Below are 72,089 nucleotides of genomic sequence, written 5' to 3' on the forward strand. Positions count from 1 at the left end.
CTTTTGGTGTAAAACAAGACCGCCTTACCACCAAATTTACCCCCACATCTCCAATTACAACTTCCTCCTCGCATTGATGCTCTTCGTCATAGACAGCCTTTTGAGATTGTTTTATATGCTTAAATATGACTTAGATACCAATATTGGTGTAACGGGATTACTCATAGTCATAAATAAACTAATCATTTAAGTATCGTCATATGTGGTTCCCCGAGCAACAATATATTCTAACTCTATAGTATAATTGTAATTAAAAATGGCATGGAATCACTATCCATGTAACTTTCTCTTCATTCATAATGAGGACATGCCCAATTGTAATAGAAGACCATCTCAATCTATTTGGATGTTTACATATGTGTACTAGTTTAAATATATCTTTCTTTCAAATAATCCATGGATTTTGGAATATTTATTCAGTTCTCTATAAGTACTTTAGACTGTTCCTATCAACCATACCATAACTTATTCTCAGATTATACTAGTATTTATTCATCGTGCTCCAAGCATAGGATATATCTGGCCTTCATGCATAATCATGATATATATGATGAATCTAATTGCAGCAACATATGAAATATAATCATACTATCTAGTTCAAATGTAGTATTAGGGTTTTGAGGCATGCTCAAAATCATGTCACGTGGTATTGACAATATAAGCACTCTCAGATTCTTATATCATAAGCTCTGTAAGATCCCTTCCAATTAATGAAATTCTATTAATCTTTTAATTTGCCATGATCTATCTATATAGATCTTTTTTCCAAGAATTAGTATGTCGACTACATACAAGACTAATAATGTTACCACACTCCCACTAGCTTTGTAGAAAACAAAAGATTTATATTGACTTATAATTAAATCACCTTATGTAATTTTCTTATAAGAAAGAAGAGTCATACTTTGAGATGTTAGCTTTAAATCTAGAAATATTTTCATCCATGTATGTATTCTCCTTTGAAAACTTACTCTTTATATTCATAACACACTGAGGAAGATTAATCAAGCTTGTACTTGATTATCATACATTAATGCATCTCTATGTATTCTATTGGTTTTTGATCAACTTTTGAATATGTTCAACAACGGTTGAAAAATTTGTTAGTTCCAAACTTTGATGCATTTAGTTATGGTTATTTAGCTCTTAATGTTCCATATTGCTCCCACTTAGAAAAAAGAACTTTCAAACTATATGTCTTCTGGAATGGCAATCAACAGGATTGTAGAAACTTCATCCTAAATTATCATTTAGGATATTCTGCATAAATAAAATTAGTAAATGCCAAAGTGAGTTAATCTTATTGTCTAACATAAGATTTACAACTCTATACCATATAGATAAGGACATAACATATCAATCATAGTCTAACAAAAGCATTTAATCTACTTGTTTGTTTGGAAATATATATTAAAAATATATTTGTTCCAGTGAGCGTAACTCCAAAAAAATATATAAACGAAATATTTCTTTACTCATCATATATAAGTATATAAGTTTCGATTTATCCTCTTCAAAACTTGTACTATCAATATTCATCCAGTGGCCAGGTGACCCTATCTACTAGTGAATATGAAAGCTACCTCGAAAATCATAAGACAAAATCCAAGCGACCAATTTGTAACACTAAGTTCCATATATAATTACTTCTGTGGTTTGGGATTTTAATACTTAAAAATATGAGGTTTTGGTGGTCACAACGTGGTGGTGATATCACCACGACATGGCGGAACCCATTGTAAACGCGCCTTCATTTAGGGTGCAACGACGTGACAGGGTATTAGCCACGACGTGGAAGCCACCTACATTCAACACCCTAATTTTTCGGGTATTAAGCCCTATATATGGGATGTGATGACTATGTTTTTGACACCCTCAGCCTCCATCACCTCCTTTTCAACCCCCAACAAACCCTAGTCTCCATTCTTGACATTTTGAGCTCTTGTGTAACACCCCATTTTTCCTTTTAATTGTTTAATAAGGGGATATATGTATATATGTAAGTAAATAAACAAATAATAAATAATAAAAATAAAAATAAAAAGGTGGAAAATGTGTTTTGGAAGCTTTGTCACTATTTTCTTAAGGAAGGACTGAAATTGGCAGCTCAGAAACTAGTTGGTGCAAAAGAATTTGTTTCTATGGATTAAAACTGCCATTATGGAAAAGTTTGGGGGCCAAATGTGTAAATTCGATTTTAAACCCATATAATCAGATTTTGAGAGTCCTTTTACGTTCTTTTGAGCATGGGGTGGGCCTCATATAATCTCACTTTGATTAAAAACCTAAAATCTCAAAAATAAAGGGAGCAAGGGGGCTAGAGTATGTGGCTTTTGAGCATGGGGTGGGCCTCATACATAGTGTGTGTGTTTGTTTTAAGACCGAGAGAAGAGAGAACCTAGAAGAAATAAGATAGAAATAAAGGGAGCAAGGGAGGAAATAGAAGGATCGATTAATAGAGTAAAGGGGGCCGGAGTATGTGGCTTTTGCATTCAAGTAAGCTTTACATACCTTCCCTTCTCTTTCTTTGTTTTTCTTGTTAAAATTTCATGTTATCAATCTATCTCGAATTTTCTGACATGTTCACGAAAAATAGATGCCGAATTAGAGGAACTCAATAATGATAAAAGTCTTGGGAAATTGTGTCTACTTTCCAGGGACACCGAATTCTCCTGATTTAGAGTTATGGTTCAGGAGTTATGGCAAAAAATATGAACACATGTCAAAATGTCTTAAACCCTAGTTGTTTGAATTTTCTCTTTTAATCAATGTAATTTGAGTATTTTTTGAAGGTTATGTGGCATTTTTGACTCAATAAATTCTTTATTCTGTTAAGAACTGATTTCCATAAAATAAGCCACTTTGGATTATGTCTTAATGGGTTATGAAGCTAATTAGCCATAAAATGGATAAAGCTAGAAATGTTGGAAATTTACTATTTTGTCTTTGTCTTGCAATAATCGTAGAAAAATCATGGAACATCATTTTTGGCCATGAATAAGGCCCAAAGATTCTTATTTGAGTTCACTACATTTCAATAGTTTTGACCAAAATCCATAAATGCTTCTAACTAGGGTAAAAAGGATGATTTATCGGTCCGGAATGAACTGCTTTGCGGGGAGAAAATTCACCATAAATCATACAAAAATCGTATGGAGGTGTGCAAATACTAATTTGAAATTAAAGAACTTAATCTACCTGCATATGATACAGTTTTGAAAAGTATTGATTTTAAGGTGGGAAAAACAGGTCCCGAACAGACCCTAATTTTTATGTAGAAATCTAGAAATTTACCCGTTAGTTTAATTACATAAGTAAGACAATTTAATAACTAAAATCAACTCGGTTCATTATTATTATGAAGTGTGAAGGGCAAAAAGGTGTGAGTGAGTTTCGGGTTGCATTAGAGGTTGCTTTGCTTTTGGAGGTGAGTTCCTCACTACACTGTGTTGTGTTACACCATCCTTACAATATCTCGTGTGTGTTATGTGTGCAGTGTTTATGAGGGGAGTACTAGGCCAGATAGAGCCTAGTGGCTTTCCTCATGTATTTAAGATATGTATGGTAGGACTCGGCACATCTGAATGGGGATCGGGCGTAGCCAATGTGTCCCAAAGGCTTAACGAACTGAGCAAGGAGGATTGGGCATGGCCAATGTGTCCCAGTGGGTTTGGGTACAGGGTATTGGGCTTAGCTAATGTGTTCTAAAGGCTCGACATATGGAGCAATAGGGATTGGGCCTAGCCAATGTGTCCCAATAGGAGTATGGTTGTCATGGATGTGTTCTTTGACATGCATTCGTGGTTATCTTTTGATATCATTTGTATATGTGTTAGGGGTAAGGTTGTTATGATATAATGCTATGTATGTTTGGAATTCACTAAGCTTTGTGCTTACCTATTTTCTCTTCAAAATATTATTTCAAATACACAGGATGGTCGGGCATGATCGTACATGCTAGCTCGGGGTGAGATATTGAACTTTTGATATTAGACAGAATGTGTTTTTTCATAAATTTTAGAATTATAACTGATAATTGTTTCGGTAGTTAAATTGATCTTGATTTTTGGTTTTAAATTTATTTCGAATAAAAGATATTAAATGGATGACTTATGTTATTTAAAAAGTTCAAATTTATTGGAAAATTTGGGATGTTACATCTTGTGGTGGATTTTTTGTGCTTTGAAGAAGAGGAAAGTGTCTTTGGAGCAAGTTTCAGGTTCTTCCCCCCATCTCATTGCTCTCATTCTAGACTTTTGTAAGTCCTCAGGTTCCAATATTTATGTACTATGTTCCTAGATCTACGTTTTTAGGCATTTTCCTCCATGTTTGGGAGAGTGTGAATAGATGGATTCCATAAATTTAGCAATTTTATAGATCCTTGAGGTCCTTTTTAGGTTTAGTGATCCAAATCTGAGGTCTAGCTGGGTTTTTTTCGCTTCATGCATGAGATTTTGACCCCATTTCCATAAATTTTGTGACCTAGCTTGGGAAAGACATGCATTGGTCATGCATGTCTATAAAGTAACAATTTTTATGACTCATTGGGTGCAAGAAATCCTTCTTGAAATTATAGATGTGTCGCTTGAATTATTAAGAGCTTAATGCATTAAGCTAGCCAGAACATGTTCCACAACGTAGAGGGTTGGTGACCATGACGTGGCGATAAGCAGTCTTCGTGATTGTTTTGTCGTGAGTTCACCACGACATGGAAAATGCTTGGCCACGATGTGGTGGCTGGATGATAGACTTTTGACCATTGACTTTGAACGTGGACCATTGACTTTTGGCCAACTTGAGGGTTTTCGGACTATAGATTGAGGATTGGTCCCTGTTTGTTGTATAGGTGACTCGTAATACTAGTTCTTCGATTCGTGTAAGGTGTATTGTTTATCTGCTAGGCTACAAGGTAAGTTTTCTCACTGTACTTTGTACTACAATATGTATTCTTGTGTGTAGGATGTTGATATATTATAGTGATCTATTGATTGGTAGATTTGTTATGATTATTTGTGCTTTGTTGGTTATTGTTCATCTGTTTGCATATGTCGAAATATTATGGTTGGGTTGAGGTGATCCTACTTCGTGTTGTAGGACAAGATACGTGGCTGGTACAGGTCTACTGTAGGCCTTGAGAGGCGGTCTTGTCAGATTGTATGCCCAAAGAGAACGGTCCAGACGTATTATAGGCCTTGCGAGGCAGTCCAATCAGAATGTAGGCTCATGTGTGCATACATTGTATATATATTTTTGTGTGGGGTATTTTGGGGAACTCACTAAGCTTTAGCTTACAGTTGTGGATTTAAATGTTTTTGTTACTTCAGGTGATCGGGGGAAGGCGAATGTGTGATTGTACACATCATGTAGTAGATTCATGTTTTGAGAGATACTCTGATCTTATACTCTGACTTTGATATGGTTGTATCATATGTGAATATTTAACTATGTAATTAATACATATTTTTGGAAGCAGGAAAACGAGAGTTAGAACAAAAGAAAACTTGAAGACTGAAGACCACGTTGTGTTGATCCTCCAACACAACATGGTGAGGGGAATATTCTAGACCAATCATCTGACTTGGAGAATATAGGATATACATGATGAACATGACGTGGTGACTTTCACCCACGAAGTGGTGAACCGATATATATATATATATATATATATATATATATATATATATATATATATATATATATTATAAATACCTAAACACTAGGTCGAATGTTGAGGCTTCTAAGCAGTTTCTGAGGAGAATTATGACTGAAAACCCTTGGAAAATTAGAAGAAGATAGAGAATCAAGTGAAGCTCAAGAATTGAAGAAGATTTAGAAGATTTCTACGTTGATTCTTTCGGTTTGCTAATCATTACTATGTCTAGCTTAATTTACATGGATTTGATGTGTTTTTCAGCTACCATGAGAGGCTAAACACCTTTCACTTATGTTTGGTGAAGATAAACCTGAACCTATTGTGTTGATTTTGACTACTTGATGCTTTATTATTGATTTTACTTGTGTTTCATATTTTGAAACCTAGCATGTTTTAGTTCTAGTTTATATTGCTTATTAATTAGATTATCTATGATAGTTGATCATTCTAATTGCATTAATTTGTCACCTAATTGTTCATGATCATTAAATAATTACAGCTAGGATTAATCACATCTTACGTAAAATAACTAAATCTAGTAACTTTAACTGTGTTAGAGAGCATAATTAATCCTAATTGTGCTTGGTTGGTTAACTTGATCATAGGAAAGTAATTACTATCATTCATAGTCCAATTTGTGCTTATTATAAATTTGGTGTTTAACTTGTGCATGATCATTGCATGGTGATTCATAAACTGGTAAGTCTAGATATTTCATCATAGTAGCTAGTTAACGAATTGGTAGTCAATATAATCCATCCATTAGAAATCAACCATAAGAGAAGGTGGAACCATATCTAAGAAGAAGTACTCTTTAGTTCTTGAAGTTAATTACTTTTCTTTAAATGCTTAATTTTTTTAGTTGATAGTAAGTTCTTTTGATCTTGTAATATCAGTAAAAACCCCCAATCATAGTTTTTTTCTTAGTTTAATTAGAGGTAGTTATTTTATTTAATTAAATTCCATTCCCTGTGTTTGACACCCAACTTACCTGAGTGATTCACTGCCTATAAGTTCATAGTTTGAAAAAAATTGTTAGGTTAGAAATTTAAGATTGATAGGTATATTTGTGCACATCAAGTTTTTGGCATCGTTGCCAGGGATCAACTTATTTGATTTATAGTTTAATTGCTTTTAGTTACTCGATCCTTTTTGTGGAGTAAAAACTACAAAAAGTTACTTTTCTACATTAATTTTCTTTTATTTTTCTTTCTAAACAACAACTACATCGTGGTCATATTAACCACGTCGCGGTTATATCTCAGTGAAATTTTAATTTAGTAACTTTTATTCCTTTTATGTATTTTTTTTGTTTTGTTTTTATTTCAGTGATTTATGACCCGAGGGTCTAAAACTCCAATAGTTCCACTAATTCAAGATCTGAAATCAACTTTTCACAAGAAGAAGAACAAGAAAGCCAAAGAGTCAACTAGCAGTTTTCATTCGGACAAAGGTTTTGCAAGTTTCGATAGGACACCTGATAAAAAGGGCATTGGTTACGAGGAAGGAACAGAAAGTGATACAGAAGAAGAAGATATCAATATCAAGGTTGAAGAGATGGCAGATATCATGGGAATGATTGTGAGAGACTACAAGAAGAGGATACATTAAGATAATGGACCACGTCTTGTACCATCCAAGATACCAGCTGTAAGAAATTTTGGGCTCAAGGGGTATATTATATCAATGCTCAAGGACATACCTTTTGTCGGGAAAGAGTATGAAGACGCATTCAATATATTGATGAAGTAAAGGACATTGCAAAATACTTCAATGTTCTTAACGTGCCAAGGGAATCTGTGTTACGTATGTTACAACTAGCATTTTAGGGCTAGAAAATTTTGTCCATGTGTAATTAACTTCTAATGTATCTTGTAACCCTAAGTATAATGTTATACAAGTTATTCATTCAAAAATGACAATTCGAATCAAAACTCACTTGTGCAATCTCTAAACCAAAATTAATACACTACATTCACTCAACTTTGGGCTTGTAACCCTAAATCCCCGGTTCAAATCTCTTAATGGACTAGGATTCTCATATTGGGCCTAATGGGCCAATAAACCTTCAAATTGGCTCTATTGGGTCAAGAATCCTCATTTGGGCCCTAGTTGGACCCACATTCATTAAGCATTAGTATATTGGACTATAAGACCCTTCATGGGACTTACTGGGCCGAAAATCACTCACTTTGTCTCTATGGGCCAAAAACCCACTTATTTAACCACATTAGGTCGAAAACCTATATCTTGTACCATTTTGGACCGTAGGCTCGGGTGCAGGACCAATGGGCCGAAAAGCCTCTATTGGACCAATGTTTCTCGGTTGCATCTTAAATCCAAGCCCAATAGCCTTTTTCTTTTCCTTCCTCCCTCACCTATTCTTGCTTACAAAAAAAGAAGCAAATGAGGGGTTGACTTAAGGGTGACACTGTTGGATTAATGTCTAAGTCCATAACTATATTTGGTATGTACTTGACCCGACCCAGCATGGTCCATTTGGGTTGCACTTCACTGACACAATTTATATGGATAATCTTTTGAGAATAGTATGTTTATGATTAATATTAATATATTATAAGTTCTAATATATTAATATGGAATCATATTATTTAATTAGTATTGATCAAGAATTAATTTATAATTAATTAAGTGATCAAAAGGAACTAATTAAATATGGACTCTTATATATATGGAATGGGCCAAGTTCATTTAGGTTGGGCTAAGCTTTCATGGATATTCCATGGAGTGTTTAACCCATGGATCCTAGGAAATGAAAGGTCATGGGTATTAGGGTTTAACCCTAATCCTCCATACTATATAAAGATGTCCTTGGTTGGTGAAATTGGCACTAGTGTGTGGTACACTAAGAAGGGCTAGCCAATTTCACTAGAGAGAACCAAGTATCCATATTCTCTAAAGTCTTCCAAGGTGTTTTGGTGATTTGTGATTCCATTTGAGGCTTCCACACTATTGGGGCTAAGCTCTTAAAGCTTGAAGACATCAAGCTACATCAAAAGGTATGTCATCTAACTAGTACTTTGTAGTTTAAGAACTTCATAATATGCTAGTTAGGATTAAAGCCTTGGAAAGTTCTTATTTGCATGTATTATAGAGAAAACATAGATCCAAGGTTTATAGGGTTGCATATACACCATAGGAGTGTTAGAATGCTCAAAACTCAACAGTGGTATCAGAGACACGGGTTGTTTTCTGTTATATTGATGCAAATATTTTATTTTCAAAGTTGAAAAAAAAAACATGAAGTTTGTCAAATTTTAAGATAATTACTTGTTCTTGTGAAAAACTAATTATTTGTAAAATTTGAATAATTTGCTTTATGAGTTGAATTAGGTCAAATTTAATAAAAGATAAAATGATATGATTATTTTATTAGTTTTAAAAGTTTGATCTAAAGAGTTTTATTTTTTGAAACCTCCATAAGTTATGGATATGAAAAGGTTTTAAAAAAAATTGATTCAAAGTTTCTATGGAGTTACAAAATTTGGTGTTAATATTTTAAAGGATTCCATAACTTAAGAATAAGTTATGGATCACCAAAAGTTTTTTGTTTTACCTTGTTTTATGAGTGAATTTAGATTAATGAATAAAATTATGTGATAGTTGGTTTTAATCCAAATTAATCTAAAAGAAGTTCATAAAATGTGTTTATGTAACTTATAAGTCACATTTATGAATCTTAAAACTCATAAAAGTTGTCATAGGTTACAAAATGAAGAGTCTTTTTCCTCATTAAATTGTTTTATGACTCCATAACTTGTCCTCAACTTATGGATGACCAAGAGTCTCTTCATTAAATAATAAATTAAAAAAAAAGTGTAACCTTAATTAATTCCATAAGTTATAAAATAAAGAAAAGTTAATTCTTTTATTAGTTTAAAGTCTTCCATAACTTGTCCTCAAGTTATAGAACTTGAAGAGTTTTTTGATTAAAACTACTTTAAACACATAAATTATGGAATTAATTAGTTTTGAATAGTTTCAAAACTTGCCCTCAAGTTTTGGAATTTGAAAAGTTTTCACTTATGAATACTTTAATTCCAAGTTAGCCCTTAGAATTTTAAAGAATTAAAATTCAAACCTTATACTTTATAATATTATAAGTTAATAATATATATATATATATATATATATGTATATATATATATATATATATATATATATATATATATATATATATATATATATATGTATAAGAGTAAAGTCAGTCTTACCGCTAGTAGGCCTCATTCACGAAACCGGTCTATAAGGTGGGTATAAGGTTGTTGCCTATAAAATGGCAACTTAATGGGTGTCCACTCTCACCCACCGCTTGCTTGACTGGTGGAGGGTCGTTAGCCGAACGGGTTTGACAGGACTATAATTATCCCTTCATTAAAAGTATTAATGATAAATACTAAGTAACTAAACTCTTATAAATACTCAATCTTAGTTACTTAGGAAAATATGAATAAGGTGCTAATCCATGAAATTACACTTTGCACTTTGTTTAAGTCGGTTAGTGGAGCGTGTGTGGTTAACCGGCACACTAACTCGTATTTAACAAGGTAGGCAAAGGGTAACTTAATGTTTATCATAGTATCGGTGGAGCGTGTGTGGTTAACCGACACATCGATTGAGGGGTAAACACTTAAGGGTACCAAGTAATTTGCATGGTTACTTCACACCTTGTTTTGTGATCCTCGGCATCCCAGTCACAAAACCTGAAGGGCACACTCGAGATTGAAACATGCCATTGAATAGTTCAATGAATCTCAATAGATCTAGGAGTTTCAAAACCAATTAAAACCTAATAATACATTTTGTTTATCTTGGTGGAAATTGGTGAATCGTCATTCACCTACCTTCAAATATTTTATAGCTTGGATTACTGCATCCCTCTTCTAAGTTATAAAATAGTTTGTTGGGTCCTAGCCTTAATATTTCATATTGGGTGTTATATTAAGGACTTAAGATCAACTATCTTGAATATCTCCCAAAAGATGTCTGGTTTAGACATTTATGATCTTCCTAAATCTCTTGAAACAAGCTTTCCTAAATGAAGATGATGTCCCATGGAAATCATACTTCTTTCACCTCCTCCAATTATTCTCCTTAACCCACAAGTTCAAGGTCACTCAAGCCCTATTGGCAAGGTCAGGTCTAGGTGTGATCACATCTTGGAGATGTAGTCACATATTGACAAGCCGGGAGAGTTGGGTGTCAAAGTCTTGAGAAAGTTGGTGGTTCAATCACTTTCTAAGTCACATAGTGAGTTCCTTTGGGACACCTATGAAACAGACTATGACAAGACCCTTAATGATCTTATCTATTTGTTAAGATCAAATTCCTTAAAACTTGATGGACATTGACAATAGTGACACAGGAAATCCAGAAAAGCATTCTCTTCCCAATGGTAAAGGGATCGGCCAGAGTCAACTCGGTTAACCAAATGGTAAAGAGAAAAGCTAAGTCTGTGATAGTCCCTTGTACCATTATCAAAGCGTCCATATGTTTATATTGCCAAAGGAAGGGGCATTGGTTGCGAAGGTGCCAAATTTACCTAAGGATGTTAAAGTCAATAAGTTTGACTCTACTTCAGGTAAATTCCACTATCTAACTCTGCTAAGTTTCTATTTTGAGATTCCTGATACATGATGTGACTGGGTCACATGGTGATGTTTTAAGAATCAAAGAAAAGTGAAGAAACTTAAAGAAAGAATATGTTGAATCTGATGGCGTAGATGGATTTCTATCGCATAGTTTGAAGATCGGATTCTTGAGCTACTTCTTAGGAGTTATGAGATATTGCTTAGGAATAGATAACAACAAGTTTTCATATGGATTGTAAGGACAAGTTCTTCCGCAAAGTTTTTAAAATAAAAGGAAAATTTTTTATTTTTTTTATTTTAAAATATCCTTACAATGGCATCTGTGGAAATTTTTGTTGCTTATAAGATTCCATTAATAGCAAGAGTGGAAGTATGAAATTGATTCTTTCATTTGTGGTAATGTCTAAATTTACCAAATAAGGAAAGATTTTCATCACCCAAGTTACAATCGGACCGGAACTTGGAATCATGGAAGTTGTATAGCATGATGAATGAGAACTTTCAAGTATTGGAAAATTAAGACTAATTACTTGTTCACATGGATGTGTGAGTCAAGTGAAGGACTAAGGGATCGAGTACACAGTCTTGTGCACTGATTAAGTGCACCACAAAAGATCGATAAGATTATTCGTCATAATTTACTATAGCTCAGTAAATATGGTTATACTTACAAGCTTAAGTGTAATTCTGAGACATTGGAAAAGGTTCCAATGTATGGCAGAGCGAATAAGAAGAATCAAATTAGGTAGAAGGATAAAAGTTTCTCAAATCTGAAAAGATGGGAGAGAGTACTTTTGTATCAGTTTTGTGATCATCTTAATGATTTAGACACCTTATCACAATTCATCCTCTAGGAGCCTTCTTATAGCTAAGAAGAGGAACTTGAATTATTGAAGTGGTTAAATCAAGAAGATGATTCATACTTCGTTCCAAAAACAATTCTTAGAGTTATACTCTAAGATTGTAACTTGAGTGACATGTCTTAAAGAAGGTTTAAAACTCTTGTACATTTGAAATTGGTAAGTTGTGATGTTTTGGATAAAACAAAGACCAACTAAGGCCAATTGTGTGAAGTGTTTGTCTTGATTAGAATCCGCACTATCTCTTGGATGTTTGACAAGGGCGTCTTATATGTAAAGAGGACAGTGGGAGTCTTAAAGGTCTTGAAAGTCTCAAGAACTAATCAAGAATAAACCTGAAGTTCTTCACTAGCACACGACTTGAGGTTTATAACCTATCGTGTTGACATATTCTGTGCCCATTCCAGTTAAAGTTGGCTTTGTATATGAGTTCTTAGAGTTCTCAATTTGTTGCACAACTACTTGGAAGCAATGGCAGGCCCTTGAGCTGCCAGGTGGCAAGAAATTAAGATTGAGTTCAGTCCATATGAGTTTGTATTTGTCATTATCCTTGTATTGTGTCTATGGTTTTGACAATTCACATGGATAAGAACACATACACCATTAAATCTAAGTGTCATAAGGTTTCTCTCCGATTCATGAAAATGATGGTGAGGAAACACTTTCACTAAGTAGATTTTAGCTAGATAGCAATTGTGATATTTGCATTCTCAAAGTCGTTAGTGGAGCGTGTGTGGTTTACCGGCACACTAACCTGGACTTGTGAGAAGTGGCAAAAAGGTCTAACCATTATGATTACGGCATCCCTCTTCATAATTGTTTAGACACACAAGTGTGCTATCTAAAGGAAGGTGTATGATTTTGATAAAGTTTTATCAATCTAGTATCAGAAATCTGAACTTTGGTAAGAAAGTCAGCTGATTTCTGAGTACATGTCAAAGCTAGTGGGAGCATAAGTGTTATGCTAATAATCATCATGTTAGTGGGAGCATGATAATTATGATAAAGTATTTCAAGTTAGCAATGTTAATTATAGAAAACAAAAGGTTTCAATTGGGAAAGAGTTGTTTTGCTATAATTAAGGGAGAGGAAATTATACTTCATCTCAAATCTATAAGATCAGATTGTGAGGTTTTAATCATTTAGTCAAGGATATATATATATATATATATATATATATATATATATATATATATATATATATATATATATATATATATATGAATTTCATGTTGGAATGGCTCAACATAAGGAAATTCTGTATATGGGTCCATTATTTGCGTTCTAAAATTCGATTATGATTACGACATCCCTTTTCATAATCTGAATTATGAGAACTTGGCAAATTGAAATGGAAATGTTATAGCAAAAGACTGGTTTAGTCTTTATGTGAGACATCATGAATCGATTCCCAAATACTTCGGATATAGGATCGATTACATGTGCTATATTCATCCTTTCTAAAATTTTCCAAATGCCTGGGGCATTAAGAAGGGAAAAGGTTTAGAACTGGATATGACTAAAAGGATTAAACAATTGTCGAGGACAATCTAAGGTTTACCAAAGATTGGGTGCTCAAGGGCAGTTGGAAGTATAGAGATAATTTTGAAAGGACCATATTGACATAATCTGTAAGGAGGCAACTCCTGTTCAGAAGTGATAGTCAAAATGGAATATGGAAATGTTTCAAAGTTAGAAATTATTCAATCTGTGTAAGATTAGGAAACTTAATGCAAGAAGGATGTTTCCAAGGAGCTGATCTCCTTTGGAATACTCTGTAATGATTGTTGTCAAGTCTTTCTTACTTTGTGCATAATCATTACAAGAGGATCAATGCATATAAGTTTAGAATCTAACAGATTTTAGTAAATGGCATGAATTTGGAATTCTTGCATTTGCAGTAAGGATTTGGGGGTGTGAAAAGAGAATCATTGGACTTATGTTCAATTGATTTATATCACAAAGTAAAGATCATAGACAAACATAGTATCCATACTTGGTGTGTGGCATGACTAGTGTTTAGAAAACATAGTGTACATGCTTGGAGCATGGGACTACTATTGTTTTAAATTCAAGAATAAAGTTGATAGCTGAAATAGTATACATGAATAATGTGTAATCATATGGTGATAAATAAAAGGTGTTTTATTTATGTTCATAGGTTTTGATACCATATTGGATTCAATTATTCTTGTGTTTCATTTTGCATGTTTTGACTTCCCAAATAAACTAGGTTATTCTTCCAGAATGACTAAGTTATTCAAACCATCCACAGTCGGTCATATGTTGGAAGTAGATATGAATTAAGACTGTCATGGGTTGGCTTGTAGAGGTCTAAGGTGTTGGACAAAGGGCTACAACACTCATGAGTGCTCATAAGTTTTGAGTATTGGATTCAACCCGTGCTCATTGGAATCACTTCATGGATTTTATCACGAGTGATCATGAGACGATAATATCTTATATTCTTCAAACCTAGAGATATGAGTTGTTACTATGAGTTGGTTGTACATTGATTGCACGAAAACGCATTTGGTAACTCGGTGCTATAAAACGTGCCTTTGTGTATGATTCAACAAGTAGTAGAACAAGCCATATGAGTCGAAGTTTATCCATTCCTTTTACCTTCGGGGTAAAAGCGATATCTGTGGGCCCCTCGATGATTTGATGATGACAAATGGAAGTGCTCGGCCGGGCCAGGACTGATTTGATTTGTTCAATTAGTCAATCGTCATAAATCGAAAATCGGGAAACAACAAATGGACAGAGAGAATGATTTTAATCCATGTCTCAGTCCATATGATATCTAGAATGGAGGCATATATGATCCCTTATCTAATGGACAAGTTGGTTGACAAGATCAGAGTTCGAAAACGGCTTTAAGAGCTACGATTTCCAGTTAGGTTTGAAGTCATACGCAATAATAGTTTTAGACTTATCCAAGTGGGAGACTGTTGGATTAATGTCTAAGTCCATAACTATATTTGGTATGTACTTGACCCGACCCAGCATGGTCCATTTGGGTTGCACTTCACTGACACAATTTATATGGATAATCTTTTGAGAATAGTATGTTTATGATTAATATTAATATATTATAAGTTCTAATATATTAATATGGAATCATATTATTTAATTAGTATTGATCAAGAATTAATTTATAATTAATTAAGTGATCAAAAGGAACTAATTAAATATGGACTCTTATATATATGGAATGGGCCAAGTTCATTTAGGTTGGGCTAAGCTTTCATGGATATTCCATGGAGTGTTTAACCCATGGATCCTAGGAAATGAAAGGTCATGGGTATTAGGGTTTAACCCTAATCCTCCATACTATATAAAGATGTCCTTGGTTGGTGAAATTGGCACTAGTGTGTGGTACACTAAGAAGGGCTAGCCAATTTCACTAGAGAGAACCAAGTATCCATATTCTCTAAAGTCTTCCAAGGTGTTTTGGTGATTTGTGATTCCATTTGAGGCTTCCACACTATTGGGGCTAAGCTCTTAAAGCTTGAAGACATCAAGCTACATCAAAAGGTATGTCATCTAACTAGTACTTTGTAGTATAAGAACTTCATAATATGCTAGTTAGGATTAAAGCCTTGGAAAGTTCTTATTTGCATGTATTATAGAGAAAACATAGATCCAAGGTTTATAGGGTTGCAGGTTGCATGTACACCATAGGAGTGTTAGAATGCTCAAAACCCAACAGACACCTCATTCTTGCATGTAGTATATCCATGCATTACCTATCATGCATCAAGGAGGGCATTGTTATCCAACATATATCAAGGCAAGACTCTCTCTCTCCTCTTCTCTCCTTAACTTGACCGAACCCCCCTCTTCCACCCTTATTTTTCACTTCAAACAAACCAACACACCTCTCATCTCTCCTAGAACATAAGGAAATTCTTCCCTTTTACCATCCAAAAATCGTGTGTGTTCAAGAACTCTCCATCAAAGATTATAAGTTGGTAAGTTACTTCACTCACTCAAGTTGTTTTGATACAATTTTGTGCTAAGAAATCTCTCCTTAAACATCATTTCATGTTTTTCTCCCTATAACTCTCGCAGTTTCTAAAACTCTCCTCAAGAAGCTAGTTAAGGCCGAAAATCTCCTTCATTTCTTCATCAAAACCAATCAAGCTCAAGGTGAGCTTCATACCCCTCCTTTTTCGTGAGTTACTATCTTTTGGGGGAGAATACAAGTTGGTTTTGTGTTAAATATAAGTATTTATGCATGCTTGTGTGTATTTTCATGATATGTGTGTGACTATGTTATGAAACAATGTTAAACTTTCATGAAACTCGAACCAACTTCCACGTTGTGAAATTATAAGAAAATAAATTTACCTTATGCACCTCATTGTGATGTTTGAAAAGAGAAAACATGTTAAAAGCTACTATAAAATTTAAGAAAACCTATAGAGGAGCCATATTTGTCAAATGAACAAAAGTGAGGTTTCTATGACACTCATGGTTTTAGAGGAGCCAAAAGAGTCATTTTTGATAAAATGGGTTTTATGACTTCCACGGTTTTATGGGGATCAAAAGTGTTATTTTTAACAAAATGGGCTTCTTTTTGGGCCTTCTTGGCTTTTTTGGGTTAAAAATGTCATTTTTCATAAAAATGGGCCCTATTTGGAAATTCACGGTTTCATGGGTTAAAATTTTCATTTTTCAAAAAAAGGGCCTTATTTGGAAATTTACGGTTTCATGGGCTAAAAATGTCATTTTTCATAAAAATGGGCCTTATTTGGATATTCACAGTTTCATGGGCTAAAAATGTTATTTTTCATAAAAAAAATGGGCTTTATTGACAAAACATGGTTGTATTTGTTGGATTTTGAGCATTCTAACACTCCTAAGTGTACATGCAACCCTAAATACCTTGGATCTATGTTTTCTCTATTATACATGCAAATATGAACTTTCCAAGGTATTATCCTAACCTAGCATACAAAACAATTAATATAACAAGATAGAATACATACCTCTTTGATGTAGAAAGTCTTCATGAAGCTTGAGTGCCTAGTGCCCCAAGTGTGACACCTCAAATGGTTCACACAACACCAAATACACCTGGAATAACTTGAGAGAAACTTGAACACTCCATGAAATCGTTTAGCCCTCACACACACATAGTACCTGATTTCTTGAGCCATGGGATTCTTTTATATGGTGGCTATTAGGGTTACACCATGTAACTCGTGACTTTACCCATTCCTTATGCTCCATGGATTTTAACCTCCATGGAGTATCCATGGGTCACCACATGGACTTAGTCCAACATAAGGAATCTTGGATCACAAGCCCACATATATAAGAATGAATGATTTACACAATCAACCCATATATTTAATTAGTCTCCTTTTGATCACTTAATTAATTCCAAATTAATTCTTGATCAATACTAATTAAATAACCTTATTAATATATTAGAACTTATAATATATTATCAAACCTTAAGTGTCATTTCTCTCATTATAGTTTATCCAAATGCATGATGCCATGCAACCCAAATGGACCATGCCGGGTCGGGTCAAGTCTTACCAATTATAGTTATGGACTTAGACATTAATCCAACAGTCTCCCACTTGGATAAGTCTAAAACTATTATTGCGTATGACTTCAAGAACCGACTGGCAATCGTAGCTCTCAAAAGCTTCTGTCGAACTCTGACCTTGTAGATGAACTCTGACCATTGTCAATGACTTGTCCATTAGATAAGGGATCATATATTCCTCCATTATGGATATCATATGGACTGAGACATGGATTATAATCATTTTCTCTATCCATTTGTTGTTTCCCGATTTCCGATTTATGACGACTGACTAATTGAACAAATCAAATCAGTCCTGGCCCGGCCGAGCACTTTCATTTGTCATCTTCAAATCATCGAGGAGCCCACAGATATCACTTTTATCCCGAAGGTAAAAGGAATCGATAAACGTTTACTCATATGGCTTGTTCTACTACTTGTTGAATCATACACAAAGGAACATTTTATAACACCGAGTTACCGTATGCGTTTTCGTGCAATCAATGTACAACCAACTCATAGTAACAACTCATATCTCTAGGTTTGAAGAATATAAGATATTATCGTCTCATGATCACTCGTGATAAAATCCATGAAGTGATTCCAATGAGCGCGGGTTGAATCCAATACTCAGAACTTATGAGCACTCATGAGTGTTGTAGCCCTTTGTCCAACATCTTAGACCTCTACAAGCCAACCCATGACAGTCTTGATTCATATCTACTTCCAACATATGACTGACTGTGGATGGTTTGAATAACTTAGTCATTCTGGAAGAATAACCTAGTTTATTCTGGAAGTCAAAACATGCAAAATGAAACCCAAGAGTAATTGAATCTAATATGGTCTTAGAGCTTATGAATATAAATAAAACACCTTTTATTTATCACCATATGATTACACATTATTCATTGTATACTGTTTCAACTATCAACTTTATTCTTGAATTAAAATAATATTTGTCCCATGCTCCAAGCATGTACACTATGTTTTTCTAAACACTAGTCATGCCACACACCAAGTATGCATACTATGTTTGTCTATGATCTTTACTATGTGAAATAGATCAATTGAACATAACTCCAATGGTTCTCATTTCACAGTCCCAAATCTTTACTGCAAATGCAAGAATTCCAAATTCATGCCATTTACTGAAATCTGTTAGATTCTAAACTTATATGCATTGATCCTCTTGTAATGATTATGCACAAAGTCAGAAAGACTTGACAACAAACATTACAGAGCATTCCAAAGGAGATCGGCTCCTTGGAAACATCCTTCTTGCATTAAGTTTCCTAATCTTACACAGATTAAATAATTTCTAACTTTGAAACATTTCCAGATTCCATTTTGACTATCACTTCTGAACAAGAGTTGCCTCCTTACAGATTATGTCAATATGGTCCTTCCAAAATTATCACTATACTTCCAACTGTCCTTGAGCAACCAATCTTTGGTAAACCTTAGATTGTCCTCGACAATTGTTTAATCCTTTTAGTCATATCCAGTTCTAAACCGTTTCCCTTCTTAATGCCCCATGCATTTGGAAAATTTTAGAAAGGATGAATATATAGCACATGTAATCGATCCTATATCCGAAGCATATGGGACACAATTCATGATGTCTCACATAAAGACCAAACCAGTCTTTTGCTATAACATTTCCATTTCTATTTGCCAAGTTCTCATAATTCAGATTATGAAAAGGGATGTCGTAATCATAATCGAATTTTAGAACGCAAATAATGGACCCATATACAAAATTTCCTTATGTTGAGCCATTCCAACATGAAATTCATATATATATATCCTTGACTAAATACAATTAAAACCTCAATCTAAGCTTTTAGATTTGAGATGAAGTATAATTTCCTCTCCCTTAATTATAGCAAAACAACTTTTTCCCAATTGAAACCTTTTGTTTTCTATAATTAACATTGCTAACTTGCAATACTTATCATAATTATCATGCTCCCACTAACATGATGATTATTAGCATAACACTTATGCTCCCACTAGCTTTGACATGTACTCAGAAATCAGCTGGACTTCTAGAAATCAATACTTCATTGACTTTCTTACCAAAGTTCATATTTCTGATACTAGATTGTTTTGATAAAACTTTATCAAAATCATACACCTTCCCTTAGATAGCACACTTGTATATCTAAACAATTATGAAGAGGGATGTTGTAATCATAATGGTTAGACCTTTTTGCCACTTCTAACAAGTCCGGGTTAGTGTGTCGGTAAACCACACACACTCCACTAACGACTTTGAGAATGCAAATATCACAATTGCTATCTAGCTAAAATCTACTTAGTGAAAGTGTTTCCTTACCATCATTTTCATGAATCGGAGAGAAACCTTATGACACTTAGATTTACTGGTGTATGTGTTCTTATCCATGTGAATTGTCAAAACCATAGTCACAAGACAAGGATAATGACAAATCCAAACTCATATGGACTAAACTCAATCTTAATTTCTTGCCACCTGGCAGCTCAAGGGCCTGCCATTGCTTCCAAGTTGTTGTGCAACCAATTGAGAACTCTAAGAACTCATATGCAAAGACAACTTTAATTGGAATGAGCACAGAATATGTCAACACGATAGGTTATAAACCTCAATTTGTGTGCTAGTGAAGAACTTTAGGTTTTATTCTTGATTAGTTCTTGAGACTTTCAAGACTTTTAAGACTCCCACTGTCCTCTTGACATATAAGACTTTCTTGTCAGATATTCAAGAGATAGTGTGGGTTCTAATCAAGACAAACACTTCACACAATTGGCCTAAGTTGGTCTTTTTTTATCCAAAACATCATAACTTACCAATTTCAAATGTACAAGAGTAGAAAACATTTACTCTTACATTTGACAAGTGTTTTAAACCTTCTTTAAGACATGTCACTCAAGTTACAATCTTAGAGTATGACTCTAAGATTTGTATTGGAACGAAGTATGACTCATCTTCTTGATTTAACCATTTCAACAATTCAAGTTCCTCTTCCTAGTCATAAGAATGCACTAAGATTTCCTTAGAGAACTAATTGTGCTATGGTTTCATAGTCATTAAGATGATCACAAAACTGATACTAAAGTACTCTCCCATCTTTTCAGATTTGAGAAACTTTTATATTTCTGCCTAAGTTGATTCTTCTTATTCGCTCTGCGTTACATTGGAACCTTTTCCAAAGTCTCAGAATTACACTTAAGCTTGTAAGTATAACCATATTTACTGAGCTTTAGTAAATTATGACAAATAATCTTATCGATCTTTTGTGGTGGACTTGACCAGTGCACAAGAATGTGTACTCGATCCCTTACTCCTTCACTTGACTCACACATCCATGTAAACAAGTAATTAGTCTTAATTTTCCAATACTTGAAAGTTCTCATTCATCATGCTATACAACTTGCATGATTCCAAGTACCACAAATGAAAGAATCAAATTCATATTTCCACTCTTGCTCTTAATGGAATCTTATAAGCAACAAAAATTTCCACAGATGCCATTGTAAGGATATTTTAAAATAAATAAAATCAAAATTTTCCTTTTCTTTTAAAAAACTTTGCAGAAGAACTTATCCTTACAATCCATATGAAAACTTGTTGTTATCTATTCCTAAGCAATATCTCATAACTCCTAAGAAGTAGCTCAAGAATCTGATCTTCAAACTATGCTATAGAAATCAATCTACGCGATCAGATTCATCATATTCTTTCTTTAAGTTTCTTTACTTCTCTTTGATTCTTAAAACATCTCTATGTGACCCAGTCATATCATGTATCAAGAATCTTAGAATAGAAACTTAACAGAGTTAGATAATGGAATTTTTACCTGAAGTAGAGTCAAACTTATTGACTTTAACACCTTTAGGTAAATTGGCAGCTTCGCAACCAATGCCCCTTCCTTTGGCAATATAAACATATGGACCCTTTGGTAATGGTACACAGGACTATCACAGACTTAGCTTTTCTCTTTACCATTTAGTCAACCAAGTTGACTATGGCTGATCCCTTTCCATTGGGAAGAGAGAGCTTTATTGGATATCCAATGTCACCATTGTCAATGTCCATAAAGTTTTAGGAAGATGATCTTAGCAAATAGATAAGATCATTAAGGGTCTTGTCATAGTCTATTTCATAGGAGTTCCAAAGAAACTCACTATGTGACTTAGAAAGTGATCGAGCCACCAACTTTCTCAAGACTTTCACACCCAACTCCCCCGGCTTGTCGATATGTGACTACATCTCGAAGATGTGATCACACCTAGACCTTGCCTTGCCAATAGGGCTTGAGTGACCTTGAACTTTTGGGTTAGGGAGAATAATTGGAGGAGGTGAAAGAAGTATGATTTCCATAGGACATCGTCTTCATTTAGGAAAGCTTGTTTCAAGAGATTTGGGAAGATCATAAATGTCCAAACCAGACATCTTTTGGGAGATATTCAAGATAGTTGATTTAAAGTCCTTAATATGACACCCAATATGAAATATTAAGGCTAGGACCCAACAAACTATTTTATAACTTAGAAGAGGGATGTCGTATCCAAGCTAGAAAATATTTGAAGGTAGGTGAATGACGATTCACCAATTTCCACCAAGATAAACGAAGCGCGTTATTAGGTTTTAGTTGGATTTGAAACTCCTAGATATTTTGAGATTCATTGAACTGTTCAATGACTTGCTTCAATCTCGAGTGTGCCCTTCAGGTTTTGTGACTGAGATGTCGAGGATCACAAAACAAGGTGTGAAGTAACCATGCAAATTACTTGGTACCCTTAAGTGTTTACCCCTCAATCGATGTGCCGGTTAACCACACACGCTCCATCTATACTATGATAAACATTAAGTTACCCTTTGCCTACCTTGTTAAATACGAGTTAGTGTGTCGGTTAACCACACACGCTCCACTAACCGACTTAAACAAAGTGCAAAGTGTAATTTCTTGGATTAGCACCTTATTCACATTTTCCTAAGTAACTAAGATTGGGTATTTATAAGAGTTTATTTACTTAGTATTTATCATTAATACTTTTAATGAAGGGAGAATTCTAGTCCTTGTCCTACCCGTTCGGCTAACGACCATCCACCAGTCAAGGAAGCGGTAGGTGAGAGTGGACACCCATTAAAACTTGAGGACAAGTTTTGAAACTATTCAAAACTCTTGGATTTTCATAACTTATGAGTTTAATTAAAGTTTTAAAAACTTTAATGAAGTGACTCTTGAACATCCATAACTTGAGGACAAGTTATGGAGTCATAAAACAATTTAATGAGGAAAAAGACTCTTCATTTTGTAACCTGTGGCAACTTTTATGAGTTTTAAGATTCATAAATGTGACTTATAAGTTACATAAACACATTTTATGAACTTCTTTTAGATTAATTTGGATTAAAACCAACTATCACATAATTTTATTCGTTAATCTAAATTCACTCATAAAACAAGGTAACACAAAAAACTTTTGGTGATCCATAACTTATTCTTAAGTTATGGAATCCTTTAAAACATTAACACCAAATTTTGTAACTCCATAAAAACTTTGAATCAATTTTTTTTTAAAACCTTTTCATATCCATAACTTATGGAGGTTTCAAAAAATAAAACTCTTTAGATCAAACTTTTAAAACTAATAACATAATCATATCATTTTATCTTTTATTAAATTTGACCTAATTCAACTCATAAAACAAATTATTTAAATTTTACAAATAATTAGTTTTTCACAAGAACAAGTAATTATCTTAAAATTTGACAAACTTCATGTTTTTTTTTCCTTTTTTTTCAACTTTGAAAATAAAATATTTGCATCAATATAACAGAAAACAACTCGTGGCTCTGATACCACTGTTGAGTTTTGAGCATTCTAACACTCCTAAGTGTACATGCAACCCTAAATACCTTGGATCTATGTTTTCTCTATTATACATGCAAATATGAACTTTCCAAGGTATTATCCTAATCTAGCATACAAAACAATTAATATAACAAGATAGAATACATACCTCTTTGATGTAGAAAGTCTTCATGAAGCATGAGTGCCTAGTGCCCCAAGTGTGACACCTCAAATGGTTCACACAACACCAAATACACTTGGAATAAGTTGAGAGAAACTTGAGCACTCCATGAAATCGTTTAGCCCTCACACATACATAGTACCCGATTTCTTGAGCCATGGGATTCTTTTATATGGTGGCTATTAGGGTTACACCATGTAACTCATGACTTTACCCATTCCTTATGGTCCATGGATTTTAACCTCCATGGAGTATCCATGGGTCACCCCATGGACTTAGTCCAACATAAGGAATCTTGGATCACAAGCCCACATATATAAGAATGAATGATTTACACAATCAACCCATATATTTAATTAGTCTCCTTTTGATTACTTAATTAATTCCAAATTAATTCTTGATCAATACTAATTAAATAACCTGATTAATATATTAGCACTTATAATATATTATCAAACCTTAAGTGTTATTTCTCTCATTATAGTCTATCCAAATGCATGATGCCATGCAACCCAAATGGACCATGCCGGGTCGGGTCAAGTCTTACCAATTATAGTTATGGACTTAGACATTAATCCAACAGTATTGGGCCAAAAATGATATTTTAAACAACAATGGGCCTTGATGGTAAATTCTTGGTTTTAATGGGTAAAAACTGTCATTCTTGATAAAAGTGGGCTCTATATAGCCATTTACATGTTTATTAGGCATTACATGCTTATTGAGCCATGTATGAAAATTCTATCCTAATTGGGCCTTAAATGCCCATTTGTTTACTTATTGGGCCTATACGACATGCTCCATGATAATCGAGTCGATATAAACAAATATTTGACATTTTGATATGAACAAATATATTTTTATCACCGATGGTTTGTACTCAAAATACATACTTGAAACATTACTTAAAGCGTTAAACAACGAAACACACTATTTGCGTAGATTTAGTTAAGGCTCTTTTGAGACATGCCTTCATTCGTACCTACCTAGTGTACATCATAAGTCTTGTAGTTATAACCAGAGTCTCCTTGAAGGAGAGCAAGAATTTGTGTATAGATCTATACCAGGTTGACACCCCGCACCTGAGCTGTTAGTTACAGCTAGACAGGCCGGTCTAGGGTGACAAATGCCTTACCTAACGCGACGAATGAAGAACGTCATGACAAGCATATCAGTCATATCTAGCATGGTTATAGACTCACATAGAGAATAATGAACAAATAAATTTACGGAATACGTATACTCCTCTCATGATATAAAGTATGTACTATACATTTTCATTAATCGGGTCTTGGGGTTAAGACCACACTTTTTTTTATTATACAGAAAATATAGGATTTTCTAGTAAACTCTCTTGATACATTATCAAACAAGAACACGCATGCTCTAATACAAGATTTGAAACAAAACTTACAAACCGTTTTTACAGAAAATATCGGATTTTCTTGTGTTTACAAAATGATACAAAGTTTTCATACAAACATGCTGATGAACTCACCAACATTATATATGTTGACATTTTCAAAATAGCTTGTATTCTTAGGGACTCGGTAAACAGGTCGGTCATCGAGAAAATGTGGACTTTTTCTGTATTTTTGCTTTCATCATACATTAAATATTTTGGCATATAATTTGTGAACAAATATAATGACGTAAACCCTAGATGTTGTATTATTGAATGTATGGTGATGATGTTGTCTATAATTCATTTATATACATTGTGATGATATTACGAGATGAAGTCACCCCCCCCCCCCCGGACATTTCCGTCGTCTGGTTCGGGAGTGTGATAGATTGGTATCAGAGAAATGTTTATAGTGAATTGGCATATCTAATCATACAAGATATGCAACTATAAATGTATTAGGACTAAAATACTCTGAACAAAACAAAATATAAATACAAACCTATGTGTGCGTATTTGAGTATTTTTACAATAAGAAAACAATAAGAGTCTTTAGAGGAGTTGAACATAGTGGTTAAACCCGAGCAATTATGTAATCGTATTAGGGGTAAATATAGCCTGATCAACTATATTTATTCAAAATGCGACCAACATGTGCTTGGGAGTGATCATGGTGGGCAATGAATCTAGAAACTTACCAATCTCATATCCAAAAAGTTTTAAGGAATCAAACATAAACAATTAAAATACTATAGGAGTATTCTTGCATGCTATCCATTTTTCCTACATTCAAATAGTTCAGAGCAGACTCTATGGCCGGATTTCATCTTCTTGGAGATCCTTACTTCCCCTACCAGGGGAACGGAGGATGGATGGAGCCGGAACCAGAAGAGGAACCAGAGGATGAACCCGAAGAGGGACCCGCAGAACCAGTGGTGGACTCAGAGGAGGAGCAGTCCGATGGGGATGATGCAGATGACTCGAACGCGGAGTCCGAAGTCATAAATCCTTCATACATAGCTAGGGTGCCCCCATATAGGATAGGTACCAACGGCCCTATGCCCTCATGGGCACATGAGATCTGGAGATGGAGAAGACAGCAAGGGGTGGTCACGATAGGATCAGAATTTTTCCCTTTTAAATTCGTATCAGCCTCCTTTTCCATTCCCTTCTTAAGCCCTTAAGAATTCTCTGGAGCCTAAACAAAAGAAGTTTATGGAACAAGTGCTCTCACTCTCAATAACTGCTCCATTTGTGAAGTCAATGGCTAAACTTCCAAAGTTTTCAAAAGATATTATGAAGAATAGGAAGGAGTTGGAAAAAGCATCAACCGTTGTGTTAAATGAGTTATGTTCAACTACGGTCGTCAATGGATTGCAAATCAAAATGGGAGATCCGGGCCAACTAAATTCGCCTTGTGAATTTGGCAATTCTACTTCTATAAGTGCTTTAGCTGATTCAGGGCTAAGCATTAACATTATGCCATATTCTTTCTACAAGAAGCTTGGTCTACCAAGGCTCCAAGACACCAAGATGACGCTTAGAATGATGGATCACACAATCACTAACCCACATAGAATCATTGAAGACTTGTTGGTGAAGGTGGGGAATTTTGTTTTTCCAGTTTATTTTCTGGTATTGGATATGAAAGAAGATGAAGAACTTCCTATTATTTTGGGAAGGCCATTCTTTAGTATTGCTAGAGCTCTTGTTGACATCCACGACTCAAAGCTTACACTTCGTGTAGAAGATGAAGAAATTACTTTCGAAATGAGTCCAAAAATGATTAATGACAAACCAAGAAATGAAGTGTCAAAGATGGATGATATGGAAGAAGATCTTGACAAGCTAGTTGAAATAGAAAAGATGATGGAAGAAGAATTAAAATTTTGGGAGAAACCTCATGTTGCGATTGTTAAATGTTCAAAGCCGAGAGCTTCAATTCCTATAACATTTGATATGATTGTGTTCACTACACCTAAGGGTCAATTGGAAGAGGCAAGTGATGAAGTGGAAGATGATTTATACGAAGAAGTTGAGATAATTGATGAAGATATGGGTGAAGAATGTCACACCCCCAAACCAAGGATGGCGGAAACGTCTGGGGGTGGAGGACTTCATCTATAGTATCACAACAACGTGTATAATAGTGCTCAAAGTAAATACAACCAACATAAATATAATTGAAAAAGTTACACCAAAGTATATGTTTACATGTTTCAAAATCAATTACATTATGATGACAAAAATAAATTGTTGACGGTTTAACGTCCCATCCTCAAAGCGCTGAAGTTTTCCTGTTTCACTGATTTCCTGAGAATACAAGTAGTTTTGAAAAAGTGTCAACAATTAAGTTGGTGGGTTCATAAGAGTTTTGTTTGAAGTAGAAACAATTTTCCTTGTAAAATCGATAGAGTTTGATTTCCAGAAAATCCAATATTTTCTTAGTTAAGTATGAACAGAATATTTCTATATGATGCGTTAATGAACCCTAGAATGACTCGTAGATTTCCCCTATGATCGTCCAGCGTATATAAGTTATATACGATTTAAGTTAGATAAAACGTTGAATGTAGTGGGTCTGCCCTAGGTCCACAACCCAACGAGGAACAGGAGATGAGGCAGGCCCCACCAATTCTAAGCCAATCAAGACTAAATTCTTATATGACTCAAGCATATACGTTCAGCGATTATGGTTGAAGTCTAACAATTCTAGATGAAATATAGTTTTAATATCAAAATAACAATTCTATGTGAACCCGGTACTTTGGAATGTACCCCATTTAAATGAAAACCCGGTACTTTTCCTCAAAATGTGAAATGTAAGTTTCTATGTTATGAAATAGTGCATCCTAGAATTCCCTATAGATTCCTTCTATAATTTCCTTGTGTATATAAGTTATATAAAATTAAATTTAGATAAAACGTCGAATGTAATGGGTCTGCCCTAGGCTCACAACCAAACGAGGAACAGGAAATAAGGCAGAACCACCAATTCTAAGCCAATCACGACTAGGTTCTATATAACTCTAGCATATACACTTAGAAATTATAGCTGAAAACTAACAATTCGAAATTGAATGTGGACTTAAATCCAAAAACCGGAACCAAACCCTAGTGTAGTGTACGAAATAGTAATAGTGGCTGTGAACATAAACTATACATCTAATAGTTCATCGGATAGTGGTAGTGACTAGTGCACATGAACTATGCATATTATAGTTTACCAAAAGTGGTGGTGATGGTGAATATAACCTATACATATCATAGTTCATCAAATAGAGATAGTGGTAGTGAACATGAACTATGCATATTATAGCTTATCAAAAGTGGTGGTGATGGTGAATTCCTTTCTTGTAATTAAGTTCGTAGTGTAGATGAAACATAACTATACCCATTATAGTTTATCACTTCGTTTGTAATGTATATATGCCATAACTATACCGATTATAACTAGCGTGTTCGTTTGTGGGGGTATAATGGCTTAACTATACTTATGATAGTTTATCATAATTATTCATAGTGGTAATAACTCTTTTGTATGTGTAATACCTTTAATAATGTGTTTGTTATGTAAAATAACCCTAAACTATACCTATTATAGTTTATTAAATATTTGTTTGGGTAGTGAGCATAAGTCTTACTTGTCATAGTTTACCAATGTTTGTATTTTAATGGATATAGCCTTGTAATATCTTTTATATATTTACCATACTTATGGAGGTAAGAATCTATTTGTTTTCTGATGTATGTCTATATAATAAGACAAGATGACACATATGGTAATAACATATCATCACATGAAGGTACTGATGCGGGCCCTAGTGTGGAGGATCGGGCCCTTGCGTTCCTAGAGGCCCACGATCGTGTGACTAAAGGGGCTTCACGAAAATGGCCATAACTTTGGCTACGAATCTCCGTTTTGGGCCTACGACCAGTCAAATCGAAGCTTGGAGCAAGGAGCACGTCTAGATAAGTACCCGAAGGGGACTTACCCATTTTTGAGTCCATAAATCGCTTTCTAAATGGAGTTATGAGCAATTTTTGTTATTTTTCCTTAATTTTTGGGTTTTGTTTTTGGGTTTGTATTTGGCCCATGGACTTTTAGGGTTTCATTTTAATTTCTACTTCTTATTTAACTGTTTTTGATGTAATTTGGATGGTCAATCATCAATTTTATGAACTTTCGATTTTCTCCCAAATTCTGTGTGTTAACCCAGATTTTGAAGCCAATCCCACGGTATTCGTAGAATCAACGTGGTTTTGAAGAGATTGTCCTGGCTATTCTTTTAGAATCAACAGGTTCATTCTTGGTTATCTTTGTGTTGTTTTTTTGCGCTGCATCAGTTGGTATCAGAGCCGAATTCCTGGTTCAAAATGCCTCCGAGGAGAAACAGGACGCCCGCTAATGTTCATGAGCAAGAACTAGAAGAACGTATTATGGCACGAATGGAGGAGAGGATGGATCAAATGGTTGACCAACTGACTGATAGGATGGTCGAACTGATGAATCGAGGAGGGCAAAGGTCTCGAACACATTCTCAAGTGGAAGATGGTGAATTTGGGAACCCGTTCGGCGGCAGTGACGGTTCATATTCTGAAGATGATCTAGAAAGGCGGCCAAGGCGTGATCATACAGGTGACAATAGGCGTTGGGAGGCCGGAATGAGAATTGATATCCCAGAATTCGACGGGGTCAGTTTGAATCCAGAGGGGTTCATCGACTGGTTGGCTACTGTTGAGGAAGTTTTTGAGTTCAAAGAAGTCCCTGAAAACAAAAGAGTGTCATTGATTGCTACCAGGCTACGTGGTAGGGCATCTGCATGGTGGAAACAACTGAAACTGACACGAGACAGGCTCGGAAAGTCAAAGGTCGTGACTTGGAGGAAGATGAAGAAGTGTTTACGATCCAACTTCCTACCCCATAATTTTCAAAGGTTGATGTACCAACGGTTGCAAAATCTGAAACAGGGTGCCAAATCAGTTGACGATTACACAACTGAGTTCTACCAATTGATTGCCCGAAACGATATCCAGGAGACAGAGGAACAACTCGTTGCTCGATATATTGGGGATCTACGGGTCCAAATCATGGACTCTGTAAATATGTTTGACCCGGTATCTATTTCTGAAGCGCACCAACGGGCGTTGGCTTTTGAGAAACAAAGTCGTCGGGTGGGCGGTTCGTCTTCAACTGCCAATATTGGAGGGAGTCCTGGGACGGGTGGTATGGTACCCCGTGTTGTTCCTAATCAACAAAGACCGACATCTAATAGTGTTGGACCAAACCCTAGGACAACTGTTAGTAGCAGCTTGAAGTGTTTTAGTTGTGGGGAGACAGGTCACCGACAATCAGAGTGCAAGAAGGTTGGAAAACGTCATTTGTTTGCTGAGCAAGATGACTGGCAAAATGATGATGCCGGTGAAAGTTACGAAGATCCCCCTTTTCTCTATATATGAGATACACACACACACACACACACACATATATATATATATATATATATATATATATATAACTAAAAATGTTAATATTCATAAAGCTTATGTTAGTGCTATAAGACCTTGTTGTTCTAAGTAAGTGGATTTGATTGAAATTTAGTATTTGGATATTGGAGCAGTATAAAAAACATATATTTTAATGGCTTGATATATTGGATATAGTCTTTTCATTAAATAATTGGTGTGTTTTATATTAGCATGTTTAATCCTTGAATAACCTAATTATTTTAAATGTCCATGGTTGTTCCTAGTTGTGGGAGCATCTATGTGGTAATACTAGTATGAATTGATTGGTTGATTTTCTTGGAGATGAAAATAGAAAGAGTTGCTATCAACTTCATAAGTACTAGAGAATAAGTATTAAACATAACCCACATCAAAAATCGCTTTATTGATCGTAGTCACGAGTTATGTTTTGATAAAAGGTAGTATCTTTTTATTCTTTAAGTTGAGATATATATTTGGGACTTGAGTGTAGTAATTGTTGTGCTTTGACATGGTTTAACGATGTTCTGTAAAAGGCGGTTATAAGGGTCATCGGTTGGGCATAACATGAACTATATGATAGACGTATGTAGTCAAGAATGGATTTTTTCCTCTTATTCGTTGAGATTTAGACATCTAAGGCCTTACTAAAAGTTGAACACCACATGAGATTGATTGTGATCCATATCTCATGTTCAACATGATTTTAGTGACAAAGGAATAACTGATACCACACCTTTAGAAACAATTGTAACTTTGAGCTCCTGGAATTAGTTGTTGATACGATGGCACCCCTTCATGTGTTGCTAAGGGAAATAAATGGTACCCCTTCTGTCCAAGTGGGAGATTGTTCCATCTATATACTTAAAAATCATTATTGAATGATATTGCTACTAACATATGATCTTATAGGGTCACACCTTTATCAAGTTGGCACATTTTGAATATTTATTATTAGTATGATTATAAATAAGTACAATCAACTCTTGTATTTAATTAGGGAATATTATTGTTTTTTTTTTTGAAAATAACAATTAAAGATAGTGTAACTAGTTATTATATCATATAGTATTATTTAATAAGTCATGTACAAAGTTTTGAGCACTTTGGATTCCTTTTGGCTTAACTAACTAGTTACCTTTATCTAGTTGCAGAAAATAGCAAATGATTTTGTCTCTTTTCACCAAGCTTGGCCGAAAATTGGAGAAGCATGGTAGGTTGCTTCTCAACCTCCCTCCTTTGCTCCACATGCTTCTAAAAGGCTACTTATTACTTTATATTCTTATAAGGTATAGGATTTGACTTGCATGAGACTATATAAAGAAGTGTGATGCTTGCAAAATACTAGTTTTTTATCTCCAAAAATTGTAAAATTCTTCTTGCTCTCCCTCTTGCTTTATTTTGCAAAGTGTTTCATGTCTTGGGTGTTCATAAGTTTTTATCCTTTAGTGTTTATTTGAGATAAGAACTCAAAGTCTTAACAAATCATTGTATACAAGATAGGAACTAGTATTCCAAGTGTCTTACTCTTGCTGACTGATACTTGTAGACAAGTTCAAGCTTCTTGTTCTTTTGCTATCTTCATCTACACCTCAATTCCAAGTGGGATCAAAGGCTTCAAACGTTATCTTCTTAACATCCTATGGTTGTTATTATCTTGTATTTGGATCATCTCGGTAGTTTTGCTAAAATGATCTAACAATAAACTAGTTATTTTTAAAAGTCTTCTGTTTGCCATTAAAATTGTTTTTTTTATAAAAAAGATCGTTTTAAGATTATCAAAACCCATCATTCCCTACTCTATTAAAAATTTATCAACCATTTTTTCAATATTGTAACATCCCCTATTTTCCATAACCAATTTTTTTTTCTTTAGGCTAAATTGAAATACTTTCCATCGTACATGTTTTTATATTTAACACAATATTTAACCTGTAAGTATAAACTATACCTTCAATATTTTTAAGTAATAATACTTGTAATAAGATTGTCGTGTGGTATAAGAAAAAAAAAATGACTTTTAGCACTTATACATCTGGCTTGCATAGAAGTGTTATGTAGTATTATCAAATATACAGTTAATGCATATTCTAGATAATAGGCATTTACTTCACATATAAAGTATACTATCAGCATAAGTAACAAACTTTCATCTTATATTTAATCCTTTAAGTATTTCAACACTTATATTTAGTCGTTCTCATGAAAGTAAATATGCACTCACTTGACTATAGGTGGAAGTTCGATGTATAGGTTAGCTCCCCGCCTAACATTTTATCTTTTCTCTTTAAAATGACAAAAATACGAATATTACTATGTCTCAGTATTTGTTCGTATGTATAAGGATATAATTAATCATTTATGGATTCTTCAATAATCCCAAGAAATATCAAGTTCTTTCAAATAAGGAATAACCACGTAAGATCATATCGGGGGTAGGATCCATTTGGTATACTAAGTATACTATTTGGAAAATCCACATTAAACACCTCAATGGATCTAGAATATACATCACTCCCATAGATAGATCGATCAGTATTTTAACTGAAATTACTGATAAACATTTTTTATAGGTTTATAATAACGATAATGAACTTAAAAATAAGTTAGACTTAAAGCATAGTAAGTGCAACTTAACTTATTGATTTTCTAGTGAAAACTTGGAAATTCGCGAGTGAAATTTCAACTCCAAAAACTTCTTCTCATTTGGCCCTCTGATGCTTCAGTGCATAGTTAAAGTAATTACAAACTTAGAAATATCGGGCTCAAGGTTCATGAAAATTTCTAAAGGAAAATAGAGAGAATTGTTTGCAAAAAAAGAGCAAAAATCGATTTCCCGTTATAGGCTCATAGTAGGTAGGGAGCGGCGTGCCCTTGATAGAAGCACGATGCACATATGTGTAGGCGGCAGGCATGCTCTCTAATCATGACACACATCACAAGATGGCTAGGGTTGTGTCACTCAAATCGGGTAAAATCTCGAATCTTCCAAAGATCTTAACTTTTGCATACGAGTTCTATTTTCTATGTTCTATATATCCTGGGTTTTGTATCGATGAATACTACAAATTTCCTTTAGACCTAGTCGGCTAATTCACATTCTTTTTTTCTTTTATTTTTATAGTCTATAAGATTTACACTATAAAAGACTTTGCAAAATTCATAATTTCTTCATACGAACTCCGTTCTCGACGTTCTTTATATCGACAAATTCGTATTTACGAGGACATCAACTTTCGTATGGATTGTTTTGTATAATGAGAAACTGATCTGCATTTCACGTTTTACAACACACATTGTTGTGTCGGGTTGAACGTGAAACTTTAAAAAATTATAATTTCTTCATACAAACTTGGATTTAAGTGTGCTTTATACTCATGGATTCCTCATCACAACTACTACAACTTTTTTGGTAAGATTATTTATCCTAAATAATCTTCTAATAAATAATCTTCTACAAGTATTATGTACTGATAATATTTTTCCACATAATGTGTATTTAATAAATAATTATTTTTATAGCCTGCAACGCATATAACGAATAATTATCCTATCCGATGATTTTTATTATTAATAAAATGAATAATTATAACTAAAATCACTTAATCATTTAGCCTCAACTTACAGGCGTTACAAATATCAACCTGTGACATCCCCTATTTTCCAGAACCAGTTTTTTCTTTATGGTTTAAAAATCATAATATCTTGGTCTGGGAAAATCATAGTATATTGAAACATTTTAAGTACAAATGATTGTCTAAAACTAAGGTTGTCATACTCAATATAGTACATAAATTATAGCGTAAAGACCTAACGGTCTTGAATACTATTACATGTCTTCTCTTCAATCATTCAACATCATATTCAAATCTTCAGCAGTCTTAACACCACTACTTGTGATGTATATAAGTTGAGTGGGTAGGTTGGGAAGTTTGGTGAGATACATAGGGTTTTCAATCCCACAATGTTATTATGATAATAACCTTTAATTAATAAACCTACAAAACCAAGTGTCATTCAATCAACACAACAAAAACGTATATAAGATATTTTTCCCTAAGTTACCCATCCCGTCGATCCTCACATATTATTACTAATATAGTTAACTTATGAGATATATTCAAGTTTTTAAAAAGAAAACACGAGGTAATACTAATAGAATACTCTAGCACGCACCCGTACCCCACCAAACATCAAAATCATCAAACATAGTTCTACTCTCTGTTTCCATCTTACACATACCCTTAATATGATGCTACCCAACATCCACACTTAATTGAACTAAGCATCTATTTTGGGTCTTAGTCTATAACTAGACATGATTTCCATACATATAATCAACCTCCAACACAAATTTCATGTCTATGTAAAATCTTTACAATACATGGTATAACAAATGTTGTTTCAACTTAACTCGAACTAAATGTCCTTGACAAAACTTAGTTTGTGAGTAGATCTATTGATTATTCATCGTCAATGCAGTACAGTCTTCACGATGCTATCGCGATATAGAGTATGATTATACCATTATCCAACTTAATTGGATCTAAACATCATTTATGTGTCTTAATTTAGAAACTAGACTAGACTACAATATCATTTATACGTCTTAATTTAGAACCTAGATTAGACTACAATATCGGTAATCTACTTTTGATACCAACTCTGTTTAGACATCACTATCCTAATTTAGCGTATATATCTACCACATAGTAATAGGTATTTAATATATATTAATATTCTCAGTAATGATACTTCTATTAAGATTATCATATAGTCATCTTAACACATATAAAACCATATTTGATTCACACGGTGTATATCATCAAGTATATATTTAACACATATTCCAGATAATAAGTATTTAATTCACATATAAACTTTCAAAAGATATTTAATAATTTTAATAAATACTTGCGTTAAAATCATGTTCTTGAAAGTAACTATGCACTCAATTGATTGGGGTAGGAGATCCCAAATGTTGTTTCAACTTAACTCGAACTAAATGTCATTGACAAAACTTAGTTTGTGACTAGATCTGTTCATTATTCATCGTCAATACAGTCTTCACGATGCTATCGTGATATAGAGTATGATTATACCATTATCCAACTTAATTGGATGTAAACATCATTTATACGTCTTAATTTAGAAACTAGACTAGACTACAATATCATTTATACGTCTTAATTTAGAAACTAGACTAGACTACAATATCGGTAATCTACTTTTGATACCAACTCTGTTTAGACATCACTATCCTAATTTAGTGTATATATCTAGCACAATGTAATAGGTATTTAATATATATTAATATTCTCAGTAATGATACTTCCATTAAGATTATCATATAGTCATCTTAACACATATAAAACAATATTTGATTCACACAATGCATATCATCAAGTATATATTTAACACATATTCTAGATAATAAGTATTTAATTCACACATAAAATTTCAAAAGATATTTAATAATTTTAATAAATACTTGCATTAAAATCATGTTCATGAAAGTAACTATGCACTCACATGACTGAGTTAGGAGATCCATGGGAAAGCTAGCTCCTCAACTAATACTTTAGCTTATCCCTTTTAAACAACCTAAATACGAATAGTACTATGATTCAGTATTCCTTTGTATTTATAAGCTTATAAATTATTTATAGATTCTTCAATAAACATAAGAAATACTTTAAGTTCAATAAAATAAGGAACAAATAGGTAAGATCATATTGTAGATATGATTTGTTTGGTATATAGAGTATACTGTTTTGAAAATCCACTTTATACACCACATTAGGTCTAGCCTAGATATCACTTTTGAAAGTAGATCGATCAATATTTTGAATGAACTCATTGAAAAATCTTATTTATAAACCCAAAATAACAACTATGAATATAACTATAAGTTACACTTAAAGCATAGTATGTGCAACTTAACATATAAAGTTTCTAGAGAAAATCGGAAAGTTGTGGACAAAACTTTGACACCATATACTTCCTTTCGTTGGGTTTTCTATCACCATAGAGTCTCACTCAAATGAATGTGACTCAGGAAGTCAGATCCTAGAGTTTGGGAGAGAGTTTGACAGAGAGGTTTGAGTGAAAATGGGTATAGAATTGAAGAAAGTTCGACTGCTATTTATAAAGTGCTCGAGTTGGCACATCGATCCTTGGGGCGTTGGCTCCTCCTATTTGCTTCTATGTGTCATTGATTTGTGGGGCCATGTCACCTGGTTGGTGGAAGGCTGCATCCTTCGCGTGGACACATGGGGTCACGTCGCTGTAACATCCCAAAATTTGAGGCCAAAAATTTCGTTTTGAAATGAAGTGATTTATAAATTTGTTTATCAAGACATTGTCAAGATCATGTCAATACATAAACCATAATATCGTGTTTCAAACCATATCATTTCGAGTAAAAAAAATATCAAAGTACAATCCCAGAAAACTCTAAGCGGAAATCATGTGTGTGTGTGATGCGTTGCTACACCGCCGGCTCCTTCCCCTTAGACGAAGAGGTACCTGAAACCAAAAAGTAAAACTATAAGCACGAAGCTTAGTGAGTTCCCCCATCATGCCGTATACCATAAAATCACATAGCATACATACTGCCGGTCAATTCTCGGGCGCCCCTCCTACCCATGTCAAGCCATTCTGGGGTGCTGACCCACCCATGTCAAGCCATTCTGGGGTGCTGACCTACCCATGTCAAGCCATTCTGGGGTGCTGGCCTTCCCATGTCAAGCCATTTTGGGGTGCTGACCTACCCTCCAGTCTATCCCAACGGTACGCGGGGACTATTTCACCCCTACTACTAACACATAATATCATATCATAATCATGCTGTCAGACATATCTTGGGTGTCCGACCTACCCTTTGGTCCTAGCGACCGAATCGGGGACTAGTCCCCCTGCTACTGATACTATCTCACATAACATAGCAACTAGCAAACTAGTATACTCGCATATCTAGCAATTTAGCATACTCACATATCCAATAATAACAGACCAGACAATTATCACAAATATAATTGTCCCAACTACAATTACTAGTGGGCCAGACTTGGTGCCTTAGATCCACTTCTATTGGAAGGTAACTCACCTCGATGTCGTGTGGTGTCTGAACTGTCCTAGACGTGAAGGTTGGCTCTTCTCGACTCCTCAATCCCTATACGACAACCCTCAAGTCATCAAACAGAATACACAACCCTAACCCGGGTTAATGCCAAAACCAGACAAGGTTAACATTGGTCAAAGTCAACACCCAATTGACCTGACTCGCCGAGTTGGTCTACCAACTCGTCGAGTCCATACTCCATTACCCGATCTGACCCCGACTTCACTCATCGAGTCTAGCAAGAACTCGACGGGTTCTCCTTCATTCAAACCATCAGGACCATCTTCATCCGACTCGCCGAGTTGTATGAACAACTCGTCGAGTCCATCTTCAAAGATTGGGAGATTTCCTTGGACTCGCCGAGTCTGTTCTAGCACTCGTCGAGTCCCATGATTTCCAGGTCCCTTTTCATGCCCAAAAAACGACGAGACTTTACTTCCTAACAACTGGTCCATCCACATAAAGGATTTCGTGGTCAATACGCCACGACTCACTGAGTCCCAAAAACAACTCGGCAAGTTCATCCTTGACCAACACTATGTAGTCGATTTAAATGGGTTTTAACACCCCAAAACCAGAGATCTGGCCTCCTAATGTCCATTTTGTACGTAAAGTTCCGAACTTGGTGCACATGCATGGGGTCTTTGGCCCAAAAAGCCATTAAAAGTGATCTACAAGGTGCATGGGGCTCTCATGACCATAAAGTTGGCACCTTTATGCCATGAGACCCTTCCAATAACTAAGATCTGAAGGCAAAACCCCAAATGACCCTTCACAATTCCAAAAATGGCTTAGAAATCCCTAAAGATACCCAAAATCCAAGTCCTAAGGATAAATAAACACATGGAAGACCAAGATAGTGGCATTTTACCTTGAATAAGCTGGAAATGGAACAAAATCTCTGGATCTCGAAGCTCCAACTCGAACTTCCAAGCTTCCTCCCTCTTTTCAAGTTTCACAATCCACCAGAATGCACCAAAATGGCCTTAGAACACATAAAGACGGCTAGGGTTTCGATATGATGTTTTCTGGGAGCATAAGGGACGATGGAGGTTGAGATAAGGCATTTAAATAGGGTGCAAACCCTCAATTTAGGGTTTTACCCAAACAGAGCCTATTCGCCGCGTCCGTCTTCTGACTCGTTGAGTAGGTCACTTAAACTGTCCGCGGATCTCGACTCTACTCGACGAGTTGGGCCTCCAACTCGTCGAGTCCCATAGAAAAACACAATAATGCTCGAATTAACTATGTACTAGGAATCGGGTCTTACAAATTTCCCCCACTTATCTTAGACTTCGTCCTCGAAGTCTGTTGCTCATTCACTAAAAAGCTCAGGGTAATGCTCCCTCATCTTGTCCTCCGGCTCCCAGGTCCATTCCGATCCCTTTTGGTGTTGCCACTGCACCTTTACCAGCTCCACTCTCTTGTTCCTCAGATCCTTTAACTTCTAGTCTAGGATTTCCACTGGCCGCTTGATGTAGTTCAGGCTGTCATCAACCTGAATATCCTCCAAAGGCACCATTGTTGTGTCGTCCAGCAGACACTTCCGCAACTGGGAGACGTGAAAGGTGCTATGAATCTGATTGTGGCCCAGCTTGCCCCGCTATCTGAATTGAATAACGCCCTTCCAAGGCGACACTTTCAGGAGTACCATATCCCCGACCTGGAACTCCAGGTCCGACCGATGCTTGTCGACATAACTTTTCTGCCGACTCTGAGCAGGCTGAAGCCTGGTCCAAACCTACTGGATCCTTTTCGTAGTCTTGAGTACCACTTCGGTACTCCCCATAAGTCTTTTTCCAGCCTCTCTCTAGCATATCGGGGTCCTGCATTTCCTCCCATACAACCTCTCGAAAGGAGGACGGTCGATACTCGGATGATAACTATTGTTATAGGAGAACTCGGTCAATGGAAGGTAAGTATCTCAACTACCCCCGAAGGCTAAAACACACGCCCACAACATATCCTCCAGAGTCTGGATGGTTCGCTCGCTCTGACCATCCATCTGCGGGTGGAAGGCGGTGCTAAAATGCAGTCGAGTACCCAGCTCGCCATGAAGCTCCTTCCAAAACCTGGAAGTGAATCGCACATCCCTGTCTGAAATCACTGAAACTGGCACCCTGTGCCGTGCCACTACCTCCCGGATATAGATGTCGGCCAACCTTTCGGCCGAAATACTCTCCTGAATCGGGATAAAATGGGCGCTGTTGGTCAATCGATCAACGATGACCTAAATCGAATTCACTCCTCGCGTGGTCTTGGGAAGCTTCATAATGAAGTCCATAGTAATATCCTCCCACTTCCATAGTGGGATATCCAAAGGTTGGACCTTGCCGTGAGGTCTCTGGTGCTCATCCTTGACCTTCCTACAGTTTAGGCACCTCTCCACGAACCAAGCTACATCCCTCTTCATACATGGCCACCAATAATCAAGACAAAGATCCCTGTACATCTTTGTCGCCACGGGATGGATAGAGAACCTGGATTTGTGCACCTCTTCCATCAATACCAGGTGCACACCCCCATGATAAGGGACCCTGACCCTACGGTGAAGCGTCAACAATCCTCGACTATCATATTCGAAGGAGGAAACCTGACTTACAATTCGCTCGCTCTTCCGATGTTCCTCCTTCATGGCCTCCTGCTGGGACTCTCGAATCTGCTCCAAAAATAGAGTCACAATAGTCATCCTTAGAAAGATGTCTCTGATCGGTGCTGCCTTACGGCTAAGCGCATCGACCACGACATTGGCCTTCCCCGGGTGGTACAGTTCGTAATCATAATCCTTCACCACACCAAGCCACCGACGCTGCCTCATATTCAGATTTGGCTGGTCTATGAGATACCTTAGGCTCTTGTGGTCCGTGTAAATGGTACAACGGACCCCATAGAGGTAATGGCACTAAATCTTGAGGGCGAAAACAACAGCCCCCAGCTCCAAATCGTGCGTCAGATAATTCGCCTCGTGAGGCTTCAGCAGCCTCGAAGCGTAAGCTATAACATCCCCCTTTTGCATCAATACCACGCCCAAACCCGAGATGGACGCATCGCAGTATACAACAAAATCCTCCATGCCCTCCGATAGGGCTAAGATTGGCGCCTCACACAATATTAGTCTCAATGTCTCAAACGTAGCCGGCTGCTCAGGCCCCCAACGAAAGACCACGACTTTCTTCGTCAACCGGGTCAGGGTCACGACTATCTTGGAGAAGTCCTGAATGAATCCCCAATAGTATCCTGTCAGTCCTAGGAAGCTTCGAATCTCAGATGGAGACCTCAGAACCTCCCACCTCATCACGGCCTCCACCTTGGCCGGATCAACCGAAATCCTGTCCTGGTTGACAAGGTGCCCAAGAAACTGCACCTCGCGCAACCAGAACTCACACTTGGAGAACTTAGCATACAAGCTCTCCCTCCTCAAAGTATCCAGAACCTCCCGCAAGTCCTCCTCTCTGACCCTCATCTGATGATATCTTGAATGCAGATCAATCTTGGAGAACCAAGACGCTCCCTGTAGCTGGTCAAAGAGGTCATCAATCCTCGGGAGTGGGTAATGATTCTTCACCGTTACCTAATTCAGCTCCTGATAGTCTATACACATCCGATGCGACCGGTCCTTCTTTTTCACAAACAGAATCGGGGCTCCCCAGGGTGAATTGCTCGGTCTAGTGAATCCCTTGTCTAACAGCTCCTGCAGCTGTGTAGACAACTCCTGCATCTCAGGAGGAGCCAACCGATACGGTGCCTTGGCTATCGGAGCTGCACCAGGGACTAGGTCGATCCTAAACTCTACCTGCCTCTCCGGAGGTATCCTAGGAAACTCCTTGGGGAATACATCCGCAAACTCTCGTACCACAGGTACATCGCCCATCGTTGCCTTACCCGCCTCCCGGGTATCCATAACATAGGCGAAAAATCCTGCGCAACCCTGCTGAAGGTAGCGCCTAGCTCTCACTGCTGAACGTAAAGCTAGTCCTTGTTGTGGCCTCTCACCCTGAATCACCAGCTCTCCCCCACTTGGGGCCCTGATTCGTACCAACGGCTGCGAGCAGTCAATCACTTCCCCATTAGGGCTTAGCCAATCCACACCAATAATAACCTTGTTCCCCCGCAAAGGTATGGGAACCAGATCTACCAGATAACGTTCCTCAAACAGCCTCAAAACACAATCTTGGTAGACCTCTGATGCTCGCATTGATCGGTCGTCTGCAATCTCGACCTCTAGAGGGCAATCTAACATGCCCGAAGACTCAGGAAACTTCTTTCTAAGCGCAAGAGAGACAAACGATTGGGTAGCACCTGAATCAAACAATACCTGAACTGGGATACCGTTCACATGGAATGATCCTAAACAAAGCACATACATAACATATCAAAATCACAACGACATAGCATAAAAGCATAAGAAAGAAATCGTGCCCGTCACTACATCGGGTGCAGCGCGTGCCTCCTCGGCTATTAACTGAAATGCTCGGCTCCGCACCACTAGAGCCTCTACCTTGGCCTTCCGGCCATCTGTGACCCGTGCTGACACTGGGGTCAGCGCCGCCGTTGGCGCTGCTGCTGTCGCTACTGCTAATCTAGGGTATTTGGCCTTCTTATGGCCCCTCTGATTGCAATGGAAGCAAATATGGTCTGACATTTTCACTGTGGTGGCGGGGGCAGTACAATCCCTACCAAAGTGCCCCGTCTTGCCGCACTTGTAGCAGCCTGACGATCCCGCTCTACAAGCTCCCTCATGCGGCCTGCCACATTTCCTGCAGCGGCTCTGGCCCGGATGGCCTTTCGACCTAACATCAAATCCCTTGGGTTTCTTCCCCGAAACCCCTGTCACTTGCTCAGTCTCAGCTTTCCTCTTCCGGATGTGCTCCAAATCGAGCTCCCTCTCCCGTGCCCTGGCAATCATGGACTCCAAGGTCAGGTAGGTTGAATAGCTGACATGCTCCCGAATATCAGCTCTCAACATATCATGATAGCAGGTCTTCCGCATCTCCTCATCCCCCGCATACTGGGGGTACCAATAGGGCCCTCTTCCTGAACTTGGCGGTGATCTTCGCCACTATCTCAGTCGTCTGCCTCATATCCAGAAACTCCCTGGCCAGCTGCTGAAGCTCCATAGCCGGCGTAAACTTAGCCCTGAATCTGGTCACGAAATCTGACCACGTCATAGCGTCGACGACTAGGGATCCCAACGAGTCACCAACCGACTCCCACCAGTCTCTAGCTCTGTCCCTCAGACATCCTGCAGCAAAGCGGACCTTCGACCCTTCCGGGTAGAAGCTCGTCAACTGCGCAGACTCAATGTCTGCGATCATCTCCTGGCAGCAATGGGGTCCTTCACCCCATGAAAATCCAGCGCACCACTCCCTCTTAAGTCCTTGGAGGACATTGTGCGCGTACTTGCCTGGATAGAAGCCAAGTCACTCCCGAATGCTCGAAGGCGATCCTCCATCAACTCAATAATCTCCTCCTTGATCGACCCGAAAATAACTGGGGTCGACTCAAGGATACCTCTCGTGATCTCAAACGCGATGAACTCGCATAGCCCGTCATCCAGCTGCTCGGATCCTGATCCTGATCCTAACCTAGATCTTGAGCCTCCCGCTCCATGTCGTGACTGATGAGTTTTGAGCATTCTAACACTTCCTAAGTGTACATGCAACCCTAATAACCTTGAATCTATGTTTTCTCTATATACATGCAAATTTCTTTTTCAAGGTTATACCCTAACTAGCATAGCATGGGGATTACATAAAATATAAAACTAGTAGAAATACATACCTTGTTGTTGCTTGGATTCCTTCAAGACTTTGTGAGCCTAGCACCCCAAATGTTGTGCCTCAAATGCTTCACACAACACCACAAAACTTGGAATAACTTGAGAGAATACTTCTAGCACTCAAAATCGGTTATGCCCTCTCTAGTAACCTTACTAGGTCCGATTTCACTAGCCAAAGGGTCCCTTTTATAGTGGTGTCACAATTAGGGTTTTCACATGAATACTCTTAATTGTCATGACTCTTCATTTCTCATGACCCATGGGTTTGTAACTCCCATGGACTATCCATGGAGCTCCAAATGGTTACATCCATAACCCATAAACCATGGATCATTAATCCACCATAAAAGAATTGATGATTGTCATAATCAACCCTTATATATTTAATTAGTCTCACTTTGATCACCAAATTAATACTAGATTAATACTTGATCAAATACTAATTAAATAATAATATTATTAATATATTAGAACTTATAATATATTAATAATCATAAGTGCCATATTCTCTCATTTAGTCTATCCAAGTATTGCAATGCCATGCAACCCAAATGGACCATGCCGGGTCGGATCAAGTACATACAAAATAAAGTTATGGACTTAGACACTATATCCAACAGTCTCCCACTTGGATAAGTCTAATAACTATATTTGCAAATATGATTTCACAATCCGACTAGCAATCGTAGCTCTTTCAAAGTCTCTCGGAAGTGAGATGATGATGATACGCCATTTAAGATAAGTGATCATATAATCCTCTGCTCTCATGATATCAGTCGGACAAACACATGGAACATGGTCTTACTTATTGTCCAGCATTTGTTTCTCGATCTCCGATTTGTTTCGACATAGAACTAAATTGAACACATCAATTAGGTTCTAACCGGGCCCAGTACATGGGTCAAAACCAAATCATCGAGGGGCCCAGATATCGCTTCTATTTATAGAAGGAACAGATAAAGTTCGACTGATATGCTTGTACTAACTACTTGTTGAATTACTCACAAAGGCACGTTTTATAACATCGAGTTACCAATGCATTTTCGTACAATCAATGAATAACCAACTCATAGTCAACAACTCATATCTCTAGGTTTGAAGATTTATATGATATTACCGTCTCACGATCACTCGAGATAAATTCCATGAAGTGATGCAAGTGAGCGTGGGTTGAATCCAATACTCGGCCCTTATGAGTACTCATGAATGTTGTAGCAACCATTGCATTGTCTAAAGCACTTTAGACAAATCATACAAGCCAGATTCATGACAGTCTTGAATCAATACTTACTTCCAAAGTTTGACCGACTGTGGATGGTTTGAATAATATGATATATACCATAACATAATTATTCTGGAAGTAAAAACATGCAAAATTGAAACATAGTAAACAATCTACACAAGATAGTAACACCTTACTCATAAATAAATAACAACTTTTATTTATCATCAAATGTCAATTACATTTTATAAGTTTCAGGAATCTAATTATTGAAACTAATATCATCCTTCAGGCCAATGCACCTTGCATGCTGTAAATGCTTAACCCTGCTCAGTCCCTTCGTGAGGGGATCTGCCGGGTTCTCATCCGATGATACCCTCTTTGCCACGAGGAGTCCTTCTTCTATTCTATGTCTGATGAAATGGTATTTTCTGTCAATGTGCCTAGATCTCCCGTGATCTCTTGGTTCTTTAGCCAAAGCAACCACACTTTCACTGTCACAGAAAATTTCCATTGGCTCCTTTATAGCTGGTACAACTCCAAGGTCTCCGATGAAGTTCTTCAGCCATATCGCCTCTTTTGCTGCTATGTACTCTGATTCACAAGTCGAATCAGCTACTGTCTCCTGCTTGGAACTTTTCCAAGTAATTGCTCCTCCATTTAGGATAAAGACCCAGCCTGACTGAGAGCGGAAATTATCCCTATCAGTTTGAAAGCTAGCATCACTATATCCTTCCACTCTCAAGTCATCACTGCCTCCGAGGGTAAGGACCCAGTCCTTAGTCCTCCGCAAATACTTGAGAATGTTCTTTACCGATGTCCAGTGTGCCTTTCTGGGGTTCCCTTGATATCTACTGACCATGCTCAAAGCAAAGGCCACATCAGGGCGAGTACAAGTCATAGCATACATGATCGAGCCCATAGCGGAAGCATATGGTATCTGACTCATTTCAGCTATCTCAGCCTCTGTACTCGGACTCTGAGTCTTACTTAACTTGGCATTACTCTGAATTGGTAATTCTCCTTTCTTGGAATCTTGCATACTGAACCTCTTCAATACCTTATCCACATAAGTACTTTGACTAAGTCCAATTAGTCTCTTACTCCTATCTCTCAATATCCTTATCCCTAGGATATATGCAGCTTCCCCAAGGTCCTTCATAGCAAAACACTTCCCAAGCCAGGCCTTAACCTCCTACAAAGTTGGGATGTCGTTTCCTATGAGAAGTATGTCATCCACATACAGCACCAAGAAGCTAACTATGGTCCCACTAGCCCTGACATACACACAAGACTCATCTTCACTCCTAGTAAAGCCAAACTCTCTGACTTTCTCATCAAAGCAAAGATTCCACCTACGAGATGCTTGTTTCAATCCATAAATGGATTTTTCAAGCTTACACACTCTATTAGGGTATTTTGGATCGACAAAACCCTCTGGCTGAGCCATGTAAACATCCTCAGCCAACTTCCCATTAAGGAAAGCGGTTTTGACATCCATTTGCCATATTTCATAGTCGCGAAATGCTGCTATGGCTAACAACACTCTAATAGACTTAATCTTAGCTACTGGTGAAAAGGTCTCATCATAGTCCACTCCCGAAGTTTCAGTAAAGCCCTTCGCAACCAGTCGCGCTTTATAAGTGTGTACTTTCCCATCCATGTCAGTCTTCTTCTTGAAGATCCATTTGCACCCAACTGTCTTACGACCTGGTACATTGTCAACCAAGTTCCAAACATGATTGTCATACATGGACTGAATCTCACTGTCCATAGCCTCCTTCCATTTCGCAGACTCAGGGCCTGCCATGGCTTCCTTATAATTATTAGGTTCATCCAAATCTATCAGTGTACTATCACTAATAAATGTATCACCTTCAGTGGTGATGTGATAACCATAATAAAATTCATGTGTGTTCCTCACCCTAGTGGAACGTCTTGGAGGTACAGACTCATCTATCGGCTCAACAGGAGTTTCCTCCTTAGGTTGGCTGATAGCATTTGAGGTTCCTTCACCACTTGACTCTTGAAGCTCTTCAAGGTCAATTTGCCTCCCACTGTCCCCTTGGCTTATGAATTCTCTCTCACGAAAGACTCCTCTTCTTGCTACAAAGACCACATTATCACTGGGTCTATAGAAGAGGTAACCAAAGGATCTCTGTGGGTAGCCGATGAAAATACACCTCTCGCTTCGGGGTTCAAGCTTGTCATGAGTCTCACGCCTCACAAAAGCTTCACAACCCCAAATCTTGATGTGGTCTAAATTGGGAACTTTCCCAGTCCACATCTCGTGAGGTGTTTTGGCAACCTTTTTAGTAGGGACTAGATTAAGGATATGGGCGGCAGTCTCTAAGGCATACCCCCAAAAAGAGATTGGTAACGAAGCTCGACTCATCATGGAATGAACCATATCCAACAAGGTTTGATTGCGCCTCTTAGCTACACCATTCAACTGTGGTGTCCTGGGAGGTGTCAATTGTGAGACAATCCCACATTCCTTAAGATAGTCAAGGAACTTAGTGCTAAGATACTCTCCTCCTCGATCGGATCGGAGCATCTTGATGTTCCTGCCCAATTGATTCTCAACTTCCTGCTTAAACTCTTTGAACTTTTCAAAGGTTTCTGACTTATGCTTGATTAAGTAAATATATCCATATCTACTGTAATCGTCAGTAAAAGTCACATAATAACGATTAGCATTCCTTGTAGCAACTCTGAAGGGCCCACACACATCCGTGTGTACAAGGTCCAACAAACCTTCACCCCTATCACAAGTACCTGTGAAGGGCGACTTTGTCATTTTTCCAAGTAAACAAGACTCGCAACTATCATCTGACTTGAGGTCAAATGATTCCAAGACTCCAGCCTTTTGGAGTTGGCCTATGCGCTTCATGCTAACATGTCCAAGACGACAATGCCACAAGGATGCTTTATCCAAGCTATCAGAAGAATCAATATACAACACATTATTTCCTAGATTGTCTACAACATTCACGGCTTCATATACACCATCACAAGGTATTGCTTTAAAGTAAAACACATCATTGTAATAAACATTAATAGCACCATTTTTATTATCAAATGAAAATGTAAAACCTTGTTTGTACAAGCCATGAAAGGAAATAATATTTCTCGCCATTTCGGGCGAGTAACAACACTTATTCAAATCTAACATTAACCCATTATTAAGCAACAAAGAATAAACTCCTATCTTGGTAACATGTGATGCTTTCCTGTTGCCCATGACTAAGTTTATCTTCCCGTGCTCCACTTGCTCACTTCTTCTTAGTGCCTGCAAATCAGTACAAATGTGAATACCACATCCTGTATCAAGCACCCAAGAACTAGCATTAGATGAGTTGTTAGACAATATTGTGTAAATACCTGCATGGGTGGGTTTAACCTTCACATCCTTTACATCTTGCAGATATTTGGCGCAGCTTCGCTTGAAGTGTCCCTTATCTTGGCAATAGAAGCATTGTGCTTCCTTTGGGTTCGAAGAAGGAGTAATTGGACCTTTCTTTGTCCCAATTGAAGAGGAACCATCAAGAGTCTTACCCTTGGTACCCGTTGAAGGGCTTTTCCTCTTCTTACCCTTCCCTTGCCCAATTGCAAGAACAGGGGCTGTTAAAGGACTAGAAGTAGCAACCGATTTACCCTTAAGGCCATTTTCAACTGTCCTTAAGAGTCCTTGAAGTTTGCTAAGTGTGACTTCCTCCTTATTCATATGATAAGTCATACGAAACTGATCATAACTTGAAGGTAAGGAATGGAGAATGATGTCAATCGCCAATTCCTCAGGGAAGTCAACATTGAGCTTTAGCAACCGGTCAACAAACCTCTGCATCTTCTGCAAGTGACCGGTGATGGGTTCACCATCCTTCATCCTTGCGGTTATCATGGAGGAAATGATTTCATACCTCTCTTGACGTGCGCTCTGATGGTACCTTTCCATCAGATCCAGGTGCATCTCATAGGGGTAGAAATCTTCATAAGATTTTTGGAGTTCCGGAGTCATTGTGGCCATCATGATGCAGGACACCTTGGTGGCATCCTTCTCATGCGCAATGAACTCCGCAAGCTCTTCTGGAGTAGCAGTGGCTTCATTAACAACCTTAAGCTCCCTATCAAGGACATATTCTTTGTCCTCATAGCGGGTAATCATCCTGATGTTTCTGATCCACTCATTAAAGTTGGATCCATCAAAGATGACCTTACCACATAAGTTCATTAGGGAAAAGGAGTCTGTAGGGTTTGAGCTAGCAGCGTTATTGGAAGACACTTGGAATAGAAGGAAAATAAGTTTCATTAGATTAAGAGTCCTTAATAAGTCACCCAAATGAAATATTAAGGCTAGGATCCAACAAACTATTTATAGGTGGAAGAGGGATGCCGTAATCCACACTATAAAATATTTGAAGGTAGGTAAATGATGATTTACCAATTTCCACCATAAGACGAAATATTTTATTATTAGGTTTTATTGGTTTTTGAAAACTCCTAGATCTTTTGAGATACATTGAACTTTTCAATGGCATGTTTGAATCTCGAATGTGCCCTCTCAAGTTTGTGACTGGGATGCTGTGACAACCGTCAATATTCGGTCAAGTCAAAGTCAACTTAAGTCAACAAGTCAAACCGGTCAACTCAATTTGCCGTGAGTACTAGAGTTTACGTTATGTAATTTCTAAACAACTCTCTATTCTAATGAGAGATCATAAATCGAAAAGTGCGTACATCTAGATCTCCTTAACCTAAAACGGCGGTACGTGGAGAGCCAAACCGATAAAACAATGTTACATACTCATCGGGAGTATGCAAGATCCTTAAACAAGGCTTAACGGGGTTTACAGACCTTGCAGTGCGAAGCCGGACACTCAAAAAGGTCACCAATGAAACCTCTCTCAATCGTTTTCACTTTATCTCTCTCTATGAGAAATCTCTCCCAAATCTCTCTAAGTATGTGAAATCTCTCCCAAATCTCTCTCTGAATAAGAAATCTCTCCAAGAATGTCAAATCTCTCCCGAATCTCTCTAAGTATGCGAAATCTCTCTCAAATCTCTCTCTAAATGAGAAATCTCTGCAAGAATGTCAAATCTCTCCCAAATCTCTCTAAGTATGTGAAATCTCTCCCAAATCTCTCTCTGAATGAGAAATCTCTCCAAGAATGTCAAATCTCTCCCAAATCTCTCTAAGTATGTGAAATCTCTCCCAAATCTCTCTCCGAATGAGAAATCTCTCCAAGAATGTCAAATCTCTCCCAAATCTCTCTAAGAATGTGAAATCTCTCCCAAATATCTCTGTGTATGTGAAATCTCTCCAAGTATGTCAAATCTCTCCCAAATCTCTCTAAGAATGCGAAATCTCTCCCAAATATCTCTTTGTATGTGAAATCTCTCCAAGTATGTCAAATCTCTCCCAAATCTCTCTGAGTATGTGGAATCTCTCTCAAATCTCTCTCGAAATCTCTCCCAACTCTCTATAATCACTCGGGGCATCCCGACCCTCGAATTTGGCGAAAATAGCCCGAAAACGGAAGTCTACGCGAAAAACGGACTTAAGGAACCGAAACCCCTCTTAGGAACCGAACCTCCTGATGAAGAGGAACCGAACCGAAAGTACTGTTCACTACTAACCGAACCTCCTGATGAAGAGGAACCGAACCGAAGGTACTGTTCACTACTAACCGAACCTCCTGATGAAGAGGAACCGAACCGAAGGTACTGTTCACTACAGTTCATTCGGTTCTGACTTCTCCGGACCGAACCCTCGCCCTTCGCTTCTCGCTTCTGGCTCGCGCCTCTCGCTTCCGACTCAGCACCAGCAAGGACCGAACCTCGGCCTAGGGACCGAACCTCGGCCTAGGACCGAGAGGCCTCGCTGGGAAGCCTTTTTCTCCCGGTTTTCGATTAAATTCGCGTTTTAAGCCCGTTTTTAATTGTTTTAGCACGGGATTTTCACCCAAAACTTTATTTTAACATATAAGGCCCCTAAACTATTAATTAATCACGTTTTTAAGGATAAAACCTTATCCAAAAGGGAGTAGGTGAGGTACAAAGATGGAGTGTTGACTTTCCTTTATTTTATGACACAAGCAACCTCCATCACCCACTCCATGTCACTATTCCCCATCAGCCTTTACCTAGTCATTTCATTGTACTTTTCCCACCTTTTTCCAACCTCACAATTGGTCAAAGGCTAAAAAAGCCTCCTCTCTCCTCATTTCTCTCATTTTCTCTCTTTTCACCAAAAAGAGCAAACTCTTTTCTCTCTCATTTTCCCTCTCTAGAAATCGAGATTTGAGGGCTGATCTTGGGATTTTCCTCCACATTTGGTAAGAATAATCCCTTCTCTTTATGATTATTTCACTTCTTTCTACTCGAATCATGGATATCTTACACAAACTCTCTCATAATTGTGTTAGATCTTCGAATCTTCAAGTGATTCTTCAAGTGTTCTTGGGTTGAACACTTCTCTTCTTCAACACTTACCTACTGAAATCACTCAAGGTGAGTTCATAACCCTATATTTTCATGTTTTCTCAAGTTTTTAGGGGGGGGGGGGGGGGGGGGGGGAATACAAGTTAAAACACCAAGAACATAACTAAATTTTTCTAACAGCTTTCATCAGAAAAGTTGGACTCCATTCACGGACTGTTTTGGACAACTTAAACATTTTTGTTTGAAAAACTTTTTTAGGTGTAAGTAGTTCCAGTTCTTATCTTTAAAATGACTACTTGCACATCTCCATACGATTTTTCTACAATTTATGGTAATTTTTACAAAACTGCCTATCATTTCAAACACCAATCCGGACCAGTCTGTGATTATGGACTTTTTCACCCAAGTTGGAGGTCATTAAAAATCATGATAAAAATTATGAGTAAACTAGACACATTTTGGGAACTCCCAGAATTTACGGATTTAGTTTTCGAATTCGTATGATTTTTCTATGGCTTTTCTAAAACAGTGCAGGAAGGTCTAATTTAGTTAACATCATATAATTTTCATAACACTTTGTATTATGTTGAGCAAAGTGTATAATAATAAATTCTAAGTATTGAATGTGTTCCTTTGTAAATTTTATCATCATAAACTGAAAATAAGTCATTCATGATAAGATTATTCATTCATTTAGAACACGTACATAAGCTATAATAAGCATAGTTTAATGGATGTCATAACACTAACGCTTTTTCATAAAAGAGTTCTTATACATTACAAACATTTTGGATAAAACTATAATAGGTATAGTTTATGATACATCACATAACACAGACGTAAAAAAATGGTACATTCATACAGAAAGGTTTTACACTCACGCACACAACTTGTAAACTTGTTAACCTAAATTGTGAGACAATCTCTTTCCGTACGTCCGAGTGCGGGATATAATTCCTGTTAGTTATAATCAGAGTCTCCTGGAGGGAGAACGTGATAGTTGTGTATAGATCTATATTGGGTTTGACACCCCACACCTTGCTGCTAGCTACAGTGGGACCTGCAGGTCTACGGGTGACAAATGTCATTTCAGTTTTACGACGCCTGAGAAACGTCGTGGCAGGTTCATTTAGTCATAGTATGATTATAGCGACTCACATAGGGATATAACAATACATAAAGTTTATGGGATTTCTATAAAACTTAAATGGGTTTTATGTCGATTTTAAAATCACGGTTTATCTCAATAAGTACAGATATTATTGTACACTTTCGGTTTTGGTATTTATGACTACACATCATTTGAAACCACATTTATAACTTTAAGTATGGACAATACTTGTTATTTTCTCGGTCCTGAGATTTAGGACTACATATACATAAAGTATTAACAAACATAAGAATTTACGGGAATTTCATTTAATTCAAGCGCGTTTATGTCAATTCAAACACATATCATTTTCTATTAGTAAGAGAGGTTACTTATACATTTTGGTCGTGGGTTGTAAGACTACATTACATAAATTTTATAAAGAAAATATCGGATTTTCTGGATACATATTCTATCGCTTTTACAAGGAAAATGGTTTACTTCTCCAATAAAATCTCTTATGAACTCACCAACCTTTGTGTTGACACTTTTCAAAACTACTTGTATTCTCAGGAATTCAGTGAAAACAGGAAATCAACAACGTTTTGAGGATGGGACGATAAATCGTCAAACAGTTCATTTTGTTTCATAATGTAATTGATTCGAATCATGTAAATATATACTTTGGTGTAACTTTTTCAATTATATTTATGATGGTTGTATTTACTTTGAGCACTATTATACTCGTTGTTGTGATACTCTACATGAAGTCCTCCACCCTCGGACGTTTCCGCCATCCTTGGTTTGGGGGTGTGACAGATGCCGAGGATCACAAACAAGGTGTGAATAACCATACAAATTGACTTGGTACCCTTAAAAATATTACCTAATCGATGTGTCGGTTAACCACACACGCTCCACCGATCTATAATAAAGTCAAGTTACCCTTTGCCACTCTTACTAGTCCATGTTAGTGTGCCGGTTAACCACACACGCTCCACTAACGACTTGGTAAGGTACAAAGTGTAATTTTATGGGCTAGCACCAATTTCACATTTTCCTAAAGTAACTAAGATTGGGAATTTATAATGTATAGTTACTTTATAATTTATTATACTTTTAACGAGAATTTAAAGTCATATCCTACCCGTTCGGCTAACGACCCTCCACCGATCAAGGAAGCGGTGGGTGAGAGTGGACACCCATTAAGTCACCATTTTATAGGCAACAACCTTATACCCCCCTTATAGACCGGCTTCGTGAATGAGGCCTACTAATGGTAAGAACGACATATTCTTATACATATCTATATAATAAAATTATAATAATAGTATAAGTGTTGATTTTTAAACTTTTTAAAAATCTAAGGTTTAATTTGGAATTAAAGTATTAGAGTGTAAGACTTTTCAAATTCCAAAACTTGAGGGCAAGAATTGAAACTATTCCAAGTCTCTTCAATTTTGTAACTTATGAGTTTTAATGGTTCATAAAATGAAGACTCTTCATTTTATGAAACCTCTTTAGTTCTTTAATCATACAAAAAGAAGTGACATTTGGTTATCCATAACTTGAGGACAAGTTATGAACACCATCATTACAATTAAGATCAAGAATTAAACACAGATGGTGGTTACACATAATTCCTATGATCTTCTAAAAACTCATAAGAACACAAATTCATGTCAAGCAATTTCAAGAAATCATATGAACATATATAATTCTTTGAAATTGTAAAAAGTCATGTAAAATGGATTAACATAATCATTATCATTTTGAAAAAACAGATTTTACAAGTCCAAAACAAATTGGGATAATGATTCTAATCCATTTCCAGCGACAAAACACGAAAAGACTGCCCAGCACGCACCTACTCGTCGAGTGCATGATCCTACTCGACAAGTAGGATGAATTTGTACATGGACTCGGCGAGTCCTCCCCATGAACTCGGCGAGTCTAGTCGACAGTGAACAGAATTTTCGATTTTCAAGCAGTTTTGCATCAAGTATACAGAAAACAATCATAGGCTCTGATACCACTGATGGGTTTTGAGCATTATAACACTTCCTAAGTGTACATGCAACCCTAATAACCTTGAATCTATGTTTTCTCTATATACATGCAAATTTCTTTTTCAAGGTTATACCCTAACTAGCATGGCATGGGGATTACATAAAATATAAAACTAGTAGAAATACATACCTTGTTGTTGCTTGGATTCCTTCAAGACTTTGTGAGCCTAGCACCCCAAATGTTGTGCCTCAAATGCTTCACACAACACCAAAAAACTTGGAATAACTTGAGAGAATACTTCTAGCACTCAAAATCGGTTATGCCCTCTCTAGTAACCTTACTAGGTCCGATTTCACTAGCCAAAGGGTCCCTTTTATAGTGGTGTCACAATTAGGGTTTTCACATGAATACTCTTAATTGTCATGACTCTTCATTTCTCATGACCCATGGGTTTGTAACTCCCATGGACTATCCATGGAGCTCCAAATGGTTACATCCATAACCCATAAACCATGGATCATTAATCCACCATAAAAGAATTGATGATTATCATAATCAACCCTTATATATTTAATTAGTCTCACTTTGATCACCAAATTAATACTAGATTAATACTTGATCAAATACTAATTAAATAATAATATTATTAATATATTAGAACTTATAATATATTAATAATCATAAGTGCCATATTCTCTCATTTAGTCTATCCAAGTATTGCAATGCCATGCAACCCAAATGGACCATGCCGGGTCGGATCAAGTACATACCAAATAAAGTTATGGACTTAGACACTATATCCAACAGTGACCACCATACTAAAAATAAACACGTAACGTCAGGATCATACATACTCCCGAGAGGTCTCACACACTCCCCCGGTTTCCTGGTTCCATCTCGACCCTCCTTGACTCGAGTATGGATCCTCTGTTTTTAGTAGTACGGGCCCATACTACCTTCCACATCTATCCGTACTTTCCTCAAGGATTGCCTCAACTTCACAAAGTCCCCTTACCATTATCCCTTTCTGACTGATCTCATCCTAGGGCACCCTTCGAGCTACTCTCCGCCATCAGCTGCACTAGGAGTCCCTACCTTCCTTCCCTAACTAGCTCGCGAATACTGTTACATATCCGCTCACTAGTTAGTTAAAGTTAGCTGGGGCCCCTTTAGCACAAAGCAAGCACCATTCGTGTATTGAGTAACCAAATCAGGTTATGTTATTGCTGGCTACACAGCCCTAGCATATAGCTCATACAACAGGCATTCAAGGCATCCTCCTAGATCCTCAACCCTAATCTAGCATGTAGTTCTAAGAATCATATATCAGGCATACAAGGCATCCTCCTAGATCCTTAGCCTTGATCTAGCATGTAGTTCTCAGAATTATATATCAGGCATACAAGGCATCCTCCTAGATCCTTAGCCCTAATCTAGCATGCAGTTCTCAGAATCATATATCAGGCATACAAGGCATCCTCCTAGATCCTTAGCCCTAATCTATCATGAGTCTCATGAAAACATTACCTTTAGTCCAATTCTTCATATATGTAATGCCCATAAAGGCGTACTTTTATCACTTGGTCAACTATAACCCATGACATATCCTGGTTCTACACCATCTTGGGACACTTGATGATAAGATCTAAGACAAGATTGTCCCCTTTACCCATAGTTATAGGTAAAGGTTCCAAGTTCCCTCGTGATATTTGATGTTATTTTCTCTCTTGTCAATCAAAACCATCATTCTACAATCTTCGTAACAACAATCGATGATAATAGCTCTCTATTAGCTTTTGGTGTTGCAAATCTTGTGGAACTATGTCAAATCCAAAGTGGAGTTGCATTTCACACCTTTTGTTTAATGGTTTTTTCTCCCCCATTAGGGTTCAAACCCTCAACAGTTTCTACTCACAAACAATTAAAGCCCAACTGGATCTACATATAAGATTTGTAGCTCCGTTTCTTCTTCGAAGAAATTCTTGATTGTCATATCAAATCACTTTAACATCCCCAACATAGAATTATTGCTTGTTCTTACAATAAATAACCTTCTCGTATATCACAACCAACGTTTGATCAAGATCATGACTAGCACGAAGTCATCTACCAACGTACATGTGTACAAAATGGTATAAGAGGCTTTTATTAACATAATAGAAAATAATAAAAACAATGATGGTTGCTTAACTAAGTACCATTCCTTCCTCTTCTTTGGTACGATAAACCTTGTCACATTCCAATTAACCCTTGCAATGATCCTTCAGATCATATCTGAAACATTTGGGTTTAACCGTATACAAGACATTGCAACTTCACATATTACCTACAACGACCGTAGCTCTCCTATCATTCTAAGCGAAAATCAGATAAGTTGAACTTATTCGCCAAAGGTGGTGCTAAACCCGCACTTTCTCTTTTATCCACCAATGGAACTTTATTCCCAACTCTTGAGTCACAAACTTGACTTTTGTTGTAGACTTCTGATCCTTCCTAAATTGGGTCGTAAACTTAACCCACGATAAGTTTTTACTTCGTCTACAATAATAAACTGAATGGTCGCATTCTAATGACCTTCCATCACATCATGCAATGGATACATATCGAACTACACTCTTGCCTCTACGATACAAAAATTAACACATAAGACACCTTGCATCTTGTGTTAACACCCTAATCTTTCCTCCTTTGAAAATGGAAGGATGACCTACAACCACATCTTAGCAGGTATCATCTCTAGCTACTGACTGATCAACTCTAACAAAGGCTGCAATATTTATGTTGATCACCTCGATTACCTCCTTATTCAATATTTTGAATAAAGTCGTTCACTATATCAAGCAAGGTTCTCAAAGACAATCAACTCATTTATGTAGATCTATATTACTCATAATTCATGACCACTAGGGTCTAAATCAAAGATCACATTCCTAGTCATCATTTTAATGTAGGTAATGATGGAAACATACAAATCAAACTCAATTACTAGTTCCTTAGTAACCTTGTGACTCTTCTTGATCCAAGTAGAAATCCTATGCTGCCGGTAGTACAGGCCAATACTACCTTTCACACATATGCAGACTCGTCCAAAGAATTTCCCCACAACTCCCAAGTTACTACACATTAAAACCACACAAAAATTAATAAATATTATGTGTTCAATCGAGCACATACAATAAACTTCCCTAGAATTCACTAGGATTTTTACATCTCTATCAAGCGCTCTAACAACTATGCGCTCCTCAGCATTAGTAATCTAGATAAATTTTCCACACCAAATAGGTCTTTAGGAATGCATCTACCTAGAACGTTATCTTCACAACAACAAGTTCTTCTCCTCTACTCTTAGTCGTATCCCATTGGTAAGTCATTCATGATAGAATATAGCAACATTTTGCATTCAAGATTTGTTTGGTGGCATAATTACATATAATCACCAAAAATAATATACTCACTTATCAGCACTTCCAATCTTACAAAAATCCTCTAAGGCTTACATGATAGGGATTCATAAATCCTTGATCGTGTATTCAACAAAAATTCCACTTCCAAGTGCTTCGTATAAACCTTTCCCCAATGTTCAGTCAGCATGTCATGCTACAACTGAATTTACTCTAGTGATATGGAGACAAACACTCTCAAATACTTGTTCCATCTTATTACTCATGCAAGTCACCATGCATATCGTTCTATCTTGACTTCATCATCATTTACTTTATAGGAGTTAATACTCGAAATTTGTATTTCAGCTACATCTTAGCATGTTCTACTGGCTTCAATTTGGTTCTCTGTTTTTCCTAACAAAAGTATTTCTTATTGTGCAATACTATGGGTGTATCACCACTTGAAAAACCAATGACTAATTTCACCATCCTAGTCCCATATGTTAAAGTCGGATTAACATATTAAAGAAATCTCGTAAGGATGTGATAGAAGTCAGTTGTCACTTAGTATAATTAATACCAAGTCAGAGCATCATGTATAGGGTACATATCATCTCTTAACACACTAATCAAACTAAATACTACTTGCATAAATAGACAAAGTCTCGACTTATTGAGTCCGAAATGCTATTTCCTTTAATCTCTTTGTCTTTCTTGAATTTTTTTGAATTCCTCATAGCATCTCATAAAAATATGACTTCGATAATATTGAATTATTTATCACCATCTTTGGTTCTTCCAAATCCGTTAGCAATCAATGCTTCAATCTAGTCAGTGACAGAATTTTCCAGGCGGTAGGAAGACTTTATGGATCACACCAAAGGTTTATCATCCTTCCATTCGTAAATGTACTTCGAACATACAATATCCCTTCGTAGGTACTATTATTTCACCAGGCGTACTCTAAACACGCGATACCACTCTATAGGTATTAATACACTATTTACGATGTTACCAATGTAAACTATCGTAAGTCTCCTTATCTCGTTGAAAAGTTACGTGCCAATTCTAGTACAATAAGTATATCTTTAGAATATTGTACACGTAAAATTTCCTCTTCCAAAAAAAGTTCGACAACAAACCTTAAAGCTCTTCAAGTAATAGCAGTATAGGTATACAACCTAATGCATGTAATATTACATAACAATCACCACACATTAGCATATAAGTAATCTCTTTTAAAGTATGCTAGTGCATATTGTAGCAACTAAGGTATTCAACCTAAGGCATGATATAAAATAAATATATTAGCAAACAATATCAATTAAGGCCTACACCTTAAGGTATTCTAGTTCTTGTGTCTATTCAATAGCAATTTAGGTATGCAACCTAAACCATACTAGACACACACCTCACCATCTTCACTTAGCAAACTAATTTTAAGTCTAGAAATCCTCATAATTCCTTGTTTCTTAAAGTAATGCTATGTTACCAGCTGTGACAACCCCTATTTTTTAAAAAACAAAATCAATTTATACTTTAAAAATCATAATATATTGGTTTGCGGAAAATCCTAGTATATTAAAACATTTTGAGTACAAATGATTGTCTTAAACTAAGAATGTCATAATCAATATAGTACATAAGTTATAGCGTAAATACGTAATGGTCATGAATACTATTGCATATATTCTCTTCAATTACTCAACATCTTATTCAAATCTTTAGTAGTCTTAACACTACTACCTGTGATGCATATAAATTGAGTAGGTCAGCTAGGTGGTGAGATAAATAGGGTTTTCAATCCCACAATACTATTTATAACACCCTGTTTCGAATTGTTTCATAATTCGGGGCCGTGACCCGAAGGTCAGTTATCGTAAGGCTTTGGGCCTTGGGGGAAAGAGATATTTTAACCCCTTTGGATGTGGGTAATGTAGGTTAGGTGATCCGAGAGTTCGGTTAGTGCTTTGGAGCCCAATGGTATAACCGTAAGGAGATAGTTTGGGCCTTTTGTGGATTTTGGATTTAAGTGCAGCAAGTTTTAAGGATAAGGAGATTTAATAGGGTTGTAGAGCTTGTAATTAGGTTTCCGTGGATATACGAATTGTCGAAATTGGAGTTGAGACGAAGAGGTTACGGCTGTTTGAAGTTAGGTCGGATTTTTAAACATCCCAAAAATACAGTCCAAAAATTTCATTTTTAATTATTAATAAAACCATAGCTATCAAACATCACATGAAAATCATAAGTTATTGTTTCTCAAAACATCATAATCATTTGTTAAAACATATCATAGTAAAAACATCCCAGGCTAAAATCATGGTATGTGCGTTGCAGTCATCCCGAGCTCTTCCCCTTTCTAACAGAAGTACTTGAAACCAAAACTGAAAATTGTAAGCACGAAGCTTAGTGAGTCTCCCCAAACTACCACATACCATACACATAATCACATAATCACATAATAACATATCGATGGGCCTTGCCCACTACATCAGGCCCCGCCTGGCATCAGACCGAAGTTCGACATCGGGCCCCGCCTGACATCGGACCGAGATCCGGCATCGGGCCCTGACCGGCATCGAGCAAATCTTGGTATAAATATCAACAAATACATATAAACATAATCACATAACATAAACATAAAAACATTCCTCGGGCCCCTCCCGATATCGGACCGAAATCCGGAAACATATAAACATTCCTCGGGTTATCCCCGACATCAGACCAAAGTCCAGAACATATAAAACAAGCACATGCAGGAATCACAAAGACATCAAGAATACAAACATTCCTCAGGATTTTCCCGGCATCAGACCAAAGTTCGGAAACATATAAACCTACATCGGGCCTTGCCTAACATCGGTCCTAAGCCCGGAGCATACTAGCATACATATACGAGCTGACATTGGTGCCTTCAACCCATTTATACATGAGGAAACTCACCTCGCACTGCTGAAGTCCTGCAAATAAATCTCTGGCTGTTGGCTGACAGATCCCCAAACTGTCAACATCAAAACAAAACCCAATTAACCATTTAGGTTTCTAATGTATAACCCTAAAATCCCCACTTAGGGTAGAAGGACCATCTTACCCATAACCTAGCTTTGTCCAAGATTATGCCCCAAAAGCCAAAACAATGATCCAAGGCCCAACATATGGCCCAATTTTCCAAATTGGGCCCAAACCTCTACATGGTCTTACCTTAAGGCCCAACCATTTATTCTAGTCCAAACAGTTGGCATTCCGATGGTCCAATATCTCATAATCATCAAGGCCCAATTATGGCCCATCTATGGCCCAATTTTCCAAATTGGGCTTGATCCAAATATTTTAGTCCATATACTTGTTCTTGGATGGCCCATCAATAGCCCAATCACCAAAGCCCAACAGAAGGCGCATCTTGAATCCCAAACATAATTAGGGTTTCTCACATAAAATGATGATTAGGGTTAAGTGTTCTTGCTTAACCCATTAAGGACTTAATCCATTAAGTCCATCACTCCACCAGGCTAAACATACAATGTAATTTGGGCATAAGTCATACTTCAATCCACTGGTCCAAATGCGGGTCCTGGCCATCCAAAACTAACATCTTCCAAAATTAGGGTTTTCTAAACCCTAATTAGGGTTTCTAACCCAAGCACATGCCAATTAGTCAAACAGTTAGGCTTTTAGGTTAATTAATTGTTAATTAAGTCGGGCACCACCCACTACCACCTCGGGTAATGGTGTCAACAGCGGCTCACGGTGGCGGCCACCACCGCACGGTGGTGGTGACATATTTCCTTGATTATTACGGCCAAGAGAAAATTGTACAACATAATATAAAAATGAACACTCACACACACACACTCAACCACCCTTGTGGCAGAAGGCGGTGGTTGGAGGCGACAACCACCACCTCACAGTGGTGGTGGTTGGCTTTTCTCGTGAAATCCGTCTAAGCAAATGATACACACGACACATCTTTGCCCAGAACAGGAACACAACCACCCACCGGTTGGCGTATGGCGATGGTAATGGCACGAACGATGGTCAATGGCGGCTTTGGCTTGCTCCTATTCACTCCCGACGTCCCAGGTCGGTCTTTATCGTCAGCCACAATAGAAATGGCGACAACGGCATATCGGCGGTAAGAAACCCGAGGTTATGTCCTCGCCGACGGACGACAGCAGTGGCCATGCCTCTAGTTCCGACAACCCTCGTGATGTTCTTTGCTGTTCACGATGTCTGGCAGTGGTGGTGGCGCTTCGATGGCGAAGTAGCAGGTGACATATGAAGAAGGAGAATAAGAAGAATGGTGGAGTACGGTGGTCGCTTGTGGTCGTTCATTGATTGGAAGAACGGGCATGGTGGCGGCTAGTGGTTAGGGGATATAAGGTAGCGGTTGATGAGCACTCCTAGGGTTAGGGTTACGGGTGGTGACGGATTATATACCCCGACTCCATATGAACTTCAACCCATGTTGATACAATCAGTCCCTCCTTTCCTGATCTTTTTCAAACTAAGCCCCAGAATTTACCCTTTAGCCCCTGCTTCCATAAATCCTTCCATAATAAGTCCTCAAAATTACCAATCATACCTTGACTTCTAAAACCCTTTTCAAATTAAATCCATAATTTGCCAAACAGCCCTTAGCCTTCAAAATTCTTTACAAACTAGTCCGAAAATTTCATTTTAACCCCCCAAACTCTCAATTTTGACTTTTTAACCCCCAAAACCAACGCCTTGTTAAATTATTCTTCATTTAGGGATACTATACATTTATTAATTTTATCTATTTATTTATTTAATAAACGGAATGTTACAGTTTTGGGGCTTAGTCGAGTACGTTAGGCATACCAGGCATATATTGAGTACGCTTGGTGTATCTCGAGTATGTTGGGCGTACTAGGTATACCTGGATACGCTGGTCATGCGCAATTAGTGCCCAAACCCTATTTTCATGGTTTGAGTCCTATTTAAGCTCCATAACTTCCCAAACTCATTCCATTCTCAGCCCCCACCTCTCTAACACCCTCCCTTGAAACCCTAACCCTAGTTTGGGCCTTGTGAGAAAAAAGAAGGTGTTTTTAATTGCTTTGGATTGTTCTTGGTGCATCTTGGAGAAGAAGGGCCCCATTGGTGAAGTGTTTGTTACATTAGAGCTTATAGATCCAGACTTTTTTCACCTTGATCTTTCTTCTAGAGGTATAAAGTTTGAAGCATGATGATGCATTTGATAGATCTCGTTGGTTTTTGGTGTTATGTGCTTTTGGTCACTTTACTGCATAAAGTTTAGATCTTGAAAGTTTGTGACCTTGTTATGGATAAAGTTGGAAACTTTATCCATCTAAACATCATATTGATTCAAATTTAGAAGCTTAAGACTTGAATTTAATGGATTAAGTTGGAAAATATGCACTTTTGGTCCCTTTGAGACTTAAATACTAGATCTTGGTAGGTTGGACCATTCTTATGGATAAAGTTGGAAACTTTATCCATTATGGAGTTATTAGGAACATAAAAATATCATCTGGATGGGTTTTGATGAATCAAGATTTTGTTGATGTTCATATTATGGGTTTAGATGGATAAAAACGGGTTTTGGGTCCCATTAAGTCATGCAAAGGAGTAAAGTTGGCAACTTTATGAATTGGGACCTTATTTAGAGGTTAGATCTGAATTTGGACGTTTTGGTCTTAAGCATTAAGTGATTAATATGAAGTTTTTGTCATTTGATGAGTACGTTGGGCGTACGTATGTAACGACCAAAAAATCAAGGGTAAAATTTTCATTTTTAATCCAACCCAAACATAGATACCATTTATTCTAAACATTCCAAAACAGTGTTAATTAGAAACATTTATCAGAGTTCGTTCCCAAAATCATTCATTGCGGAAATCATAGGTGTGTGTGTGTATTGTGATGAATCCAAGTCCTTCATTTCCAAAACGATGAAACGGGAAACCAAAACTGTAAACCGTAAGCACAAATCTTAGTGAGTCCCCTAGAGCATACCCCACACATAATCCATATAACACATATCGAACTAGCTGTAATAGCTATCTCTACCATTATCACGTATCAATCAGCTATAAAATCCCTCTCTACCGTCAGCACATATTAATTAGCTACATAAGCTACTTTTGCCACATATCACATATGAAATAACTATAAAAGCTATCTCTACCACTGGCATATATCAATTAGCTATATAAGCTATCTCTACCATTAGCCCCAAAGGCTATCTCTACCGTTAGCCACAAGGCTATCTCTACTGTCAGCCATAAAGGCTGTCTCTACCATTAGCCACAAGGCTATCTCTACCATCAGTCATAAAGGTTGTCTCTACCATTAGCCATAAAGCCTATCTCTACTACATATCATGCATACATACATATCACACACCTCTACATATCAAGTATACCGACTATCATAAAATGGGCCGACCTTTGTGCCTTAGACCCATTAGTATGGTGAGAAGACTCACCTTTCAAACACTGAACTGATAAGTTGAAGTCAGACATATGCCACACACAGCTCCTTCACAACTGCCCATAATCATCAGGTGATTAGCTTGACACAATCCCATAAATACCCTTAGGTCAACCCTAGTCAAAGTCGCAGTCTATAGTCAAGGTCAACAATCCATATTGACCTTGACTCACCAAGTACAATCATTCACTCGTAAGGTTCCCTGCTTAACACGCCGACTCGCCGAGTCACACGAGGGACTTGTCGAGTTCGTTGGTGTTTACAGTCGTAAACCACCAACCGTACACCTTTGACCTTAAACCCTTAGCCGTAAACACTTGGCCGCACACCCTTGTCCGTGAACCCTCTCAATTCGCCGAGTCACAAGAACTACTCGACGAGTTCCCACATATTCAGTCCTTTCCTATGGGATTTAAGGCCCCAAACTTTAGATCCATATTCTCCTAGTGATAATACCATGTAAAGATGCCAACTTTACGTTCATACTAAGTCTCATAATGCCAAAACCACATCAACAAGCTTCTTACAAGTCCCAAATGCATGAATAAGAGCTAGGGTGCACCAAGGAGACAACTTTATGACATCTAGGACCTAAGAAGTTCCAGATCTTGAACCATATCCTTGTGTTAGGTCCAGATCCAAACTTGGTTCCATTTCCTCAAGAATGGCCATAATCTCCACAAAGAAATCAAAGCTAAAAGTAGAAAATTAATACCTCAGATAGATGCGCAATACAAAATAGGTGCTAGATCCAGTGTTTTCCACTTGATTCTTCTTCTCCAAACTTGGATTCCTTCCCCAAATCCCCAAAGTCCAGCTCTTAAATGCACACACTTCACACACTAGGGAGTTTGCGGCCGTACACAGCTTCTAGGGTGTAAAATGGAGGCTACTAGGGCTGGTAATGATGTTTATATAGGGGACAAACCCTAAAAATTAGGGATTTCCTTAAACAGCCCTGACTCGCCGAGTCGGCCTTCCGACTCTCTGAGTCTCTTTCGACCTGTGCCTAAAATGCCTCGACCCAACCCGACGAGTTGGACTCCCAAATCGTCGAGTCCATGCATAACATTTCTCCCAAATGGTACTTTCTAACTGATACTAAGAATAGGTGTTACAAGTCTCCCCCACTTGAACTAGACTTAGTCCTCGAAGTCTGTCTTCCCAAGCAATTCTGGGTAAAACTCTTGCATCTCTTCCTCCAGCTCCCAAATCCATTCGGAGCCCCTTCAGTGCTGCCATCGCACCTATACCAATCTTGTTTCCCCATTTTGAAGAATCGCAACCTGCTTCTCGATATAGTTCGGACTCTCATCCATCTGAATGTCATCTAATGAAACGTCTGCGAAATCGACCATGACATCCTTCCGAAGCTAAGACACGTAAAAGGTGTTGTGAGTCTGGATAAGCCCCTCTGGCAGGTTCAAGCTATATGCCACATTGCCCACCCGGGCTGAGATCCTGAACGGCTTGAAAAGCGAGGCCCCATCCTGCCTCTCTTCCGAAACCTGATTATCCCTTTCCAGGGAGACAACCTTGGCAACACGAAATCCAAGAATGAACGAATTACTTGCAACCTGATCACATCTGCTTCATCTGAAATCTGAAGTTTCGAGATGGTCTGTCTCCATGACAGATTGCCCACATCGACTCATCATCGAACGGGTTCCACGAGAAAATTAGTCTAAATAGAATGCTTCCCACTCGCATTACCTTGAAGCTTCCTAAAGAACAAAGTCACCGATCAACTGCGGCTAACAGATAACACAGACCCCAAATCAATGAAGTCGCTCCGACTCCTCTTGCAGCCACATGGCTGTTTTCCAGAAGAGCAACCGGGGACCTCCTTGGCCCCAACCTGTCTACCCACTGCCTGAAACACCATACACCTACCCGATTTATGGGCCAAACCACACTCAGCAGTCCTCTGTAACCTTCGAAGAATACCTCGTCTAACCATAACTGCCCTATCTCCTTCCATCCGACTGATCCATCCGCTCGTGATAGGCTGAAAACACGTCGCCACTGAATCTGATGCAACAAGGTGAGTACTACTAGAATAGTTGTAGTCTTACATCATACCCGGTCTCCTTCGACCTACTGTTTCCTGATTCTGACATGTCGTGGCTCTATAACAACTAGAGCCACCCGAGACACATCCCAATGACTTAAACCACCATCAAACCAACCGGTTCAGCAACCTAGAATTCTGCCCTCGAGGCGCTTGACATATAGATGCCCCACATCCCATCTCGCTGAAACGAGATCCTGCATGAATTCCGATTTAGGTTCCTATCTAAATCTGAATCGTTGCTCCTATCCATAGATCCTCGAATCGACATTTGCATAATGCACCATGACCTCCCGCCCTCCATTACTTGACTGGTTACTAAATACCCTTAGCCGATTCCCTGAGACTTCCAGTCTTGCACCCGGTCCAACCACGAGGTTCCTATGAGATCCCAAAACACGGCTACCCAACCGCAACCCTACAAAAACATGCACTACTTTATCACAAGATCTTGCATCACAAGGTCCAACCCTTAGCTTAGTAGTCTGTACCGGTTCCAACCTGAACTCCCATACATGTCCGAGCATGCCCCCGGATAACTGACTGGTCAACCACCTTGGGTCCTGATCCTAACTAAGCTGTGGCTCTCCCTCAACCCTGCGAACTAGCCTACCCTAGTCCAAATCACTTGAAAGAATCTGTGAATGCTATGACACCCCCGCGGTCTTACAACACTCTCTACCACTAGTGAATGCTACGGCTCCCCCCGTAGTCTTACATCGCTCTCTACCGCTAGTGAATGCTACGGCTCCCCCGTAGTCTTACAACACTATACCCTAACTGACCATTAGTGAATGCTACGGCTCCCCCGTAGTCTTAAATCACTTCACCCTTGCTTCTGACTCGGATACCTGGGCGGTTCTCCCCCACTTAGATTCAACTAAGTCCGTCTTGCACATGAAAATTGCAGGATTCCCAATCCTCAATACGTTCCAACGATCAGCTTGCTGACGACTGGTGCTTACCAAAGCTAGAACACCGTGTATAACTCTTCCTAAACAACACATCTTTCGAAAACCAGCTGACACTTCTTGAATCTGAACAATGCCAATGACTCTAGCTGTCCAGACTGATATCACACTCAGATCTCGAAAGTCCAAATGTCGGATGTTCCAATCAAAACTTCAGCATCAAATCTCTTTTCCTTTGACAACCCCGAAAGCCTTTCCAAACATAATAGCTAAGGTTACTATAAGCTGGACATAATTCCCTCGTACTGACCCTTGAACCAAACCCGGCCATTTCCCCAAGATGATACTCAAACACTGGACAATCCGCGATATACAAGAAGATGACCCCGTAATATTCCACCCAAAATCATGGCATACAAATGGCATTTAACTCATCTTGAAGGTACATATAACTCAACCACAACCAGAGATGACAACCAACGATACACCTACTCACGCTGGTTAGAAGGGAAAAGGGTATATATCTCGCACCCTTTCCTGTCGAAATTCCAATCTATCTTGTCCGATCCTGCAAAGTGGGGCCCCTCTATGCTGGGCACCGACTCTACCCTCTCATCCATTGGTGATCCTCAAAATAGCCAGAGCGGATACACCCACCGCTCCTCTCTTGATCGTCAGGTAGTCGACCGCCTCGTCACCCACCTGCCCACGATGACAATATGACGGTCTTTCCCCCTATGGGCAGTCCCCGCTATCGTGGCCAAAGCTGCTACACCCGTAGCAATCCAGATCACCAAACAAATTCCGACAACGACTCGGAGCAATCACGGAATATGTGGGACCCGATCTGCGAGATATGTCGTTTGGAGGTTCCTCAAAATTCCTCGGCATGCTGACTAACATCTGACAACCCTTGCTAACCCAGAAAATATCAGAGAACCGAACCGAGATCCAACTGATCACCATTCCAAAGCAATGCAAATTATCGATATACACCGAGAATGACCGAAGATAGCATACCCACAAACATCTGGTGGAATCCTGACCACTTCCTCCTGAGTTACCCCCCGACCATCCTGAGAACATGATGTAATACTTTCTTACGATCCTAATGACAATCCAACCCTTGGAGCGAAAATCCATCGTGCAGTTTCTGCAAGCGTTGCACCGAATCCGGCCCTCAGTGGCCTCTCAAAAGATGATCAAAGCTTCTGGATCTCTTTCTGAGATCCTCCACTATCTTTACATGGCGTGAAACTCTCTGCTCGAGGTATTCCTAATAAATCTTCCGCCCTCAGGATCTCGGATCCAAATCATCCAGGGTCTCGCACCCCGACCCACTCACTGGCTTAATCGTCAACGGATGAACTGCAATAGTTGGAGCGACCTCTGCTCTACACCGGACTACTAACTATCCTTAAGACATAGTCTCCAATCCCAAAAGTGTAATAAATCGCATAATTGATCCCCGTCGTTCGATACCAGAGATCCACGACGAACTCAAAACTCTGGCAGTCCTTCCATTAACTGGCTCACTATCGGAGCCACGACCAAACCCTAGTCCTCCTTATGCGTGCTCATCATCATCTGCATAGCAGCTATTCCCACTATCAGAACATAGCCAATAATTTCCCCTTCCCATCAACTTCTTAGATTCTCCAAGACTCTCATTGATTCGAGTATGGATCTTGTGCTTTTAGTAGTACGGGCCCATACTACCTTCCATACCTATCCATACTTTCCTCAACAATCCTCCTGAATCCTCTAAGTCATCTATCCCACTGATACACCAATATCTGCTAAACAACAACACAATATCCACCGAAGCACCTCCTAGCCCCCCTAAGCTCCCAAACCTAACTGAACTGCCTCTACTAAGCACACTGGAGCATATCCTAGGATTTCCTAGGTTCTCAATCTCGCCCTGCCATTAGCTGCTGAAGAATTCCCCACGATGCCAGTCATCTACCGCCAGGATATCGTCACCTCCACTTAATAGCTGACTCCCATCACTTAAGAGTTCCACAAAGCACAAAGCAAGCAGCATTCGTGCAGTTGCATTCCGATCCAAAGAACTGCCATAGAACATTCCGCCCACATATCGCAACCCGTGCTATCAACATCCACCCATCCTCACTATCGGCTGCCTTATGCATGCAAATTATACACATAACAAGATCTAATAGACAGTTGAATAATCGACTCTACCCTAGGACCACAACCAAACAAGGAACAAGAAATGAGGCCAAATCAATTATTCTAAGGCTATAAGATCCTAATCGTATACAATTTTAAAAGCATACACACAGCAGTTACAAATACCAATTATCATTCTCATTTCAACATGGCATCCAATATTCCAAGGCTGCAAGCATCACATATCATGCCAACCTATTGTTGACTACTCATCACTAGCATGCAAGTCTACCAGTTCATACAACATATGCAGGCATCTCCCCTAGCCCTAACTAACATGCGAGTCACAGATTCATAAACCAAGTCATTACACACAATGTATGTGGGTATTCTGGGGAAACTTACTTGAGATCGGCTAATTTCACGCATCACACACATTGTTCTTTTCAAATTTCTTTTCCCTTTTTAGCTTCCTTTTCAAATTCCTTTTTGTAAAAATGATTTTCTTTTGAAAGAATTTCATACCAAGTCCTCAGTCTAAGTCCAGACACACCCGAGAGTGTGCCTGAATCCCTCAAACCAAGGTTCTGATACCAACTTGTAACGACCAAAAAATCAAGGGTAAAAATTTCATTTTTAATCCAACCCAAACATAGATACCATTTATTCAAACATTCCAAAACATTGTTAATTAGAAACATTTATCAGAGTTTGTTCCTAAAATCATTCATTGCGGAAATCATAGGTGTGTGTGCGTATTGCGATCAATCCGAGCCCTTCTTTTCCAAAACGATGAAACATGAAACCAAAACTGTAAACCATAAGCACAAAGCTTAGTAAGTCCCCCAGAGGCTATCTCTACCGTTAGCCACAAGGCTATCTCTACCGTCAACCATAAAGGTTGTCTCTACCATTAGCCACAAGGCTATCTCTACCATCAGCCATAAAGTCTGTCTCTACCATTAGCTACAAAGGCTATCTCTACCGCATATCACGCATACATACATATCACACACCTCTACATAGCAAGTATGCTAACTATCATAAAATGAGCCGACCTTGGTGCCTTAGACCCATTAGTATGCTGAGAAAACTCACTTTTAGAACACTAAACTGATATGTTGAAGTCAGTCATATCCCACACGTTGCTCCTTCTCAACTGCCCATAATCATTAGGTGATTAGCTTGAAACAATCCCATAAATACCCTCGGGTCAACCCTGGTCAAAGTCAAAGTCTATAGTGAAGGTGAACAGTCCATATTGACATTGACTCGCCGAGTGCAATCTTTCAATCGTCAGGTTCCCTGCTTAACTCGCCGACTTTCCGAGTCAACCAAGGGACTCGACGAGTTCCTTGGTGTTTACGGCCGTAAACCACCAACCGTAAACCTTTGACCGTAAACCCTTGGTCGTACACCCTTGGCCGCACACCTTTAGCCGTGAACCCTCTCGACTCGCCAAGTCACAAGAACGACTTGACAAGTTCCCACGTATTCGGTCCTTTCCAGTGGGATTTAAGGTCCCAAACTTCATATCCATATTCTCCTAGTTATAATACCACGTAAAGTTGCCAACTTTACGTTCATATTAAGTCTCATAATGCCAACACCACATCAACAAGCCTCTTACAAGTCCCAAATGCATGAATAAGAGTTAGGGTGCACCAAGGAGTTTTATGACATCTGGGACCTAATAAGTTCCAGATCTGGAACCATATCCTTGTGATAGGTCCATATCCAAACTTGGTTGCATTTCCTCAAGAATGGCCATAATCTCCACAAAGAAATCAAAGCTAAATGTAGCAGATTAATACCTCAGACAGATGCCTCATACGAAATTGGTGCTAGATCTAGTGTTTTCCTCTTGATTCTTCTTCTCCAAACTTGGATTCCTTCCCAAATTCCCAAAGTCAATCTCTCAAATGCACACACTTCACACATTAGGGAGTTTACGGTCGTACATAGTTTATAGGGTGTAAAATGGAGGCTACTAGGGCTTGTAATGGTGTTTATATAGGGGGCAAACCCTAAAATTGGGGCTTTCCTTAAACAACCCTGACTCGCCGAGTCTCTTTCGACCTGTTCCCAAAATGCCTCGACCCTACTTGACAAGTTGGACTCCCACCTCGCCGAGTCCATGTATAACATTTCCCCGAAATGGTACTTTCTAACTGATACTCGAAATAGGTGTTACAACATATGCATACACTCAACATAATGCATGAAGTCCCCGTCCTTAAGCTTAGGGAGTTGTACCTTGTGCTTCAGTGGTCCGTACGCGAGGCATATGAGTTGGGTACACAAGGCGTACTCGCGAGGTGTTCTTTTGGGCCTTGGGTCTTTTGGAGTTTGGGTAATGGGTAATTTGAACAGATATGACAAGGTTAAAAAGGTATTTTACCTATTGGAAGTATAGAAAATGGTTTGAGAACTTGGATTTTGGGAAACTATATTAAATTATTGATTAGGGATATTTTAGTTATGTTCAGTGTGAGGATTCTAGTAGCAGCAACACGTGTGTTCCGGTTATCTCAGATTGAGGTGAGTCACCTCCTAGTATATATATAATCCCAAATAAGAAATACATTTTTGGTAGAAAGGTAATAATTTTTTTGTATGAATATATTTTTAATCAAACCGCAAAATGAATCATTAGATAAATAAAAAAAAATAAGATGATTCACAATGAAAAAAATCCCAGAAAAACACATTCATAATTCATATTTTAGTAAACCAAGAAAATATTCATTTATATTATAATTTTAATGAATAACAATAAATCATTGCAAAAATGGATAATCTAGATGTTTTTTGTGAATCATATCATATATTTAATAATATAATGATTTATTT

At 37.8% G+C, this 72,089-nt stretch overlaps 1 protein-coding gene across 1 annotated transcript; it reads left to right on the forward strand.

Moving 5' to 3' along the window:
* The first annotated feature begins 25,915 nt into the window (after nucleotides 1-25,915).
* Nucleotides 25,916-33,171, forward strand: LOC128127257 (uncharacterized). Its single transcript, XM_052765701.1, has 3 exons — nucleotides 25,916-26,147; nucleotides 26,281-27,171; nucleotides 33,164-33,171. Exons 1-3 carry the CDS (start codon nucleotides 25,916-25,918, stop codon nucleotides 33,169-33,171), a joined length of 1,131 nt encoding a protein of 376 aa, XP_052621661.1.
* Nucleotides 33,172-72,089: the final 38,918 nt, after the last annotated feature.

Source organism: Lactuca sativa, chromosome 7 (assembly GCF_002870075.4).
Source record: "Lactuca sativa cultivar Salinas chromosome 7, Lsat_Salinas_v11, whole genome shotgun sequence".
Classification (NCBI taxonomy): Eukaryota; Viridiplantae; Streptophyta; class Magnoliopsida; order Asterales; family Asteraceae; genus Lactuca; species Lactuca sativa.

Bases quoted from the DNA above. Each gene is read 5' to 3' on its own strand.
- LOC128127257 (XM_052765701.1), top strand. From the start codon at position 25,916: ATGGCCGGATTTCATCTTCTTGGAGATCCTTACTTCCCCTACCAGGGG. The intron at 26,148-26,280 runs GTACCAACGGCC...TCCCTTCTTAAG, and splicing joins GGTGCCCCCATATAGGATAG to CCCTTAAGAATTCTCTGGAG.